Source organism: Nuphar pumila, chromosome 5, assembly GCF_984573655.1.
Source record: "Nuphar pumila chromosome 5, dmNupPumi1.hap1.1, whole genome shotgun sequence".
NCBI lineage: Eukaryota > Viridiplantae > Streptophyta > Magnoliopsida > Nymphaeales > Nymphaeaceae > Nuphar > Nuphar pumila.
This window is the reverse complement of record NC_143253.1, coordinates 521,830-593,918: the sequence shown is the minus strand read 5'-3', so window position 1 is coordinate 593,918 and position 72,089 is coordinate 521,830. Positions and strand designations below refer to the sequence as shown.

Sequence of the window (72,089 nt, the reverse complement as noted above, 5' to 3'; positions counted from 1 at the left end):
TGTTTTCACTGTATTCACAAGTTCTTTCATCTGTTTTTCAGAAAATACCAAAAAAATCTAGAGTTTCAGTCCGATCAGGACTCCGTCCCAGAGTCCTAATCCAGTCAGGAGTCTATTCTAGGGTCTATTTTTGCTTCCATTTTTACTCTTTTCCATTTGTTTTTCAAAAATTATGTTATTTTGTAGAGTCTCAATTGATTCAGAACTCTATTTCAGAGTTTTGGTTGAGTTAGGACTTTAACCTTGACTGCATTTTCTGCCTTATTTTACCATTTTTTTTTATAAAATCTTTCAAAAGCTCCTTTATTTGGCTTTTAAAATCTAAATTCTCAGAGTCCTAAAAATTCAGGACTCTGGTCCAAAGTTCCAGTTTGCTTAGAACTCTATTTTCAAAACTTTGAATTTCAACTATGATTTTAACCCCTTTTCAAAATCATTTTCAGTCTTTGATTCAAGTTTTTCAAAACTTCGATATGGGGCCCACTCAGTTGGCGCCATATCTAGAGGAGTTCTGACCCAGTCAGAACTCTGTGTCATTTCAAATCTTTCAATCTGAAAATCTACTTTTGAATATCTTTTGAAAAACCTCTCATTTTCAAGTTTTAAAATCATTTTTGAAAATTCAAGTGGGGCCCACTCGGGGTGGCTCCACATTTGAAGAAGTCAAGGTTAGACTGGGGTTAGTCAATGTCCTAGTTAGGTTACGGGTTTAGAGGAGTCAAAAGCAATTTTGAAAATCCATTTTATTTAAGTTTTAAACCATTGGTTTTTAAAGGTATTAAATTCAAGTTTTAAAAACAAAATGTGGGTCCATACTAGGTGGTGCCACATTTGGACTTTCTAGGGTTTAATTAAGTGTTAATTAGGATTTAGTTAGAGTTCATTTAGGTTAGAATACTCTAGAAAAATTGTTGCCCTTAGTGAATTTATTAGAAAGAGTCCTGAAAAAAAGAAAAATCTCTTAATTAACCCTAATTAAGTGACTTTTTGAAAACCTATAAAAGGGGGACTTCAAGAGGTCAAAAGGAGGCTGTTTTTCTCTCGAAATTTTGTAGTCTCCCTCCTCTCTCCAGCACCTCTTCTTCCTCTATTGAAACTGCAACCCTAAGGTGAGTTTTTTTAATATTATTTTATTAGTTTTATTAGTTTTTTATGATTTTATATTAGATTTCACCATTGGCAACTCCCCTTTCATGGATTAAACCATGGATTCAACCTCAAGAACCTCAAGTTCAATTCAAGAAGATGATATAACCCTATTCCATGTTGTTTTCCATGATTCTAATCCATTAGAATCGTTTATTGCATTGTTTTTTATATTCTTAACCAAGAAAACATGAGATTTATCCGATTAAATGGATTAAATCCATGGTTTCAAGAGTAAAAGCAATTCCAGTCATGGATTCCCTGTGTTTTATTTATTTTTTTAACATATTAATGTTTATTACATGTGTTTCATCATCAAAATCAATTTTGTTTTGCTGTTTAGATAATTTTTATAGTTTTTCATGGTTAAATCATATTTTTTTAGTGTTTCTTAGATTTCTGCATATTTTAATTTCAGATTAGTAGAAAGCATGTTAATTCGTATTGAAATATTCATTAAAAGTTTCTATTTTTTTTATATGTTGTTCACAAATATGTCAGTGAACTACTGTAAAAAAATCAAAAATTTTGGGATTCGAAAACTCTGTTAATAAAATACAAAGTCAAATCAGGATTTCTGTTGATTAAAATCGTTGTTTAAATTCAAGCATAATTTGCAGATGCGTTATTTATTTCATCCGATATCCGATTTAAGATCAGTAAAGTGCAGTATATTTGTGTTGATGTAGGATATTTACTGTAAAATTTTCATAATTTTTTGCTTCTGTTTGGTATTTTTCCTCTATCAGAAAGTCGAATCTATCTTTTAAAACTCGTTATGATTTATTAAAACCCTAATCCGACTTATGTTGATCATAGATCTCAAACCGTAGATTGGATTCATGATCTGTAAAAAAGAAAGTTTATTATTTTTTTGTCTAATGTTCACTGATGAAAGTTCAGAAATTTTTGATGAAGTATGTTATTTGTTTATGTATTTTCAATCAGAAACACCTATTTTTATCAATTTTATATTCATTAAATTTAAGTACAGATTGCCAGAATGATATCTCCCTAACCGAAGATGATTTTTCCGATCTGTAAAAAGGAAATTCTTTGTTTTTTTGTTTAGTTGGTCTTTAAATTTTTTTAGAAATTTTCATGGTGGATTGACTCCTGATTCAGGTCTAACACTGAAACTGGTACGTGACCATGGGTAAAAATAGCATATTTTAAGTTTTTAATGCAATTTTCAAATTGGAATAATGTCAAAAATATATTTTTATAATTCCAATCTGATTTTAGGGTGATAACAAGTGCATGCACCAATTTTTATCAATTTTGAAATCCATTTGATGCTTAGATGAACCAAATTGCAAAACAGGGTGCCCGCATGATCCTGAAACAATAATAAAATCATGATTTTCATGATATTTCTTGATTTTCCTGTATAAGTTCATGTTTTTAGGGTTTATTCATGTTTAGAATCACATTAGGATGCTTCAGAGTCGATTTTGTATTTATGTCAATCTTAAATCCAAAGTTTTTACCAAAATTTATTTTAGAAAACCCTGATTTCAAGGCCATAGTCTTGCTATCGGGGGCAATTTGGTCATTTGACCTCAATTTCAAAATTCTAAGCCCTATTTTTCTCATTTCTAATCATGTCATATCATATTTGGTTCAATTTATCCTTATTTAAATTTCAAAACTTGCATTTTACAAAATATCTTTCTGAAAACCCTTATTTTAAGGTCATAGTCTTGCTATCTGGGGTATTTTGGTCATTTTGACCCTAATTTTGAATTTTCAAATCCTATTTTTATTATTTATTCAATTTTATTTCATATTTCATCATGTTTATCTTAGGAAATCATAGAAAAAGGCTTATGTCTAGCAAAATTCAATAATTTCTAGATATTACTGGATAAATCTAGAAAAGCCAACATATCTTCACTAACAAGTTTTCTAGTTTTGCAGGAACCTTCAAGAAGAAGATTTTTCTTTATCTTTCTTTATTCAATTCAATGTAAAATCAAATGTAATTAAATTTGGAATAAGAATTTCAATTTCTGCATAGAATAGGATGCATTGCATATAGTTTAATTCTGCAAATTTTAATATTTGATGAATGCATTATTCATGCACATATTACAAATACACCATGGTCTACACGAATGACACGTGCACAAGCTCTTATGGAGTTGACAAACTCGGTGGAATTCGTATTTATGGCCATAGTCAGAATACGAATGAGACCCAGATTTGTGATCTTCGTATTAGCCACATTCAGCCTACACTCTTAAGCTAACTTTAAAATGCATTGCATTTCTCAAAAATACAAAAGGATTTTCTCAATTCCTCAAAATAATGACTTTCAAATCCCTATTCATTCATTTCATTCAATTTGCAAATTCCAATTCCCATTCAGAGAAATTGATTTTCTCAAAATTTTCCAAGTCTTATTCAAAAATTGATTTTCTCAAAGTTCTGAGTTTTTAAAGGATATTTCAAGTATTTTCTCAAGTTCAAACTCATGATTTTCCAAATCCTAACATCTTCAATTCCAAAGTTCAAAATTCAAACTTTTCTTAGAACTTTCTATGTTTTCCCAGAATCGATTTTCACAAAACTTCAAAATTTCTTCAGAAATCGATTTTCATTTTCCTCAGAAATATTCTTTCACCATGATTCACGATTTTCAAAGTGACATCTTTTCCAAGAATTCTTCAAGTATTTCAAATCTTAAAGCAAACATCATGTTTTCAAATCTGCATTTTCTGAAAATTCATAGGACATGCCTGATTCTTTGTGCATTTAGGAAATAGAACATGATTTAGACAAGTTGAGCAAAGCTAAGCACACAATTGATCCTTGGTTAAAATCCCCATGGTAAATGCACTAGAAATGATTGAACCTCGTATCGACAGGCGAGTCTCATTCTTCGGAATTATCCCGCATTTTAAAGTGGAGGCGAGTTATTTTCAAAAACTTTTTCAAAGGTCAGTTTGACTTGCAAAAGTAAAATTTTGCGATGATAACAAATGCCCCCTAGGTGTGCCCACGCCCTCTTGGCTGGGCCTTAGTTACTAAATATCAATTATCTTTGATTCTATAAAAAAATTAAGATAGAGAAAAAAAATAAACATGTCAAAACTTACCATATAGGAATCAAGGCTTAGATTGAGAAGCCTTGAGACCCATATGGATGCCATGTGGCAACTAAGGCAAGGAGGGACCCACATGGGACATCCCTACTTACTAAAAAATAAAGAAAGGAATTAAGAAGAAAGAAAGAAAGAAAGAGGAAGAAAAAAAACTAGCAAAAAAGGAAAGTTTGGAAATCCAATATGGCGTTGGATTTTAGAAAATAAGCAAAGCAAGGAAGAAAGTGGGTCGACCATCCTCTTTCCCATTTCCATGTGGGCAACTAAGGCAAGCCAAGGACTTGCCTTAGCCAAGCGCATACTTCCTTAAAAGAAGACAAACAAGGGGGGGTGTCCCCACCCTTTCTTTCTCTCCCTTTGAGTTTCCTCTATCTCTTTTCTCCTCTCTTCTTCTTTAAACTTTGGAGGAGATTTCAGTAGCCATTGGATCTGCAATTGAAAGTTTCATCAAGTGGAGAAGATATTCAATTTGTTGGAACTCACCTTCGAGGTAGGTACCTTTATCGTTTAGGCTCAGAAATGAGTTAGGGTATGAAGAGAATGCAATGCCATGAACAATAGTGATCCATGATGGATCAACCATAGATCTAGCATAAGAGGGGTTTAAAATGTTTGAAATTGACATACCTTATGCTTGGGTTTTTCAACAAAATACAATTTTGGTGAAAAGTAAGGTTTGTTTTGAGGTTTTACCAAAAACGGTTTTGGGGAAAATCATGTAGTTGAGAAGTTAGATGCAAATCGAATCTGGAATAAAATTGGTTTATTAAATTCCATAATAATCATATGTTTTTTCCAAAGATGTGTTTTAGATCTTGGTATGATTATGCTCTAATTGTTGTATTGATTTCTACTCATGATTGATAGATTATGTGTGCACCATGCTTAGAGATCCATGTTAGATGTATTTACACAAGTGTTTTCTTGCAAATGCTTTAATTCAGAAAATTGGATATATGTTGTTTATATTTTCCTAACTGAACAATGTTGGTGGAAAAATTTTAGCACTTAAACAAATTAAATTCTGACAAAATCCTTTCACGGGGGTTGTGTAGACATATACACGAAGTTCAAGTAAATGGGGTTTGGCCAGAAGGTCCATCGTTTGAGGGTTATTGTTTTTGTAACATGAACCAGAAAATTTGGCCTGTGTATAGAGCCAAATCTGGTAGATGTTACCATGAAAAATCCAGTAAATATGTTTTATAGATTTTTTAGTTGATTTTTTTATGTATTGTAAGACAATCTGTGGAATCCATGAAAAATAAATGAAAAAATTTAATATTTGCTAGTGAGTACCAGAATTTCATCCAAGTTGGTAGAATTCTGTCAGTTACAAAAACTTAGGACCTATAAAATTCTCTAATAGGGGTTTGGATTAAAATAAATTTTAAAATATTTGCAAAGGTTTTTGTAGCAAAAATATATTCAGTTGAAAGGTAACAGATAAGGCTATTATATAAAAATTGTGAAAATTATAGGACTTCATATAGGGTACCGAATCACTACTTTTTCAGGGAGCATAATTCTGCGCCGTGTCCATTGACAAAAAAACTAGTTTTAGTCCGGGAATTTGTATTGTAAAAATATAAGAGATTTTCTAGATCTATAAATTAGAGATGTTAAGGGACACATGTAGGTGTCACTCAGAATTTTTGCTTGTCAGTATGAGCTCTGTGTGAACCATGACAGAGCCTGTGATAGCGGAATAATTTTTGCTATTTATTGTTTCTGACTAATGAATTGTGAATTTATGTGATCCAATGTCTATCGTGATTTCATGTACATGCTCAGTTTGCAAATCGGTGTACACTCAAGGAGTTGTATAAAATTGATGTGTGACAACATAATAAGTGTTTATGCATGATAGTTATGATGAATGTCATGCTTATATGATGTGATATGCATAATGAGATGAACCATATGTAATAATGAATTGGATGAGAGATGCATTAATGGTTTATGTCATGGGCATGGGCATCATGCACTGTTGTTGAGTGATGTATAAATAGCATATTGGATGTGTTGTCGGTTACGAGAAACCCTACGTGCTCACAGGTCATGAGTGAGTTTGGGTTTTGAGGAACCACTGCAGTGTTTGTATGTACCATATACTGAATAATTGTAAAGCATGCTCATACACACTTAAACCTCATGTTTTTCTTGTGTTGCTGTGAAAGCATTCTGAGGGAATCTTGGGCTAGAGGCCCGTGGTACTGAGGCACTTAAGTTGACTTAATGAGCTTAATTAATCAACACTAAATACATGTTCAAACCAATGTCTACTTTAAAGAGGGTAGGCGATACACAAGATCAAGAAAAGAAATTGTTGTTTTTTAGAGCGAGGCATTAACCCGATTCTCCATCCTCAACGTAGAAAACTAGAACTACCTGATAAGGCCTAGGTAGGTAGATCCATGACTCTGCATAGTAGGAATCAATTTCCTAGACCACTGGAGTATCTCTCGGTTGTTGGTCATTTCATTGGGTGTTTGCATATCTTTCTGAGTCCACGAGGTTAATTAAATTACATGGCATAATGAATCCCCATCAGATTGGTTAGATTGAAGTTGAGTCCCTAAAGTATACCCTTATAGGGTGATAAAAGAAAAACAATGCATTAAAGATGAGGTTCACCTGGTTCACATGATTCACATGTTTTATATTGAGATATAAAAAACTAATGTATGCAATGATGTACGATCTTGCTTAATGATGAGTTTGAATGCAAGTACCGAATCAAAGAGTAAGTTATTGTTGTTTATTTACCTATATACTCAAATGTGAATGCATGTAATCTGAATCAGTGATATATGCTTGATTGGTATGTGCATTGCATGCTTTATGTATTTGAAATTTATTTTCCTATTTATATGGTAGAGTGTTAACTACTGGGGCACGGTTTGACCCCCCTTACTTTTATCATTTTTAGGCAATGAGTAAGTTAGTGATGCAGTATGCTTGTCGTGGTGCCAGGACGGACATCATCGTTCTCTTTCTGAATACTTGGCTCATGTTTTGGCTCTTGGGCATTTTATATATTTTAATAATATGTTAAGACTCTGATTTGATTATGATTGAACGTTTTAAATTAATGAATGGTTTGTTTAGAACTCTATTTCAATCATGTATGTGTGGTGGTTTGATTGTAACTCACCAAGCTTATTTGGGTTTGCATATGGCTTGTGTAGCCCATTTGTTGGTTTTAAAACAAAAAGAAAATCTTTGAAATTTTTTTATATAAATTTGGGGCGTTATAGTTTTGGTATTAGAGCCAAGTGAGTTTAAGGAAAGAGTATGACGATTCTAGCACACCCAGCAATCCAGCATCATTGTAGGTATGTTTCAGTTGTAGTTTTTTCTTTAAGCATGTTAATATTTGAAACTGTAGTATATGCGAGAACTTAGACACTTGCTAGAAACACATGAGAGTTTGGTCAAAAACTCATTTTTGCTTAAATTTCTATTTTTTTTAATAGATGGCTTGACATGGGCGCTGAAACAATATTATATACACCCTTAACCACCTCACTGGGGCGGTAGGGCAGCAGGTCGAAGCAATGCATGGCATGGGAGCCAACCTGCACCAGGTGGCTTAAGACAAGTAGGTCGCCCAGGATAGGCTTGCCGCAAGGGGTGAGGGGTATATCCTACAAGAAGTTCATGTAGATGGCATCACCAGCCTTCGCTGGAAAGGCAAATCTTCATGTTGCAAAAAATTAGGTTCGAGAGATCGAACACAATTTTTCAAGTTTTAAAAGTTCTCGAGGATCAGAAGGTTGATTTCAGAATGTAAAGATTGACAAGGCATGCAGAGAAGTGGTGGGGGACCACCCATACTATGAGGTTCTAGGATGGACCAGTGACTTGGGCCTAGTTTCTAAAAGTGGTTAACATAATGTACTTTTTGAAGCACGTCTGCGATAAGAAAATGCAGGAGTTCTTGGACCTGCAACACAAGGGGACCCTGGCGGAGTACATTACCCGCTATCATAGCTTGGAGCGGTATTGCCCCAACCTATATATGACAGACCAGGAATGAGCTATGAAATTTGCCCATCGGTTGAATCCGGCTCTGCGCATGAAGGTCTACATGCGTGGACCAGGGACTTTGGACGAGGCCATCAAGGTGGCTACCTTGCTAGAGGATGACTAGACCGAGAGTCAGAGGACTCTATGGAAGAAGTCAGGGCATCAACAGTCTGGCGGCCAAAAGAGTGGTGACATGACGATATCCATCATGAAGAAATTTGTGCCACCAGGCAAGAGGCACCAACAGTAGAAGGACACTCAGTGCTCGAAGTGTCATCTGGCCTATGAAGGAAAGTCGTGTCTGCGAGACACAGGAGCTTGCTTGCAGTGCGATGAGATGGGTCATGAATTGACATAATCATGAATTTACCCTGTCTGCTTCAATGTTAGCATCTTATTGTGAACCATTCTTTTCTCATTTAAGAGCAAAAGGTAGTTGCAAAGTTCTCTAGTGAGGTCCTCCCATTAACCTACCACAACCAATCCACGCCTAACATCACATGGATGACATCTCCACCAAAACATAGCATCACTCGTAAGGTACATCATTGTAGTGCGCAACCTGTCTTCGTCTTTTTTTACTCTGACATCATCAAGGTACTAGTCCATAAAGTAAATAAAATTCTTGAAATCTCTTGAGTTATGAGTGTTCTTATGCTTTACATATTCAGACAACTTGACATGCGGCCTATCCCCATGTACCTCTACTCTACCTTCAACTGTGACAGTCCTCAAATGTCGCTCCAGTTGATTATTCTTTTTGTGGATCTTGGCCATTTCCTTGGCCTTGATGTTGAATCTCTCTAGTAGATCTTCGAATTTAGTGGTAAGATTATCTAGAGTCTTTCACTTCCTCTACTACAGTCTTTATCTCGTGATCAAGCATCTTAAAAGTAGTATTAGCAACTCTTCTTCCACATCGGTCATGACTCTCGTCAATTCGGCGATACTGCACATGAGAGCTATTACGCAATCATTAACCATAAACTCTTCTCCAAACTTCATAAAGCAATCTTCTTATACTTTTTTGGAGGCATTATCAATCTCAATATCAACAAAACTCTAGTACCAAATTGTTATGGGCTAAAAGCTAAGGCACTCACAATCACATAAAGTGAGTGAAGAGGCAAAGAGAATAGAAGAAGGCAAGAACTTCTATTAGCAAAACTTAACGAGGACATGGGACCTCGAATTCACCTTGTACTCGGAGGTTCATAAGGCAAAGCCCTTTACAAGCACTTAAAGAAAGTAAAAAATATTTCCATCAACAAAAATTGAAAAACTTGCCTTATGGAATGGAACAAATGCATTTCATAGGCGCTTGACTTTTAGTTGCACATGTAACCTTTTTAATTCGATTCATGTTATACGCTAAAAGGATACATCCCTAACGTCAGAACCACAAAATGCAAACATTAAAAAACTCACACATCCACTAGATTGTACGGTATATCCCAAGGCTTCAATTACCTCTTGGTTTTAGAGAGTGAATTTGGTCAGAGGCCCCTTTCATGTTCATCTTAAAAACCAACGAGACCCATCTTATTTCAATGTCAGCCGTTCATTTTAGACCATTCAGAGGGGCCCATCCAAAAGATGGGTATCTGATTAGTATCGGTTTGCATGGGGTAGCATTCACAAGTTGCTCTTACAAAATGACCAGAGCCATTCAAATGCCTACTGACAGCAACGTGAAAAGATCAGGTGCAATATGATTGCACAAATATTTGTGCATTAAGCACCGGATCACCCTCCATCCCAAAGCCTGATGGAGGGCAAAAGGTTTGCCCCTACAATTTTCTGTAAAACAAACTGTGCAAAGGAATTGTTTTTTTATTTTTGAAAAGGTGTGCAAAGGAGTTGTTCGATCAACACATTAAAACACGTAGGCTGCGTTTGAGAGGAAACATTTGGTGGGATTCTATGGGAGTGAGGAGAAATATAAGTACTGGAAATCAATGAAAGTGTATGTAAAAGTAAATATGGATTTCCTTGATTCTTTAGAAGCACTAGTAATTCCCTTGGGGGGTGTTTGGATGACGGGCCAAAACCCCTGGCTTTTGGCAAGCCAGGGTTTTGCCTCAAATCAGGTTTTTGACAAATTTGGTTGAACACAAATTATTTTTGTTGAGTTGTTTGGATGACCAAAAACCTATTTTTCAGAGTTTTTATAAAAAAACAAAACAAAAAAAAGTTTAGATTTCCCGGCCAGCCACCTGCCAGAAAATGACCTGACCGGTGTTGTCCTTTCTTGGACGGCACCGGCCCAACCATTTTCCAGCCAGTGGCTAGCTGGAAAATGACCAGCTAGCTTAATAACTTAAAAAAACTTAAGAAAAAATATGGCCGACAATTTTTCGACCAGCCACCGGCTGAAAAATGGCTGGGCCTGTGTTGCCCATGCCTGGTGACACCGGCCCAGCCATGTCTCGGCCGATGGCTGGCCGATAAATGGTTGGCCACCCAAAAAGCTGCAAAAAAATATGAAAAAAAAGAATGCATTAGTCAGCCATTTCCCGATGCGTGGGTGGCCGAAAAATGACCGAACTGTCATGAAATAAAAAAAAAAATTCGGCCATTTCTGGCCAGCCACTGGTCAGGTGGGAAGGAACTACGGTGAGGGGTGGAAGACCACCTCCCTGACAAACCAGTTTGCAACTTGGTGGAGAGGGGTTTTTTCATTTAGCCAAATTTTGAAACTTGGTTTTGAGCCAGGTTTTGGGGTCACCCAAACAGTGCCAAAATCACCGCGCTAAAACCTGATTTTCGTCCAAAACCCAGTTTTCATCTGGGTTTTGGGCATCATCCAAACGGTAACTTAAGAATTCCCGTTTACAAGTCCACCTGATTCCTTTGTCTTGTTCGGTAAACAATTTACACGTAATATGGGTTACGATCGGATCGAATCTCTTGCACACAAAAAATTATGTATACTTCTAATGCTACTAAGTTTTACCCCATTAATTAATGCATCTACTTTTAATAAAAATAAATTAATAAAAAAACTGCAAACTAAAACCGTAAGTGCCATAAAAATGAATAGAAAATTGCTTATCATTTCAATCAATTATTTATTTGTTAGACGGGCCCAACCAAGTATCAACCTCAAGCTTCATGACTAAAATATTTACATATTTACATTTACAAGTTATAAATAAATTAGATTAGATCTGAATCCAACCATATATCTTATTCAAAATAGCTATTTTAACTTAAAACACACATGGACATGTAAATCTAAATCGATATCATAAGCGAGGTTTGGACCAAAGATTTGACCAAATCCAATCTATTTTCGGCCCTACTATTAAGAACCCAAACAATTTAGATCGGGGCCAAATATCCAATTGAATATGAGTCAATTTAGTTAGATTTGGTAAAAAAAATTTAATATCCGATTGATATTTAACCTAGATATGGATTTTATATAGAGAATCTAAGTTTGGACATGACTTCAAACTCAAATATTTTACACCTGATCCAATTTGATAATGTTATAGAGCCACTAAGGTTACCTAGATCCAAACTGAATATAAAACGATTAACATAAGAGAGAGAGAGAGAGAGAGAGAGAGAGAGAGAGAGAGAGGTCAATGTATTTTGGTAACCACCCACCCGAATCCTTTCAAAGTGAAAACAATTGGAACAGAGTAAAAATAAGGATTTAGAACCTAAACTCACGATTTCATGCATTTCTTCTCCCAAGCAGTCTTTATGCTGAAACAGGATTTCTTAAGCGGCCATAACCGTGTCTTGTCACCCTCTCAATTCGGCCAACAACAACCTCACAAACACAGCCTACGAAATATATTGAATCTGATTTGTATAAACCGCCAACATAAAATGTTATGACTAAATCTCAAACAAATTATAAAGTGATTCATGTGTTTTTTTTAAAAGAGCAGCCGAACGTATCCTAAGATTTTTTTTTTTAACGTGGATTAAAAGTAAAGTTCCGGTACCGGACATTCCCTTGGTTTTAAACGGAAAACATGCCCGCCCATAGAAAAGGAAGTTGCTAAGAAGGAGAACTCGTTTATAATGCTAAACGACTTTCTCCCATCAATCAATTTTTCGTTTCCCAGGAGAACAGTCGCCGGGTAGGACCCAAGATGTTGGGAGGGCATGATGTTTATCTGGAGGAGCCAACCGGCCCACACCCCCCTTCCCTTGTCCCTTTGTATTGAAATACACAGCACACATACACACGCATAAATGGCCAACGAGTCTGGTTCGTTTTTTGACAGCCAATCTCAATTCAAACAATGAAATGAGCTCACACAACAGTGAACAGAGAACAGAAGAGGATGACCATCGACGTGGTGAATGGTTATACGATTCACGTCGAGGAAAAGGTCAAACCGACGGCGGTGTGTTTTTTGTAATAAAACAGCCAAGGCCACACAGGTCTTTTCGCCCATTGAATTGGATCTCATTTTTCTTACATTTCCACATCAAAATAAACCATCTCGGTTTAACCAGGGAAGAGAGAGTCGTGTCCTTTTTTTTTACAGTGTGGGGAAAACGAAACTCCAACCCTCCGACGCGTCTCATAAATGAAAAGAATAAAAAAGGGGGAGGAAAATAGACGCTTTCTCTTCTTTCTTCCTTGCAATCGTTCCTCTCTCTCCCTTCCTCTCGCCGGATTCTGAAGCAAACGCAGAGCTACAACAAGAGGTTTATGTTTCTTGTCTCATTAAGAATCTATATACGTATATTTTCTGTGAAACTAACCAAATCCCATTACTTTATGGCCGTCACACACGGCTTACTTCATTGTTTCTCTCGAATTCCACGTCAATCGTTGACTTCTGGATTCATCTATCGTGATTTCCTTTTATGTTGTTTTTCCTTGTTCTCTAGCTTTCTTGGAATTGAATCTTCAAAATTTTTTGCTTTTTTCCATCGTTCCAATGGATGGATGAACACGGAAAAACTTGGGTGTTTTGGTTTCTGATCCTTTGGGTTGTGAGACCGTCATCGGCCTTTTGTGGGGTGGTCGTTTTGTGGTGTTGAAACTTTTTTTGGGTTGTTGATTGTTGTCCGATCTGCAGTGATGGGTGACGCCACGGTTGGAAGATATTGGTGCCATGCGTGTTCTCGGGTTGTGAATCCAGTGATGGGGGTGGAGATGAAGTGCCCTATCTGCGATAGTGGGTGTGTGGAGGAGATGGAAAGCTGGAGAGGGGATCATCAGGGTGCTGAATCAGAGTCGGATCGCTCCCTCTCCCTGTGGGCTCCCATCCTGTTGGGGATGATGGGACCTTCGAGGAGGCGGCGGAGGTTCGGGAGAAGGCACCAGGAAGACGAGGTGGAGGAGGAAGAAGAGCAGCAGCAAGCAGAGGAAGATGAACAAACAGATGGTGGTAGTGGTGGTGAATCGGAAGCCAGTCAAAGGAGGAGGAGGAGGAGAAGTGGGCTTGCCATCCTTCAGCTGCTTCAGAGCCTAAGAGAAGGAATGACATCAGAATCAGATAACGCAGATGCCAACGATCAGGATCGGTTGATACTGATCAATCCGTTCAATCAGGCAATAATCCTCCAAGGATCTTTCGATTCGATTCGGTCACAAAACCAGAGTCGTGGTACTTCATTGGGAGATTACTTCATTGGGCCTGGCTTGGATCTGCTCCTGCAGCATCTAGCAGAGAATGATCCGAGCAGGTACGGGACGCCACCGGCACAGAAGGAGGCAGTAGAGGCAATGCCCACGGTTAAAGTGAGTGAGAACATGCAATGCCCTATATGTCTGGAAGATTTTGAGACTGACTCAGAGGCGAAAGAGATGCCCTGCGAGCATATATTCCATTCGGAGTGTATTCTGCCATGGCTGGCGCTTCATAGCTCCTGCCCTGTTTGTCGCTTTCAGATGCCGGTCGATGAGCCTAAGGAGTCGCAGGGCTCTGGAAACAATGACAATGATGGTAGCAGGGTGGAGAACGATGAGTCAGGTAATAGGGTGGAGAACAATGACACAGGTAACAGGGTGGAGAACACTGAGTCAGGTAACAGGGTGGAGAGCAGTGAGGCAGGTAACAGGGTGGAGAACAATGAGACAGATAACAGGGTGGAGAACCGTGAGGCAGGTAACAGGGTGGAAAACCGTGAGGCAGGTGCAGAGAGAGGTAGGGAAGAAGGGGCTGAGAATGGCAGGAGATTTTGGGTACCTATCCCATGGCCTTTTAACGGGTTGTTCTCTCAGAGCGAGAATTCTTCTTCCACCCATGCTTCTTCACCTGGAAATTCTTCTCAGACAGATGAGAATTGATGTTTCATATAAAGCTATACATTACTCTTTTGATTTTCTGCGTCTGTACATAAAGTTTTCCTTGATGTGGATTGCCCAAGAACAAAGTGTGTCAGCTTTTACTTCATCTGGTCTGGAGTTTCTCTGCTTTATATGAATGATGAACAGATCACTATTATACGTTTTTGTCTGTCTGCATGTTTATAGGGCCACTTTTTGTGGAAACCATGGAAAAATCATTTTACCTGCTACCTTTTCTTCAGCTGATGACATGCACATGATATTTAAATTTTCTTTGAATTTTTATGATTGTGATTTTTAATTTGCTTAGCTTGCAGATACTTAATTTTGCTTCAGCTACACAGCTTTTACTTACATTACCTAGATGGCACAACATGAAGTTAACGTGTGGTGACTGAAAACAAGAAAAAAAACTCTTAACCACACAGAGTTACAGTACCAGTTGAAGGAGTCCCTCCATGCTATAATGCAATGATGGAATCTCCATGATCGTAAAGGCCCTCATCCTTGGAGTATTGAAGGGTGAATTTAAGTGATTGCTCTGCTGATTAAGAATGAGAAGCTTTGTCGAAGATGGAATCTCCATAATTGTAAAGGCCCTCATCCTTGGAGTACTGGAAGGTGAATTTAAGTGCTTGCTCTGCTCATTAAGAATGAGAACCCTTAGCCAATCCTGCACCCGACACTTGGATCATCCCTCTAACAGTCAGTGTCTGCCTAATTGGTGATTCATCATTGCAGTGTTACAGTACCAGTTGAAGGAGTTCGTTGTTATCTCATGTACCTCCACTGAGAATTGGCATAGCTGGTCTTTGCTTTGCCACCAGCTTTGCTGTGCTTAATGCTGCCTTCGCTGAACTGACAGTTTTCACTTTTTAACTGCTGAAGAAGCCTAAGTATAGTGCTGGATGCATTATGCTTTTTAAGACCGAATCATAGTCCAGTGATGATTCTGCTTGTATTCATATCTTGGCCATGATCTGCACAGCAAGCTCATGATAAGCCCCAGCTGCTGTTTCACCAGTCAGCATGACACAGTGCCATCAAGTACTGCATTTGCTACATTGGTTGCTTCTGCATCAGTTGGGCAAGGTGACTTGATCATTGACTCTAACTCCTTTAACAACTGGTTTTTCCCGGACATTGAATTTGTATGTCATGACCTGCTACACTAAGAAAAATTACTCAATTGGGATTTCCAGACCCAAATTTCCTTGAGCCACCATGGATGGATCCAAGTTAGCAAGGATGTCATCAGACTTGGTGACTTTCCTGATTCTCAACCTGTCCTGATCATAATAGTTCCAATTATAAAGACTTCATAGGTGATGTGGACTTGATCAGATAATGCAGTTAATATTTTGGCTAAACTTAGACATCAGAAGGATATTCTTGGCAATCCTTCCTCAGAAGGTTTCTGACCTCAACAAGATCTGAACCTTTCAGAATGAAGGAAGCAACAATCATATTGATTGATCCTGTTAGTAAGACCCCATTGTAGGATATCTTCTTTGTTTTATCTCTGTTAGTGTGGGCAGGTCAACAATGTGGCTTTTTTCTTTCTTCTAGAGTAGTCACATGACAAAACAGTCAAGAATGATGGTGCCATCAGCGCATAATATGTTGCTTTGAGGCTTCACATTCTCTGCTAATTTGTCATAACTCATAGATATCATACATTCCTCCCTACCTGTAATCTGTGGTAATTGCAATCCCTTGCCCCTTCTTGAGATGTATTGGCTCCCATACTTGAGAAAACCAGTTCAGATTTGTCCACTACAATTAGAAGCAAAGCTAGAACCTTGAATACATTCTTATATGAAATTCATCTTATATATACCAATTTTTCATAAGACACACATGGAAAACCAAAATTTTGTATACTGTTTTTATGTAGTAATTAAGAAACTAGCTGATATAGACTTCAATGGATGGAGAAAATCAAACTTAAAGAAAAGGCTATGCATTATAAGAAATTAACCTACTAATCGGCATCCTTAGTGATTGCAAAAAAAGTATTTAAAATAGAAAAGATGAATCTAGACATCGGCACATTGCTAGCAGAAGCAATGGCAACAAGGAAAAAACAAAGAATAACCACACAAAAATGACACCAACAATTTATATATTGTAAAAACCTCATGCTTGTCCATTTCTGTCCCAAAAGGAAATGAAAAGAAAAAACAAAAAAAAGAACACGCTTCAATTGAGAATGCATCTTGTTTAGTAGGTCCCTTATTGCTTTCTTTATCTGCTGTATTTGTTCTATAGATTTCATTCTGTCATATGTTCATTTTTACCTTGTACACTGTTACCATATGCTCAACTGCTTAGAGCAGAGGCTCTATTTCTTTACTGTTCTTTAGTCATACCTTGCAAGTGAGTTTCCTTGTTAATAATCATGGCCTCTTGTCATTTATCATACTATTTGTGCTGTTCAAGATGATGCTTAGCATTCTACTCTGGAGTTTTGCACCCTGAACTTTAGAAACAAATGAAAGAAAATATCATTAGTGTTTTCCTTCATTATGTTTTCGTTGTTCTACCTTCATTGAGCTAATCATCTAAGGAACTCTTACATGCTGTAGAACAAACGAACAACTGTCCACTATATTTCGTTTTTTGTTTTAGTGGAAGAAATTTTTATGCACTGGAAACATGAAAGATCTCTTTAAGCAACATTGATGTTGCTTTTTCAGATGAATGCTTAACAAAAATGAATTTCTTCTATTATATTAGTCCAATCTTCTCCTGTTAGCATTCATAGCTAAGGCCTCTCACATGTCATTCTGACCATATGATTGATCTATTTAATCAGATACACGGTGTTTTCACTTTGACCCCCTCCTAGAATTGAGATTTGCAAGTGTACATGGCAAATATAGTCTATTAACAGTTTAACCCGCTTGGCTACTGACACTCAGTCCATTGATAACTTGGACCCGATCTAGCTTGTGATGGGCTTGTACCCTACGAACATTCTGGATGCTAATGTTCAATATAATATATTTCAGGTGCTTATTAGGGCTGAACGGCTGCTTGTGGCCCGGCCCATTGATCTGGTTCTAAGTGAGGCTTTTGAGCTCCTGCCAGTCCCAGCCTGTGGTCTACCAGTATCAATATCCCAAGCCTAGCATGTTTGAAGATAAAATAGTAACAAGGTTTAATAAAAAAGTATTCTTTCCTAGAGGTCCATGCCAAAGAAGATAACAGCTAGAACCAAAAGGCAGAAGTTGCAGATAGATCCCTTACTGGTTTGCAGAAGCATTTTGCTCATAGCTAACGCAGTTTTAGTAAGTTGATCATGTCCTAGAGCTTTAATTTGCCCTGTATCCCTTCATGTTAACCCAAAGTATTCCTTTTTTTTTTCTGAAAGGCAAGCTGGGGTTAGGCAGACCCCCACCAGTTATTATTCAACGTACCATTGGGTTTTGAACCTGCAACGTCCCACCACAGGGAGACGTGCACATACAGCTCCTACCAACCATGCATCCGGAAGTCTGATTCATGACACGATAGATCCGGGAATCATCAAATCATCAGAAATGAACAGATCATTGTTGGGTAGCTTGAAGCATAGCATGGTTTGATGAATGATTCAGATCAAACTGTTACGAGGTTCGGTCCAGTTTGTGGATTTGTGACTTCGTCACAATTGTTGGCTTCATATGGCATGAATCAGCTTACCACCCGATTTTTCCTGATTTCTAGCTGAACCAGGCTGACTATTGTCCTGTTGATTCAGGGGGATCTCAGAACTTCGATTTGAAGAGGGGGGGTATCTCTACATCACTGAATGTTGCCTTGGGTGGAAGAGCTGTTATGGAGTTGGTGTGTTTCTGTGAGAATATTTCCATAATATGTTGCTTGAAAACTATGATGGTATAACCCAAAATATTTATCTCCAACCAATTTGGTGGAGCTTAATTAGACAGCAAGGAGGGATGCAGTAGAACGTAGACACCTTGGATGAGAAAGAAATATCCAGTTTGCCATGCTGACGATGGGTTTACAGGTCGATTAGGAATCCGCAAGGAAACATTTTTCCAGTTTTGAGACATCTTTTTGTGCTGAATATTAGAGCATGAGCATGCGTAACCTCGTGGTTCTCAGTATTCATGTTTTTTGCGTAGCTTCTCATAATTTACATTTACGAACTAACTACCAGCACATACTTTTTTATGGATGGCATAGGTACATTTTTTACTAAGCCTCAACGAGTAACCGTCATCAAGGGACAGGAAAATCTATTGAAACAAACGAAGGAAAAAGGCGAACACATGATTATTGCACCATACTCAATGTGCTTTTGTTGAAATATTTGGATTGGTTTGATAAATTGAATGTTGCAACGTTCATGCGTGCCTTGAGAAGCTTTTCCTGCATATCTACTGAAATTGATGCCAGATCCGAGGTGCAGTCCATCTCAGTCTTTGGTCTCGTCTCTTCGTTCTTCTCCATTTTCCGTCTTAGCTGTTAATCTTACGGCATTAGGAGAAAGGGAGAAGTACTGTGTTCTTCAGGTGTCATCTTCATTAGGACCCTGAAAAAAATCATAGTTGCAGGCAATTTTTGCTTAATCTGAACCTTGTTGCTTATTTACTAAAAAACCTGCTTTGCGTCAAATTAATTTAACGAAAAAACTTGAATCTTTTCTCATCAAGTTTTAGTGTGGTATGCTTACCACTGTTTTTTTTTTCGGTCTCTTTTAAAACACTTCTGAGCATGAAAAACATGATCTAATACATGTTTTCCACTGTTTAAACTCTATAAAGACATCTTGTAGGTTCAGATTAAGCAAAAGTTGCTTGCAACTATGATTTTTTGACGGATCCTAAGCGACAATAGGTTCTAATGATGGAAATCAGGTCACAACTTGGACTAGGAAACATAGAAAGCATGTGCTTACAAAAGAGATGCATCAACTCGAATCCTGCTTCAGTCGTAAGCTTTTAGTTTTTGTGGCTCACAAAGGTGAAGAATTTTAGAACTGTAGCTAGTTCCTGTAAAGAGTAAAGACCTCCACGGACCTGTCCAACTCGAGGTAGTCGTGTCTAGTCCCTTGGGCCAAGGTTGTTAAATGCGATGAGGCGAAGCGAGGCGTTGAGCCTGCGCTTCGCCTCTGAGGCGTACGCCTCTCACAACTGGTATGGAAGTGAAGCGGTGGGAGGGGAGGCAGGGAGCAGCAGTTGGCCGGCACGTGGCGGTGGATCCACCGGCACTTGGGGTTAGCACAGCCGACGAATCGGGCGGAGGAGGAAGACTTGGGGATGAAGGAGGGGGTTCTGGAGGCTGATGAGGGGCAATTTGAGCATCACAGCACGCCTCAGTACCTTGAGCGTGTGCCTCGCCTCTGAGGCGTACGCTTCAGGTACTGAGGCTTACGCCTCTCACAACACTGCCTTGGGCCTTGGTTGACTAGAGTTGCTCGGTTGTGTGCATTCAAATGAGAGGGTATGTGTCCATCGCCTGTTTTATCAACGGGAACCCAGTAGCAATGCATAAGCTTGGACTTTGTTCAGTTGGTGGGTGCCTTAGGACTCCAACCCGATTAACAGCCTCCTTCGAGACCCTATAGTTTGTGTTTAATTTATCAGGGTCCGGCAGAGTCACATGGCTTTGAAGTCATTTAGCTAGGAACCTATTTTCGACGACTTAGGTAATTTTGGTGAATGTTGACCGACACATTGAAGCTTTGAGGAGGCCTGGGACGAGGTTGTAGTGCAACTAAAGACTTGTCAAGGCCCTCCTTCAGTTTGGTGCAGAGCACCAGCGAACTACTAGTATCTAGAAAACCTTGACGGGGAGGGGTTACCCCAAGTAATGGAGGTGGAGATAGGCGAAGGAGTGAATGCGAGCATTCATGGCAAGCCTTCCACTTGTAGGGAAACCAAGAGCATGATGCCCCTCACAGCCCAGGCCCACCCAAGGGGAACGAGTTAGGAGGGACGCAGCCGTACAGCATGTCGTGGGGCGACATAGTTGGGGGAGAACAGGAGGGAACAAGGCGCTAAGGCACAGGATGTCCGAATAAACCTGGAGAAGGAGCGTCCTCAAGTTGTGATCATATCCAAAGGACGCTACAAGAAGAAGCCATTATTGCATTGGGCATTGCTTGCGGGATTTCTGGGAGGAGTGACAGCGAAGAATGTTCTCCGCTCTTGCAGCTCAGTGGCCTCCCATGCCTGGTCTCATCTTCTCCGCTCTGTTGGAAGGTCTCTTCCTGATCTCCCTCGCCTATGAAGAACACATGAGAGTGGTATGTAGGAAGGGAGCATGGAAGGTCGTCAGGAGAACGCTAGTTACATATCGATGGGGACTGGGTATGCCACTTAAACTAGAGATTTCAACCAAGGTTCCTATGTGGGTGGGCCTGCCAGCTTTATCTCCGAAACTATGGTCGACGGACATCTTCGAAGGAATGACAAAAGATCTCTTTTGACCTGCTGGGGAAAGTTCAAAAAGATTTTGCTAGATTTGAGAATGCAAGGTAACTTTGAGAACAGCAAAGGTCATTTGTGAAATTTGTATAGATTTCATAGAGTTCAACTAGGTAAAGCCACTCATGATAGTAATTTTTTGGCAAGATCCCTAGCAAAGCTTGCTGGGACGGGTTGAAAAGACTAACCCTGACTGGCACCCCTTTTGTGGAGGGGCTTCACATTTTGTAAACCTTTTTTATGCTTCTAATAAACTGTTAGGGATCCGCCTAACCCCTGCTTGCCTATCAAAAAAAAAAAAAAAGACTTGTCAAGGCTAACCAAACACAACTTTTGTGGTTCTAGTCTTCAAAAATCTTCCTACTGCAATTGTGCCCATTTTAGGCATTTTGAAGCATAGAAGTTCACCTTATTGAAGGGCATTGAGATGTTATTTTCTCGGGTTAGAAGGCAGTAAGGAAATAGAATGATGGATGATAAAATGGGTCTTAGAAGCCATACTAATCATAGTGTTTCCTTGGATAATTGTTTTCCTGGGAAACTCAATGGTAAATTGGTCGACCTTGCCCCAATGGGGGTTGGCGTAGTGGGGTAAAGCCTTGGCTGCTAGACGGGCAGTCAAAGTTCAATTCTCATGGGCATCACCCCTCTACGCAATTCAATGCATAGCATAGGCCCCGGGGGCAGGGGTTCTAGCCTCAGAGTTTTATGCTGCCGGCACAACAACCGTAGGTATGGCAGGCTGAGCCAGCGCAACCAGGTCTTTGTGCCGGGTGTGATTTTTTTTCAGATTATAAATCCAGAAAAAAAATTGGTCAACCTTGATTAGTAAACTTTTGGTAAATCACCATTAATTTATTAAACTAATGTTGAGTTTTCATAATGATTTTCAACATACAATGTCTTAAAACCAAGAGCTCGCCCAATCAGTTTGAGAATCATGAAAAACAAAAAATTATTTAAGGCAAGATTTTGATTATACTGAAAAAAGGAAGCCAAATATAGCAACACCGTAAGTGATGAGTTGATCCAAAATAATACCCTACAAGTCAAGTTGTCATGGATCACATCCAGCTTACAATATTATGAATAAATATGGGTGGTGAAGCAAATTTCAGTGAAGGTGTTGGTAACTTTTTATGAGATCATAGATATCTCCGAAAATTATGTTTGTTCATTAGTATAGAACAGTACATGTGGCTGTAGGTATCATTCTCTTTTGTATTTAGTACATCTCATTAAACAATAGCCCTCGGATGCCGGGATTCCCATTAATGAAACCCCTGCGATGCAGGATCCTTGTCCCCTCATTCCCCTGTTACAGTAAGAAGATTACACCAAGAAGATTACATTTTTATTTCTAATTAGAAAAAAAAGTAGACGGGAAAGGTGCATAGTGGATATGGATTAAAGGGGGCCAAGAGCAAAAGACATAGGTTATGGGGAATGAGGCCAATCTCCCACAAAGCTTTATAGCTCAAGTTCTATTTTCAGACACAATTATCAAATAAAGCGGCTGCTGCGTCCAATCTTTCCAGTACTTAAATGGCTATGTTGGGATAATTTTCATGTGTTTAGTCGTGGTTGTTCCAAAATATCAAGTTTATTCTAAATCATAATACAGAGAACCTGCATCTGAGAGAATTCAAAGAGAAACAGATCATGTAGACAAAGATAAACTGTCCCTTCACATAAGGAAAATAATTAAATTTCTCATACAAAAATTGGAAAGAAATAAGAAAAAGGCTACCTAAACATACATGAGAACAATCTTGTCATTGAGGGCCTATTGGATAACGAATTGACTGCAACTTGCAGTCAGTTCCAAAAGTAGGATGAGTTGTTCCTTACCTTGCAAATGTGCAACAGCATATAATGTCCTATATTCATTAAGAAACTTATAGTCCGAGAAAAAAGAAATTCCCCTTTACCTCTTCTACGTCAGCTGATTTGATGAGAAAATTATCCACTTGAGCAATCAAAGCTCATCACGGCTCTCAATTCGGCCCTCATTCATAGAGCCCAGCTTGTCATGCAGTTCCTATTAAATACCAGCAGCATATGTTAGTGGAGAACCCCAGTTGCTCATACGATGTAAAGACAAAGAAAAGAGAGTACCTTTAGTCTTTCATCAAGGCATACAGCAGGCGTTGACATCAGTGCTTCATATCTGTCACGGATGATTGACTGCTTGAGAGAGAGAGAGAGAGAGAGAGAGAGAGAGAGAGAGAGAGAGAGAGAGATTTACTCGCATCGACTTGGTTCATCAACATCAGCAAGCTCATTTTTCACACCACACCGGAGTTTGACCTGCAAAAGCATATTCAGTGAAAACTCTCTCTCTCTCTCTCTCACACACACACACACACACACACACCTCCTAGATACTAAGGTAGCAAAATCAATACCTTTAAACTTCTATCAGGACCATTCCAACACCTATCACCATTTAAAAACTGCATGACCCTGTACGATTCCTCAAATTTCTCCCAGTGGCTGGTGATTGGGAGGGGAAAATAAATCAAGCTTATGAACAATATGGAAAAAGAAGAATGATCAAGCACCAAAAAGAGCACAAATGGCAAGGGAGCAATGAGCTAAGATGCAAAAGTGATTCTAGAAGTATTGGCAAACGATCTTGCGAGTGAAAAGGCTACGATATACATGCACGTACGTGTACTATGGCATTAAAACACAATTGCTTATTGTGCTTCTACTTCTGTGATTGCTATATCTTACTAGATATGATGGTTAAAGATAAAGTTAAAAAAATTTAGTAGTTATAGAAAGATAGTTGGCATTTGCACTACTACATTTTGTCTTTCAATGTCAGTTTTGGCCCAGCAGAGTGCTTGAGTCGTTTCTGCTGCCTGTTCAGGATGGGGTCTTGAAATGTGATAATGGATTTGAAGTCACCTAAAGATGATTGATATCCAATCATTCCAAACAACCGCTTGCATTCTCTGCCATACCATGACTTCTGGTGCAAAGTTATCCAATGCTTATTTTTCAAATACCACTATTGCTTTTCTTTGGGAAAAGAAGTTCACAATCCATAGACCTCGTGCAGCTTATGGCTTTGCTTGCGGAGCTCAAATTACGAGCTTGAACAAGAGTTTCACAAGTCAAGTACAGCTAAGTCACGAGCTGAACATTTTGTCTCCCAGCACTGCATTCAACTGTATATACAATCTACTTGGAAAATCATAGGTGCAAGTTGTATCTGCTTCACAGATTCATTCAACTAATAATCACACCTAAGATCATGTTTTTCCAATGTAAATACACGATTTTGACTGATGAAATTTGGGTAGTTTGTGCGCCTTTGATTTTTGAAGTCCTTGAAAAACCTTCAAATTGAAAAAAGAGCCTCCAAAACCCATACATGTGAAAAAAAAGTGTTTCTACTAAATTGCATATATAATCAACTGTAAAGTACACACACACATGGTCACACACATATTCAACATAAGCTAGACCCCATCTAGGAAGAGAATGGAAAGTCAAAAGCATACATCATATCTAATGGAAGCCCAAAGTAGCCCAAGTTATTGAAAAAGGTTGAGGATCCGACCCGATCCATGTAAAGACCATATACCGATCCATGTAAAGACCATATAACTTTCTTTTTAGTTATCGGGTCTGGATACACCAGACCCAGACCCATAGTGTAATGTAAACTTAAATACACATTTAGGTCACGATTTCTTTTACTGAAGTCGTGACAGCCCCAATCGATATCTCTCTCTCTCTCTCTCTCTCCCTCTCTTCTCTTTCTCAATACAGGGACAAAGGAAAACTTACATGGTATCAGAGCCTCGATCTAGCTAAGGGTTGAAGAGGATTCCAAAGGTGCGACAGATCAAAGGTTTGAGGTTTCGTTCTTTTCTTTCTTTCTTTCAGATTTCTTCTTTCTCTACCTTCATTCCCAATCTCCATCTCGTTTCCCCCTTTCTGTTTTCCCAGCCTTTTCTCTTTTTCTTTTAGTGGATTCACGTCTCACGTGAATCCCTAAACTGTTCACGAAGAATTCACGTGAATCTTGGTTCACGAAAACGTTGTTCATCAAAAAAAGGGAAGGGAAAAGCTTGTTTCAGGTGAATCTCCTGTTCCACGTGAAACACTAAGATCAAATTATAAAGATCGTTCATTCCACGTGAATCTCTTGTTTCTTTATTCAAATCTGTTTTTTCTGAATCTCCTGTTTCTTTATTCAAACTGTTTCTTTATCTAAATCTGTTTTTTTCTGCGTAACCCTTCTTCATTTTGGGCAGACGTGCGAGACATAAAATCTGGGACTCTAAAATCTAACATAAAACCTTTTGCTGTCCAGCCTGCTGTGCGACATAAAATCTGGGAGTCATTTTGATTTGACTTTCATTCCTTTTGTTCTCATTTGTCCTTTCTCGTATCATATTTGTTCTGACTGTTACGAGTGGGATCCACATTGAAAACTCAATCCTTCTTCTGACAGCTTCTGGTCGTCAATCTTTGAGTTACTCAGCGCAAAAAAAAAGGAGGAAGACAATCAGCAAACCTCTCTGGCTGCAGACTGAGCACTCTGTGAATACTTCAAAAAACAAACAAACAAACAAAGGGGTTCATTTTCTTGTTAAAATTCCTTTTTCATGGATCTTCATTCTTCTTCATCCAATCTTTCTTCAAGTTTTCTCACTCAACTCGTTTCTGAAAAGTTAACTACCTCAAACTTCTTGATTTGGAAGAGACAAATCATTCCTTTTATAAGGAGTCAAGGTCTCTTAGGTCACCTTAATGGAACCACTCCCGCTCCACTCGAATTTGTTACGAGAGAAGAAAAAGACGACAAAGGAATAAGTTCAATTGTGTATGTCAAGAATGTAGAGTACCTCAACTGGGAAAGGAAAGACCAGTCAGTGGTTGCATACATCACTTCCACCTTGTCCCAAGAGGTCCTTGTTGCAATTACCGACAATTGTACTGCTCTGCAACTTTGGGAAAAATTGGTTCAAACATACTCACAAGTTTCGCAGGCGAGAATGGTTTTTCTCAAAAGGGAATTTCAGATGTTGAGAAAAAATTTCATGACCATCATGGAATATCTGAACAAAATGAAGACTATCACAGACCAACTTGCAGTTATAAGATGCGCGGTGAGTGACAACGATATGGTACAACAGACTCTGAGTGGATTGGGATCCGACTACAATATGATTGTCACTTCACTATTGTGTCTCCCTGCCCTTCCTACCTTTGATGAGTTGCGAGCAAAATTGATTCAATATGAGATGACTCTGAAAGGGTTCTCTGAGGAATCTGACATTCACACAAACTCTCAGGAAGTTTTTGCCACAGGGGTGACTTAATGGTAGAGAACGAGGACGAGGAGGACAAGGGCGAAGTGGACACGGAGGGCGTGGTCTGCTTCCCACTCCAAATATGTTAGCTCATGCACAGGGGTCAAGATCCACTCCTACCTGCTTCCTTTGTAACAAAAAGGGGCATATCAAGGCGAATTGTTGGCATAATCCAGAGAATAAAAGAAAGGGTCCACAGACAGAAAACAAAAGGAAGTTCTCAAGTAGTGGAGAGATTAAAGATCTGCTAATATCTGCCTTGTCAGAGTTGAAATTGAAGCAGAGTGATGAATTGTCGACTCAGGGGCAGTGACTCATGTGACAGGTGATGCAGGTAAGATTTCTAATCTCATTCCTTATTTTGGAAAAAGTAAGATTGTCACTGGAGATGGATCCCACCATCCTGTTTCTCATGTTGGAAAAATTGTCATTCCCATGTCATATTCCACTCTTACTCTTTATGACGTTCTTCATGCTCCTGACATTAAGAAAAATATTGTCTCTATTTCCAAACTTATTGATGATAATAATGCTTCAATTGAATTCACTCCCTTCTCTGTGCAGGTCAAGGACCTATGCACGAGGGAAACATTCGCTGAAGGAAAGAGACGATGCAATATGTATGTCTTTGAAGAAGCTCCTTGTCATGTTGTTCGCCCTGTCCACATGAATTCAAAGCCTTCATTAGAGTCGTGTTCATCCTCTTCTGCTAATGTTTTTAGTATTTCTGAATGTAATAAGTCATTCTTATGGCATAGTCGATTAGGACATTGTGGGAGTCATTTTATTGAGAAACTTGTATCTAATAATCTCATTTCAAAAGAAAGTCTAAATAGGGATGAGAACAGTCACAAATGTTCCAGTTGTCTTTCCTGCAAGAGTCATGTATTGCCTTTTCATTCAATTAATAAGAGAGCTTCAAAACCTTTTGAGATAATCTGTTCTGATGTATGGGGACCCGCCCCAGTTGCCTCTGGATTTGGGAGCAAATACTATCTAAGATTTGTTGATAGCTATACTCGATACACCTGAATATATTTCATAAAAAATAAGTCAGAAGTCTTCTCTTTGTTTCAAAATTTTCTTTCCCTTGTCAAAAATCAATTTTCTGAGTCCATTCAATTTTTTCAATGTGATGGAGGTGGGGAATTCTCATCCCGTGATTTTATTTCTTTTCTTCAAAATAACGGAATAGGAAGAAGGGTGTTCTGTCCTCACACCCCTCAACAAAATGAAATTGCTGAACGAAAACACAGGCATATCGTTGAAAGTGCCATGAGTATGCTTCATGACAACAATCTTCCCATCAACCTATGGACATAAGCTTTCCATTCTGCCGTGCATGTGATAAACAGACTACCTATGGTTATTCTGGAAAATAAGTCTCCTTATCACTGTCTTTTTGGAACTCATCCTAGTTATTATGATCTACGTGTTTTTGGATGTGTCTGCTATGTGCATATCGATCAGTCCCTGAGAAACAAGTTTCAAGATAAGGCCCAAAAGTGCAGATTTGTGGGATATGCAGATGACTACAAAGGATATAGGTGTTATGATCCCACCAACAAACGCATCAGAACCTCAAGAAATGTTATCTTTGATGAACAAAATTTTGACCACGGAGCTAACACAACGAATATGTCAACTGAAATTTACTATCCTTGGCTGAGCTCAGAACTTTTTGCTGGCTCCAATGAAACATGTTCCTCAGATTGCGTGCAACAAGAAGAAGAGGTATTTGAGAACACTGGGACGTCGGGGTCACAGAATACAGAGGAAGTACCGGGCAGATACAAAGGCATTGTCTATTCCAAACAGAGACCGACAACATCAAGCCATTCAGATCATGTCTCAGTCGCCAATCCTACTCCTTCGCATACCCTTGCAGTCAGAAAATCAAACCGCATACGACATCCTATTGACAGGTGGGTTAGTTATAACAACTTCTCATTGGATCTTCAACTGTTTTTAACTGCCATCAATAAGGACGAAGAGCCCATTATGTATTATCAGGCAGCAGCTTCTATGAAATGGGTAGAAGCTGTGAATGATGAAATGCAAGCCTTGCATGAATGTGGAACATGGGAAGTTGTTCCCAGACCACCTGACAAAAATGTTGTCGGATGCAAATGGGTCTACAAAATCAAGTACAAGCCAGATGGAACCATTGAACGATATAAGGCAAGACTTGTAGCAAAAGGATTCACTCAAGAAGCAAGGCAAGACTATGATGAGACTTTTAGTCCGGTTGTAAGAATGAGAACGATTCGAATTATCATTTCCCTGGCTATTGAACATGGATGGAAGTTGAGTCAGCTTGATGTAAAAAATGCATTCTTACATGGAGATTTGAAGGAGGAAGTATACATGGAACAACCCTCAGGATATCAAGAACAAAATTGTAAAACTCATGTATGCAGGCTAAAAAGAGCCACCTACGACCTGAAGCAAGCATCTCGCTCTTGGTTTGATAGCTTCTCATCAGAGATTCAGAAACATGGATTTTCACGTTCCATGTTGGACCACTCATTATTTATCTTTAAAAGTCAGTCTGTGACCACTCTATTATTAATTTATGTCGATGATATTATCATCACAGGAAACTCTGCGGACCACATCCAAGAAATAAAAGACTTATTAGGTCAAAGGTTCAAAATGAAAGATCTTGGAGTTCTACGCTATTTCCTTGGTGTAGAAGTTGATAACCAGGCTCATGGATTGACACTCACTCAACACAAATACACTGTAGATGTTCTCAGCAAGGCAGGCATGAAAGACTGCAAACCTCTAGGAACTCCGAGTATACTTCATCAAAAACTTAGCGGTCATGATGGAGATCTGTGTGATGACCCCACCAGGTATCGCAGCATAATAGGAATGTTACAATACCTCACATTCACTAGACCTGATATTGTTTATTCAGTCAATCAAGTGTCTCAATTTATGCATGCGCCACGTACTGGACATATGGAAGCGGTCAAGAGGATCCTTAGATATATGAAAGGGACTATTGGGGATGGATTGATATATTTACAACAGTCATATGGCCAAAACGAGCACGAAATTAGTGTATATTGTGATGCAGACTGGGCAGGAGATCCTGACGAAAGAAGATCTACATCAGGATATTATGCCTTCATTGAAAGAAATTTAGTCTCTTGGAGCAGTAGAAAACAAAAAGCTATCGCTAGATCAAGCACTGAGGCTGAATATAGATCCATGGTTGCTGCCATTGCCGAAGTCACATGGATCAGGCATCTTCTAACTGAAGTAGGAGAAAAGATCTCCCACACTACCTTGCTCTGTGACAATCAAAGTGCTATCAATATGTCATTCAATCCAGTACATCACAGTCGTGTCAAGCACATTGAGATCGACCAACACTTTGTGAGACAGAAGGTTGAAGAAAAAGAGATTGAGCCTGAGTTTGTCAGTATTGAAAGACAGGTTGCAGACATATTTACCAAAGGGTTAACCAAGGATCGCTTTTGGATGCTTAAAAGCAAGTTGTTCATGGTCCAAAACCATGATCAACTTGAGGGGGGGTGAAAAAGGTGCAGGATCTGACCCGATCCATGTAACCGATCCATGTAAAGACCATATAACGATCCATGTAAAGACCATATAACTTTTTTTTTAGTTATCGGGTCTGGATACACCAGACCCAGACCCATAGTGTAATGTAAACCTAAATACACATTTAGGTCACGATTTCTTTTACTGAAGTCGTGACAGCCGCAATCGATATCTCTCTCTCTCTCTCTCTCTCTCTCTTTCTCAATACAGGGACAAAGGAAAACTTACAGTTATCACTATACATACGAGAGAGACTGGGGCATAGCCGCCTAAACCCTACTTAAGCAAACACAAAGGATGTGCAAGGCGCCTCTGAGTGTCCCACTGAAAGGCCTTCAACGGCAGTTGCAATGCAGCTAAAGCCCCTTTCAGCAGCTGTTTTTTTTTCTTTTGCCATTGGATCTGCACAATCCAACAGCAGGGGTGTTCCCATTTTCATGTGCTCATTTTTATACACGTATGCCCATCTCTCTCTCTCTCTCTATATATATATATATATATAAGAGAGAGAGAGAGAGAGAGATCTATTTGTTTCTGTTACGAAAGAAGCTATACTTATTGAATCTCTTAGAAGCATAAGTCAAACCATGCCACTTGTTAAAAGATAACATGGCATTGGGATCTATGTTAGCAGCAGGATCTTTAGATCCCAGGCCACCAAAGAGGTTATATTTTAGCCTAACAAACAATAGGATTTGAGTCAAGTCAGGATGAAACTGTACGACAGTACAAGACTTACCCAAGTGGATATCACAACTGGGCTAAACAAATTTTGGTTATTGCATAGACATTGCTAGTGAGTAGATTCTCCATCAAACCAATTACAGCCAAGTTGTCCAAATGTTTTAGGCAATTTAGATTCAAACCAAGATGTTCATTTTCTGGAGTCTCAGCCCAAGCCAGGAGGACTAGGTCTGGGAAAATGGATCAGTGAGATCGAGTTGTCACATTTACCTTTCAACTAGTTGGGGAAAAAGAGAAAAACTTCCATTGAAAGTCTTGAGAGTTTAAATACTATAATGATGCCGGAAGGTAAATTCTTAACATAAGCCATCTCAGCTACCACAATTATTAAATTCTGACATGCCATCTTTCTTAATCATAGGATTGTTACAAATCCTATGGATAGGGAAATATAGGTGACTGTTTTAGGGCCAGTTGGGAGGACACATATTTTATGCATACATATATACACAAACATGTGAAGGAATGCAAATACATTGCTCAGGAACCCTTTTTGAGAGCTCATACTTGAATCTGAATTTCATTAGCAACAAAGTACAGATCGGTGATGAAACATGACCTTACAGTAACTTCTAATCACAAAGAGAAATCAGTAATAACAACCACATATCATTCTAAACATACTCCAGGTGACTAAACTATTAAATAGGTTAAAAAACATAATCATAAAAATTTGTCATAAATTAGGACTTAAAATTAGTGACAGTAAACACCAGTACAATATCATCGAATATCACCAAGCTTTTCAGAAACAATTTCAAGCATGAATTAACTCAAGTAACAGAAAGGGAAACAGTACATCCAAATGAGAGAGATTTAGAAAATGGAGAAAGGTGAAAAGTTATGGAGTCAGCTCATGTTTGAAAGAACTCAGTATTGACCTTGGAAATGCTAATGGAAGTTGAGATGTATCTCTTATTCTCCAGCTTTTGTTTCCCCAAAAACAATCCTTAGCCATATGTCTTATCTGCAGCATTCTTTCTGGAAGACGTATGTCTTAAAATGAGCACCATGTTGAGTTTGGAAATCTCTAGTCAAGTTGAAGACGCATGTCTTCCATTATTCTCTGCAACTTAAGTATATCTTTCTCGATAAACAGTTTAATCACTTCCTACAATGTCCTTTAGGGCACTTCCCATCTGCATGAACTCATCCTAAGGCAAAGTTGAAGATATATGTCTTCCCTATTTTTCCCCTCAAATAAACCTTCCTCAACGATGCTTCAGTCATACTTTTGTGACATTCCTTAAGGCACTTTCCACCATCGTTAGTGGACATTTTTCCTCTCTCTGTATGTGTGCATGCAGGTGGGAAGGTGCATTTAATAAACAATATATACACAATATCTAAGATACCCGGGAGAATAGCCCTGGTGGGACTCAAAGCAAGAACTCTTAGTCTTGATAGTAGTTTATATATATATATATATATATATATATATATATATATATATATATATATATATATATATAGTGAGAGAGAGAAAGAAACTTCATTGATAGGAATGATAATGAAGAAAATATAAGAATATCTTCAACCATTTTCACATTGGCTAAAAAACCTGCAAAGGCAACTGAGTGGAAACATATTCAACATGCCAATCACAGGAGTCCTTAAGATTTTAACAAAGCAAGGAAACTTATCCAACTGATTTTTTTATTAAGATGAAAAAATATCAAAAAAGTGAAATGGAAAATGGAAAACTTACCCTAGCCGCGTGGTGCTATGACCTTCGACCTGGGAAGCTTGCTTAAAAGGGCATACCTTGTAAACATACCTTGACAGAAGGAAAGAGGAGAAGGAATATATGACACATGAAAGATATGAGAAAAAGCAACACTCAGTCACGAAAAAAGCAAAAAACAGAGTTCCCATACTTATTTTGTTTGTTCTCGAAGCAGCGGTCATAGAAAGAGTAAAATTCCTTCTCTGGACCTACATTCATGCAAAAAACAGTAAGGACCTAATCAGCATTGCAGAAAAGTTAATGGAGAAATGATACCCAAAATATTGGTGAATGCACATGGGAGTTAGCATAATACTTGCATTACATGTTACAAGGAAAAAGGTGTACTCGCAAACAACTAACATTATGCTGCTCATATACACTTACCAAAATCTGCTTTCAACTTTTCAGACAAGCTTGATATCCTTGATTGTATTTTTATCAACTTGCCACTGTATTCATCATATTCCTTACGCACACGACTAGCATCTGCATTATATAAGAGACAATAGTAATAAAAAATTTCATCAAATTCTTGCAATCACAGTTCATATTTAACATTAAATTACTTAAAAAAATCAATATGCAATTATATTTACCTGATGTATTTACTGGGGTCTTGAACAGTTTAAGTGACTCTAAAACTGCTTGGAATGTCTGTCGTATCTTATCCAACCAAGATGATCCACCGGTAATTGATAAATCTAAATGTGAGAAACAAAGGTTGTCTTAGAGGCACAGGTCTAAAAACTAGACAAGGCTAAATACTTTCTTAGGTAAAGTAGTCTAGGATGCAGAAGTTAAAAAACTTGGACAAACACCATGTGTTGGAACCACATCAGAGAGCCCGTGACACCAATTAAGCAACCGGCCTAGGAGACCACATCTAAGACTTTCAAAATCACTTTTGGGATAGACTTCAAGTCCAGCCACCTAAACAAAGATGCCTCAGATCAAGCATACTCAAGTTAGGTCAACTCAGTCTTGATCCAAGTTAATAAATTGTAGACCTCTGATTATAGTCTCTTGATGACATAAGTCACATAACTGTTTCCATTTATTTTTTGTAAAATAACTCGCTCTTATTCAAAGTGAAAACAAGGTCAAAAAATGAAAACCTGAAAAATCAGTCACATCATCAAGGTCAGATGTCTCTGAAACTCCATGGTCAACATGCTCTTCATCATCTTCTTTTTCTTCCTCTTCTTCTACACTGTTAGTTTCTATTTCATCACCATATGTTTTATCATGCTCCCCATCATCTGAATGATAACCATCATATTCTTCGTCATGTTCATTTTCTGGAATGTCAGAGTCGTCTTCATCTTCTATATTTCCAATATGATCCAATTCCTCAGCATGCCCATCAGAATGCTGTCCTGTCCAGCGGCTAGCTACCAAGCGACCCAATTCTTCTCTAGATAGGCCCTCTGTGTTGTCTGTGATGTCAGATATTCCCTGCTCCTTCAAGACATCATTACATAAAGAAACATATTTGAGTCAAGTGCAACATATATATGAAACAAAAAGTTCTTTTTATCTTCCTGCTTGTTAACTAAAATACTCATAATTAGTGTTTTACACATAACTGAAGGATGAAAAGTTAAATAGTACATACTACCAAAGAACGAAAGAAACATAGCACAAAAGACCCTCTGGCCGACAGGGTGATAAAACTGACACACAGACTTGGATTTAGGTCCATATGCTCCAACTGGGAAGTGGGCATGGTTATAGTATTCTCTGAATTTCATGCCAGCTATCATGATGTTATGTACAGAGCCACAGAGAACAGGAACCAATGGATGAAACAAAAAGCCACTAACTCACAAAGCAGATATTATCCTGAGAAGGCATATTATCTAAACCTGATGCTGTGATTGAATGAATTTCATCACATGGTGCACTGGCATTATGATTGCATGTCAAAGGATGACAATGTATGAAGAGAGAGTCTTCTGAGTAATCAAAGTTGAGAGTCTTCACTAAGGGCCATGTAAACACTAGATGGAACCTAGGTGCAATAACCCATAGTTCCTAGGCATTACTCAGAAATCCACATAAATACATAATTACATGAATAAAAAATAAAATAAAAAACAATTGTAAATATAGAAAAAGAAAGAAAAGATTTTACCATCCAACCAACATATATGATGATTCTTTTTGAAGAACAGTCATTACTCGTTAAAAAAGGCTGAGGATGGTAACAAAAGTACCCTTATAGTGAGCAATCTTGGCTTTGGAATCATAATGTGCATAGATATGGTCAAACGAACTATTAGAAGAATGCTATGCATCAGAGAACAGTAATCTAGAAGATCCTAAGGGCTCATTTACAAACTATGAAAACACCATAGGGAAGCGTCCAGAAGAAGCTATTAGAAGAATGCTACAATTTGGATCCATCAAAAGACCCATTTAATTATATAGAAATTGGATGTGAATAAGAGCACATAAGTGTGTCTTGGTGTGTGTGAGCATAATAATAGACAGATGACCATACCTGTTCTTTGTTGAGATCAGAAGCTTTGTTGCCAGCATCACTGCCATCATGTTCAAATTTGTCTCCATGGTCATCATCTTCTACTGCATGCTATAAACAAGGCACTGTATAAAAACTAGAAGACCAGGAGGTGGATTACATATAACCTAATGTCATTTACCATCATCATGATAAGACAGCAAAAGTTTAAATATAAAAAGTGAATATTTGATATTTTACAAAATAATTTCTTGTGAAAACAATGTGGTTTTTTACATAAGCTGCAAAATGACCAAATTTCAAATTCTCATGATAAATTAGATTTATGTTATCTTTGTCTTGAAATGAAATGAGAACAATCTCACAAATGTTAAAATGTAAAACTGTACATATATATATATAATAATATTATATTATTATTATATATATATATAAATACATTTTTCATTTCTTTCTTTTCTGTAATTTTTTTCCTTTATTTTTATTTTTTGTCTTTATGTCATCTAGTTCAGTTTGAACTAGAATGACTGTTGCTAGTCAAGTCCTGTCCAGACTTGACTAGCAATAGAGCTGTTGGACTGGTTGGGTCCTCTTTCAGCTGTGTATATAAACTATAAAGGGGTGCAGCCCATCTTGTATTTCATTCCAATGCTTCTTAAGCAATTGGTTTTTCATATCAATAAAGAATACATTTTTATTTTTATTTTTATTTTGTTTCCAATTATACCCTTTTTAAGGGTTATGCTTTAGTGTCATTCTTGACACTTGCCCTTGTGAATCTAAGCTCGTGTTTCGAAGATCCCCATTTCATTTCATGGTATCAGAGCTGCGGAAGTACTAAATCTTGAGGAAAAGCTGCCTCGGTTTCCGTGCCCGTTTGCAAAAGTGTTCACCACTTGAAGAAAAGTGTTTTATCACTTCATTGGGGAAGATTTCACATCTTGTTGTATTGTTTTTTTCTTCTTTCTTTTTCATTTTCCTTCTTGTTTCTCTTCTATCCCTATTCTTTTTCTCCTTGTAATCGATAGATGACAATGATAAAGTCACCATCATGCCTATGAAACTAAGCGATATGAACTATGTAACATGGGCTTCAATCATGAAGCACCATATATGAGGAAAAGGCCTATGGGGGATTGTGGATGGTTCCGATTCAGAACCTAAGCTATCTCTTACTAAAAAGGAGGGAGATAAAGAGGTCCCTCAATCGAAAGAAGAGAAAATCAAGGCTATTGCCTCATACGAGAAGAAATGGAAAGAATGAAGAATATCTCATGCGAAGATAATGTCATGGCTTATCAATAGCGTTGACATTAAAAAATGCTCAAGTCTTGCCAAATTTGATCATGCCGATAAGGTATGGGAGTACCTTAAGAATATGTATTCCCTTAAAGATATTGCACACGTGTGCAACCTCTAAGAAAAAGTTCGAATGATGACACAAGGAGATAAAACTATTCGTGAATATTACAATGCGTTGTCCGGACTTTGGGAAGAACTTTCCCTTTTAGAACCAAAGTGGCATTGTGCCGAAGACATCGAGCTTCGTCAGAAACAACTCGATGCTGAACATTTTTACCAGTTTATCACTGGATTAAGGCCGGAATTTGAAACCACTAAATCGGCCCTACTTCACTGGAGAAAATTTTCTTCTATTGTTAAAACTATTGAAGAGTTAACAATGAAAGAAAATCGTCTCCAGAAAGGTTCTTTAAAAATTGAAGATGATTTCGTTTTAGCCGTGTCTAGACCAGGGAATCATGTTCGATCATATAGGCTTCCTTACTTTAACTGACAAAATGGTGACTATGATAAGAAAAAAGTTATTTGTCATCACTGTCATGAACCGGGACACTACATGCCACAATGTCCCAAACTTAAGGAGCTGAGAGAAAAAAGAGCTGCAATTGCTGGATCGGAGCCTAAGATCAGGATGCACCAGTTTCCCTGGCCCAACTAATGGAGATTCTTCAGCCTCTCATCAAAGGTGTCTCTTCCTCATCTGAAGCTTCAACCGGCGCAGCAACCTCATCTTTTTCTGATCTAGGTAAATTTTTTTGGCTCCTTGACTCTGGTGCATCTTTTCATATGACCCCAAATAATCAAAGTCTATCCAAATGTGTTAAAAATAAAACAAATGTGTCAAAGGTCTTTACTGCTGATAGGACTTCTCTTGAAATAGAAGGAATAGGAAATTTTGAAAAAATTTATAAAACAAAGAAATTTTCTATTCCAGAAATTAGACATGTTCCCAAATTAAATTTAAATCTTTTATCTGTATCTCAAATTTTTTATTATGGGTGTAATATTTTTTTTTCTTCTCATGGTTGTTGGGTACAGGATCGCCAGTCAGGCAAGCTGATTGGGGAAGGCCATAGAGAATGAGGACTCTATTACATGGATTTTTTGGAAATGCCGAAGAAAGCTTTTTGTTATAATATTCAAAAAATAGAGTTGGAACTGTGGCATAAGAGACTTGGTCACCCACATATAGCCAAAATCCAACATTTTCCAAATCTAGGAAAATTTTGTAACTCTGAATCATTTGATTATAAAGATTGTATTCTCGGCAAAATGAAAAGATTACCATTTCAGAACAGAACCTTTTTCTCTTCAAGACCACCACTTGAATTAAGCACTAGTAATTTCTAAAAAAGGATTTGTTTACTATGTTATTTTTGTCGATGATTTCTCCCGACATACGTGGATGTACTTTCTCAAACATAAGTCAGAAGTATTTTCATACTTTCAAACTTTTCATAATATGGTTAAAAACAAGTTTCAAAATGATATTACTTTTTTTTCGCACAGATTCAGGGGGAGAGTTTTTATCCACAGATTTTCAAAATTATCTTAAATTGCATGGCATCACACATCAAAGATCTTGTCCTTATACACCTCAACAAAATAGACTGGCAGAACGAAAACATCGTCATATTATAGAAACCACTAGGACTTTATTAATAGCAAATCAAGTCCCGAAAGACTTTTGGGCAGAAGCTGCCTTAACTGCCACCTATCTCATTAATAGGATGTCATCTTCTTCGTTACAAAATATCACTCCCATTGAAAAACCTATGAACATTTCTCCAGACTACTCTAGACTAAGAATATTTGGGTGCAAATGTTTCATATTTACTGACAAAAATGATAAACTTTTCCCTCGTGCGATTCCCTGTGCCTTTTTAGGATATGCTGAAAACCAGAAAGGTTATAGATGTTTTGACTTCAAAAATAATAAACTATATGTGTCTAGAAATGTTTCCTTTCTTGAAAAGAAGAGCTTCTTTGATTTTAGAAAATTAAAAGACGTCACTGAGTACTCCTTTTTGCTAGATCTAACATCAACATCCGATGAATATGACCTTGACTGTAACTTTGATGATGATCAAAGAATTATTGATCTTAATGTTGAAAATGAAGTTCATAGAGATACTAGTATTCAATATTCCAGGCGACAAGAGTCTAATCCTCCATGTGCACTTGAAAAATATTCTAACATTCAAACTAGACAATCATCCTGAGTCTCGAGGCCTCCAGGAAAGTTTGTATCATACGAGTCTTTCTCACCCACATATAGGGCATTTATTGCATTAATTCACTCATATGAAGAACCATCCACATATTTTCAAGCAAAAAATGATATCAAATGGATAAAAGCCATGAAAGCTGAATTAGATGCACTTGAAAAGGTTCTACATGGAATATTCAAGATCTTCCTCCAGGGAAGAAAACTATAGGATGTCGATGGGTTTATAAAATTAAAACCAAGAGTGATGGTACTCTTGAAAGATATAAAGCCTGTTTAGTAGCCTGAGGTTATGCCCAAGAATATGGGATTGATTATGAAGAAACATTTGCTTCGGTGGCTCGTATGACTATTGTCTGAACCTTAATTGCCTTAGCTTCTATCAAAAAATGGTCTATTTTTCAAATGGATGTCAAAAATGTTTTTTTAAATGAAAAGCTAGTTGAAGTATACATGAAAGCCCCTTCTGGTCTAAGTATTCCTAAGGGTAAAGTCCTTCGCTTAGAAAAAGCTCTTTATGGACTTGAACAAGCACCAAAAACTTGGTATGATAAGTTTAGTCGTGTTATGATTGATATTGGTTTTCAATTCTGTTTAACTGACACTGCTTTGTTTATTAAGAATTCTGATGCATGGATCATTGTACTTCTTCTCTATGTGGATGATATGATCATCACTAAAAGCGATAAACATGGAGTTAAGACAATCAAAACACTTCTTAAATCTCATTTTGAAATGACTGATTTGGGCTTGTTGAGATATTTTTTAGGCATTGAAGTTGCTTATTCTCCTAGAGGATATTTATTATCTCAGATTAAATTTGCTTTTGATATTGTTTTCAGGTCTGGTATTACTGATGATAAGAAAGTTGACACTCTAGAAGTTGTTAATGTTAAAATGAAGATCGATGATGGAGAACTTCTTGCAGACCCTACTCATTACAGACAGCTTGTCGGTGCACTTTCCTATTTATCCATTACCAGACCAGATATAGCACATGTTGTTCACACAACAAGTCAATTTCAACATGCTCCTACTTCTGTTCATATGGGAGCAGTCATGCGTATTATCAGATACATCAAGTCCTCTCTTTCACGAGGACTTTTCTTATCTTCATCCTCTTCTCTTGATTTAATTGCATATACTGATGCTGATTGGGGAGGTGATCCCAATAACAGACACTCAACCACTGGCTTTTGTGCCTTTTTAGGGGAATCATTGATCTCGTGGAGGTGTAAAAAGCAGCAGAAGGTATCTCTCTTATCCACCGAAGCTGAATACAAAGCCATGGCAACCACGACCATGGAAGTAGTTTGGCTCCGACGACTGCTTGCTGACATGGGAGCTGAAGCAACAAAGGCTTCACAAATGTATTGTGACAACAAAAGTGTGATCTACATTGTCAGTAACAGAACATTTCACGAACGCACCAAACACATCGAAATGGATTGTCACTACGTCAGAGAGGAATATCTACACGAGATAATTGATCTGCCATATGTCACTTCAGAATATCAGTTAGCAGACTTCTTTACAAAGCCTCTCGCTGCTCCCCGATTTCACTTTCTCTTAGACAAACTTTCTCTCATTGCACCGTAAGTTTGAGGGGGAGTGTTAAAATGTAAAACTGTACATATATATATATATATATTATATACATATAATATTATTTTTTGTCTTTATGTCATCTAGTTCAGTTTGAACTAGAATGATTGTTGCTAGTCAAGTCCTGCCCAGACTTGACTAGCAATAGAGTTGTTGGACTGACACAGTCCAACAGCTCTTGGACTGACACATTCCAACAACTCTAAATAGAGTTGTTGGACCAACAGCTCTATTGAGTGCTCTTTCAGCTGTGTATATAAAGGGGTGCAACCCCTCTTGTATTTCATTCCAATGCTTCTTAAGCAATTGGTTTTTCATATCAATAAAGAATACATTTTTATTTTTATTGTGTTTCCAATTATACCCTTTTTAAGGGTTATGCTTTAGTGTCACTCTTGACACTTGCCCTTGTGAATCTAAGCTCGTGTTTCGAAGATCCCCATTTCATTTCAACAAACACAACCCAATAGGGTTTATGCATGAGGCAAGAAGATAACCCAATATGGGTTCAAACACCAAATGCCACTAAGCGCCAAACTAACACTTTAAAAATAATAATATTATTGCATGTGTTATGCACACAAAATGCATGAACTACAAGGGACCCAAAATCCCATATTTATACACATCAAGGGAGTGAGGAGTTCCCATTCTAGTCGTTGGGGAGCTCCCAACGCCTAGAATTCTAGTTGTTGACAAGTTATATTGTCAAGGACGATAATGCCCTTGATAGTATAACAAAGGAAAAAATATAAAAAATAAAGAAAACAAAAATATAAAAAACCAGTTCTGCCCCCAATGAGCATATCCTATTACAAGGGTGAAAAGATCAAAATACCCCTAGAGGGTATTACCTATTACAATCACAATATATATATATATATATACAATATTATTATATTTTAACACCCTCCCCTCAAACTCACGGTGCAATAACTGAGAGTTTGCCAAGAAGGAAGTGAAATCTAGAAGACGAAAGCGCTTTGGTAAAGAAGTCCGCCAGTTGATACTCAGATGGTACATATGACAAAGTAATAAAATTCAAGAATTTTTCTCTGACATAATGGCAACTTATTTTGATGTGTTTGGTTCGCTCATAAAATGCATGATTTTTCGCGATGTAAAATGCACTTTTGTTGTCACAACATAATCTTAGGGTTTTACTATATAAACTCCCAAATCTTCTAACAATTGTCTCAATCACACCAGCTTAGAAGTAGTAGTTGTTATAGCTCGGTACTCTTCTATAAAAGATAGGGACACTACATTTCTACGAGATCAAGGAATCACCTATAAAAACACAAAAACCTGTAGTTGAGCATCGATCATTCACATCTCTTCCCCAATCAGAGTTTGAATATGCAATAACTTTTAACGAAAAAAAAAGATGACAAAAATAAACCATAACAAATAGTATTTCTAATGTATCTAATAATCTTCATTACAACACTTATATGCATTGCAGTAAGAGCATGCTGGAATTGACTAACAGAGTGAATGATATAAGCAATATCAAGACGAGTAATAAAAAGTTAAGTTAGAGCTTCAATCATATGTTTGGATGTTTGTATGGAGTTAGGTCTGGAAGAGGTTCTCAATCATCCTTTTTCATCTTGGCATTGATGACCTCTAGATTAGCAACTCGTTTTTCATCAGAAACCCCCGATCGTTTTATTATCTCGACTGCGTACTTAGTCTGTGATAAAAAATAGCCACGAGGTGTATGTAATTTCAATACCAAGAAAACAATGTAGAATGCCAAGATCTGTCATATCAAAGTTAGATTTGAGAACATCTTGATACGACTAACTCTGTTTATCACCTCCTGTGATAATCATGCCATCCACGTAGAGACGTAAGATTATTAAATTTGTATTAGAAGACTTAACAAATAATGCAATGTCAATATAAAAAGATTTAAAACCCAGTTGAATCATCACAATACTAAATCGATCATACTAAGCCTTAAGGGCTTGCTTTAGCCCATACAAGGCCTTCCGCAAGCGAAGGACTTTTCCATGTGTCAACCCTAATCCTAAAGGAGATTTCATATAAACTTCCTCATTAAGATTATCATTTAAGAAAGCATTTTTAACGTCCATCTGAAAGATAGACCATTTTATAATCGATGTTATACTAACGAGAGTTCTAACAATAGTCATTCGAGCAACTGGAGCAAATGTTTATTCATCTATTATGTACTCTTGATTATGCCCTTTAGCTACAAGTCTAGCTTTATATATCTCTAATGTCCCACCACTTTTGGTTTTAATTTTGTAAACCCATCTACACCCTACGATTTCTTTTCTTTAGGTAATGTTTGAACTTTCCAAGTTTTTGCCTTTTCTAGAACTTCTAATTCATTGTTCATGACTAATCCATTCTTGATGGTTCTTAGCATCATTATAATAGGACAGTTCTACATACGAGTCGATGACCATAAGAAAAATTTTATACTTCGGTTCAAAGGATTCATAGGATACAAATCTACTAGGGGCTTTGGAAATCCTCATGGATCTTCTATCACTAGATGGATCTATGTCTTGATTTTGGGAATATCTTTTTAAGGCACATGGAAGATGATCTTCAATACTATGAGTGTAAATTTGCACTTCATTATGTGATTCAACTATGTCATTAAGACTTTAACTTTCATTCTCATGTGCACCATGAGTGTCCTCATTGTCACTCTCATGCAACATGAATATCATCATCATTGTTCTCCTTAATACAATCATTGTTAACAACTTTTTCATACTCTTTAGCAAGATAAAAAAGAAAGAAATACTCATAATGTTTCTTAGATTCATCCTTATCAAATCCATTTTTGTTTTCAAGGAAAGTAGCATTTCTTGAAACATAGTTTGTCCTTTTTAATTTTCGGCATATCCCAAAAATACACAAGGAATAACTTTAGTAGAAATTTTGTCTTTTTTTTAGTAAAGACAAAGCATTTACAACAAAAAACCCTTAATCTTTTATAGTCGGGAGAAGTTTTAAATAATTTTTTAACAGGAGAAATATTTTCAAGAGTGTTTAAAGGTATTCTATTAACTATGTCATAGGGATTCGGCTAGGAGGGTGCCGCACCCGCATCGATGTGACTCGATGCGGGTGCGGCACTGGGTGCGGTCAACCCGACCCTGGGTGCGTTGACCGCACCCAGGGTCATTTGTGTCCAATTTTTTTATTAAAAAAATTGTTCTTGGGGGTGTTGCCCCCCAGAGACCCCCGCCCGCTGACTGCGCAGCGGGACCCGCGCCGAGGGGGAGTCCCCGGACCCCCCTTTCTGCAAGGGCAAAAACTCTGAATCAGGCTCCACAACTCATCAGCTTGACACCTCCCCTGCACAAATATATATATATAATTTTTTTTTGCCGCACCCCCGCACCCAAGTTTTTTGAAAGTGCCGCACCCGCACCCGCATCCATGTGACATAGTCTATTAATCAAATAAACCGTTGTAAGAACGGGTTCAGCCTAAAAACTTTTAAGAATATTTTTGGATATAAGAAGAGTCATAGTGGTCTCAACAATATGCTTATGTTTCCTTTTGGCAGAGTCATTTTGTTGAGAAGTATAGGGACAAGACTTTTGATGAATAATTTCATGAAGGTCAAGATAATTTTTTAAATCATTTTACAAAAATTCTCCTTCAGAACCGGATCTAAAAATCTTAATGTTTGCTTTAAATTGATTTTTAACATAATGGTGATTTTTTTTAAAACAATCAAATACTTTGAATTTGTATTTAAGAAAATATATTCATGTATGTCTACTATAATCATCCACAAAAATAACATAGTATGATACTCTTCCTTTGGACACAACTGGAGCTGGTCCCATACATCTGAATATACTAACTCAAATGGTTCTTTAGATATAAAATGACTAGATCTAAAAGGTAAGGATTTCATTTTTCCAAGAATAAAATCTTTACAGACCAAATGGAAACAAATGTATTTTAACACACTAGGATGTTATAATATCTTGTGCCATTTTCTGTCTTTTTTTCCATAAAATTACAAAAATCATGTTTTGATAATTCAAGATTGTCCATGAAATAGAGATCTCCACTTCTATGGACCAAGCAACCGGACCGGATTTCCTACACCAAGCAACCACTAGATGAAAAAGAGACGTTGCACCCATGGTCCGCAATTTAAGAAACAAATAAGAGATTTAAATTTAATTTTGGCACTATTCTAAAAGTTTGTCTGATACGACATGATACGTATCGTTACTTTTTTATCTAACGGTATGAGTGTGTATCATACCCATATTGGGTGTATTATACCCATATCAAGTGTATCGTACAATACACCCTTGTATCGACTCGTATCGTAAGATACAGGGCACTTAAAAAGACTCAAAAACATGTCTTTTTCGTTTTGGGTTTAAAAGCTCTCTTAAGGGCCGACTTCTACACATGTGTAGAGGCCCTTGGAAGGGAACCCATACACCCTAGATTCTGTGAGATCGATTTGGGGGCCGATTCATGCGCAAGGGAGAGGGCTTTTATTATTTTCTCAAGTAAGAGTACATTTTCACCCATTTTTTCACTCAAGTGAGTTAACATAAAAAATCCATATTATTTGCTTGTTATTGAGTGTTTTGGGGGAAAGATGACATCGAAAGATCCGGCATGGCAATGGTGCACCCAAATAACGAGTGGAAACTGATTGACAATCAAATGCAACTATTGCAAAAATAGTTTTCGGGTGGTATCTCTCAGTAAAGCATTTAGTTGGGATAGATTATAATGTGCAAGCATGCATGTCAAAGAAATTGTCGGATGCTATAAAATGACAATGCTGACAATTACTTTATGATCTAAGAGGAAAAAGACAAGAAAGAGAGAAGATGTGTATTACGAAGATGAGCTCCCTACTTTTGATCCTACAACCCATAACATAAGATGGAAAGTAGGAAGTTCTGTACTGTAGGGAAAATGTGTGGTTGGTGCCAGTAATAGTGCCGCGAGCACAAAAAGAAGAGGAGGAGAAAGAAAATGAGCAGGAGGGAGTTCTTCGAGTGGAGGACCAAGAGGTAGAGCTAAAGGCTCTATTAGGAGTTTTTTTCCTCCTAGGACTGCTCCTGAGGCACAGCCCGACATTCATATTGATATGACTCCTCAACATTTAGTCGAGCAAGCGGATGCCACAGTTGAGAGATGGTTCTATGATACCTACATTCCTTTTAATGTGGCAAATTCTTTTCATTTTCAAGCCATGGAAGATGCCATAACCAATATCGGACCTGGATACAAGATGCCTTTGTATCATTCTTTAAGAGGAAAGATTTTAGAAGATAATGTGAATGAAGTGAAGGCCTATTGTGATGAGATGAGGCAGTCATATAGAGAGATTGGGTGTAGCATCATGGCAAATGGGTGGACAAATAGAAAGTTGAGGACCTTACTAAATTTTCTTGTCTATTGCCCCAAAGGAACCATGTTTTTGAAATCAATTGATTTGTCTGATAATGCCCAAGATAGTAGATGTATTGTTGAGGGTTTTTGACCAGGTTGTGGAAGAGGTTTAGCTTCAAAACATTGTACAATTCATTACAAATAATGCAACAAACTATAGGGTAGCAGGTAAAGAATTAGCAAAAAAATTTGGTCATTCTTTTGGACCCAGTGTGCTACGCATTGCATAGACCTCATGCTTGAGGACATTGATAGCATGGATGAGGTACATCAGACAGTTGAATGCTGCCAAGAAATTACTAAATTTATTTACAATCATTCGTGGATTTTGAGCCTAATGAGAAAGTACACTAGTGGTATTAAGTTGATTCATAGTACAGTTACTAGATTTGCTACAAATTTTTTCACAATGCAAAGTTTAGTAAAGAATAAAGCGACACTAAAAAAAATGTTTTCATCAGATGAGTAAAATGCATATCCCCATGCATAAAAAAAAAAAAGCCCAGAGAAACTGTAGATATTGTATTCAGAAGTGAATTCTAGGATTCATGTATAAAGTTATTGAGAATAATTATACCTTTGATGAAAGTGCTTCGATTGGTTGACAGTGAAGACAGACCAACCATGAGTTATCACTATGAGGTCATGGATAAGGTAAAAGAGGTCATTAAAGATAAATTAAAGGGGAAGAAAAAATTCTAGATACCTATATGGAACATCATTGATCATAGGTGAACTGGGAAACTTCATCAACCTCTTCATGCTGTAGCATACTATTTAAATCATGCATTTAGATACTGCCCTACTTTTAAAATAGATAGAGAAGTCAACAAGGGACTTTTGGATTGCAGCGAAAGGTTGAACCCTGATTATAGCATTCAAGATCAAATTCATAAGGAAATAAAAACTTATGATAATGCATTGTATGATATGGGGAGACCTGCAGCAGTGCAAAACCGTGCTACAATGCACCCAGGTAATTTATTTTGTCTATTTCAATTTTAATTTCAAATTGTTATTTAGTTATGATGTTTTATATGATTGTATATCTGCGATTGTTTTATAATTGATTTTTCATTTTCTTGTTTATTTTTCAAACTTGTGGTGGACAAGGTTTAAAAGTGATGTTTCAAATCTGAGAGCTTTAGTCATTCGCATTCTAAGTCAAATATATAGTGCAAGTGGATGTGAGACAAACTAGAGTATCTTCGAGCAAATTCATACCAAAAGAAGAAATAGATTGGAGCACAAAAAGCTTAATGACCTCGTCTACGTTCGCTACAACTTACGACTGAGGTAGAGGTATATAAAATTGTAAAGTTTATTTGTCATTTTCATTCAAAACTCAACTATTTTTAATTTTTTTATGTCATATTTTTAGGCAAATCGAAAAGTTATCAGCAAGGAGACACAAAGAGCAATTTGATCCCTATCAGTTTGAAACATTTTGATGAATTAGATGCATGGGTTGAAGAAGAAGAAGCAAAATCCCTTTAGAATGAAGAGGACATTTAATGGATTAACATGAAAGGAGCCCAAGAGGTAGATGATGAAGACCCCACGTATCTTGGGGACAATGTTGATGTTGCAGAAGGAGAAGAAGATAATGAAGATGATTATGGTTATTAATGTATCATGTATTCATGTTTTATTAAAAAACTTGTTCTTGTGAGATGTTTTTGTTTATGCAATATGAAAGTATGACTCTTGTGGTATGTAATAGAAACATAAATGTTTCACAATGTGTTTTTATGTAATGTAGTTTATGCAATTCATTATTATTTCATGTGATACGATTCATGCGCAAGGGAAAGGGCTTTTGTGATTTTCTCAAGAGTGTATTTTCACCCATTTTTTCACCCAAGAAAGTAGGTTAAGGTAAAAAATTCACATTCTATGTTTGTTATTCAGTATTTTGGGGGAAAGATGGTATTGGAAGATCTGGCATGGCAATGGTGCACCTAAATAACGAGTGGAAACCGATTGAGAATCAAATGCAACTATTGCTAAAATAGTTTTTTCGGTGGTCTCTCTCGGTTAAAGCATCATTTAGCCGAGACACATCATAATGTGCAAACATGCATATCAAGCAAATTGTTGGATGTCGTAAAATGGCAATGCCAACAATTACTTGATGATTTGAGAGGAAAAAGACAAGAAAGAGAGATAAACGAGGCAGAAATGGGGTACGAGGAGCCCTGCGAGGATCTGTATTAGGAAGATGAGCTTCCTACTTCTAATCCTACAGCCCATAGCATAGGATTAGAAGTAGGAAGTTCTACCGCAAAAGGGAAAGGTATGGCTGGTGCTAGTAATGTCGTGGTTGCCGCCACAGGCACAAAAAGAAGAGAAAGAGGAGCAAAAAGGAGTTCTTCGAGAGGAGGACCATAAGGTAGAGTTAGAGGCTCTATTAGGAGTTTTTTCCTTCCTAGGACTGCCCCTCAGGCGTAGCCCGACATTCGTACTGCTATGACTCCTCAACATTTAGTCGAGCAAGCGGATGTCATAGTTGGAGATGGTTCTATGATGCCTGCATTCCTTTCAATGAGGCAAATTCTTTTCATTTTCAAGTCATGGTAGATGCCATAACCAGTATCAGGCATGAATACAAGATGTATTCATATCATTCTTTAAGAGAAAAGATTTTATATGCTAATGTTAAAGAAATGAAGGCATATTATGATGGGATTAGGCAGTCATGGAGAGAGCATAGCAGATGGGTGGACAGATAAAAAGTTGAGGACTTTGATAAATTTTCATGTCTATTGCCCCAAAGAAACCATGTTTTTGAAATCAATTGATCTGTCTAATACGCCCAAGACATCAGAAGAGTTTTTATCAGATTGTTGTAGAGGTTGACCCTCAAAATATTATGTAATTCATTACTGATAATGAAGCAAATTATAAGGCAACATATAAAGAATTGGAAAAAAATTTGGGTCATTCTTTTGGACCCCGTGTGATGCCTATTGTATAGACCTCATGCTTGAGGACATTGACAACATAGATAAGGTACATCAGACAGTTGAATGCTGCCAAGAAATTACTAAATTTATTTATAATCATGCATGGGTTTTAAGCCTAATAAGAAAGTAAACTAATGGTGTTGAGTTAATTCGTAGTACAGTTACTAAATTTGCTACGAATTTTTTGACAGTGCAAATTTTAGTAAAGAATAAAGTGACACTAAAAAAAAGGTTTTCATCAAATGAGTGGAATGCATATCCTCATGCACAAAAAAGGAAGCTCAGAGAAATTGCAGATATTGTATTCAGAAGTGAATTCTGAGATTCATGCATGAAGTTATTGAGTATAACTATACCTTTGGTGAAGGTGTTTTGATTGATTGACAGTAAAGACGGACCGACTATGGGTCATCTCTATGAGGCCATGGATAAGGCAAAAGAGGCCATTAAAGATAATTTAAAGGGAAAAAAATTTTACATACCTATATGAAACATCATTGATCATAGGTGGAATGACAACTTCATCAACCTCTTTATGAAGCAACATACTATTTAAATCATGCATTTAGATACTGCCCTACTTTTAAAATAGATAGAGAAGTCAACAAGGGACTTTTGGATTGCAGCGAAAGGTTGAACCCTGATTATAGCATTCAAGATCAAATTCATAAGGAAATAAAAACTTATGATAATGCATTGTATGATATGGGGAGACCTGCAGCAGTGCAAAACCGTGCTACAATGCACCCAGGTAATTTATTTTGTCTATTTCAATTTTAATTTCAAATTGTTATTTAGTTATGATGTTTTATATGATTGTATATCTGCGATTGTTTTATAATTGATTTTTCATTTTCTTGTTTATTTTTCAAACTTGTGGTGGACAAGGTTTAAAAGTGATGTTTCAAATCTGAGAGCTTTAGTCATTCGCATTCTAAGTCAAATATATAGTGCAAGTGGATGTGAGACAAACTAGAGTATCTTCGAGCAAATTCATACCAAAAGAAGAAATAGATTGGAGCACAAAAAGCTTAATGACCTCGTCTACGTTCGCTACAACTTACGACTGAGGTAGAGGTATATAAAATTGTAAAGTTTATTTGTCATTTTCATTCAAAACTCAACTATTTTTAATTTTTTTATGTCATATTTTTAGGCAAATCGAAAAGTTATCAGCAAGGAGACACAAAGAGCAATTTGATCCCTATCAGTTTGAAACATTTTGATGAATTAGATGCATGGGTTGAAGAAGAAGAAGCAAAATCCCTTTAGAATGAAGAGGACATTTAATGGATTAACATGAAAGGAGCCCAAGAGGTAGATGATGAAGACCCCACGTATCTTGGGGACAATGTTGATGTTGCAGAAGGAGAAGAAGATAATGAAGATGATTATGGTTATTAATGTATCATGTATTCATGTTTTATTAAAAAACTTGTTCTTGTGAGATTTTTTTTTTATGTAATATGAAAGTATGACTCTTGTGGTATATAATAGAGACACAAATGCTTCATAATGTGATTTTATAAATGTAGTTTGTGCATTTCGTCATTATTTCATGTTATATGATTTTTTTTAGAATTTTTATTGATTTTTTTTATTTTTCTTGATTTTTGTGGATTTTTTTGAATTTTGTTATTAAAAATTTATTATATGTTTACGATATGATACGATATGATACAATGTTACTATTGGGTCGACCGATACGAGTAACGATACAGTACTTACAACCTTGATTCTACGATGGAACAATGCCATTTAGGTTCTAAAAGAGCTAACTCATTCCAAAGGAGAGATAAGGCATTAATATTCTCTTATACTCATGTCTCCTTGAGTCATAGTCCTAACCTTATATTGAAGATTACATACATGAGTGATGTCCTTTAAAGAATACATATCTTGGAGATATTTCCAAGCATCACTTCAAAATCAAATTTGATTAGGCTAGAACACTTTTTTATAACACTATTGATGAGTCATGCGGCATGCCATAATCTTAGAATGGCCCATCCTTTATTCTTTTCATTTATTTTCATATTCGAAAAAGGCTTTGCTCATGTCGTCTCCTTAGAGAGGCACTTCTTTACCATTGTCAATCTTTGTAAGCTTGAGCTTGGGTTTTTTCTTAGTCGCATCTACCAACTCATAGACCTTTGCTCTAAATTTGATGTTTGACAATTGATGCCCACATTACATAGTTGGAGTCATTTAGTCTCACGGAAATTGTAACAATTGCTAATATATATATATAGATATATATATATATTGTTTTATCCAAAATACCTGATAGGGTATTTTGGTCTTTTCACAATGTAATATAAGTTGTGTACAATATATATATATATATATAATGTTTTATCCAAAACACATGATAGGGGTATTTTGGTTTTTTCACAATGTAAGTTGTGTACAACTTATTTAGGTTTTTTATTTTCTTATTTTTTTTATTTCTTGTTTTCTATTTTCCCTTTTATTGTGACCATTGGGGGCCCCACTTGTATAGACGTTGGGGTTCCCTAACGTCCATCTATTGGGAGCCCCAATGGCCCCCTCTTACTCTCTCTTTCATTATGTATATAAAGGGGTTTTCCCCTTTCATTCATGTTGTTTTAATACTCTCTTAATAAGATTGTTCCTTTTTGCCCTTTGGCATTACCCCTTTGTAGGTTTATGTATTTGCACTTAATGTGCTTGTGATTTCTCCTTAGTGAGTTTGTGTATTTGCAATTTATGTGCTAGTGATTTCTTGTCCATTATTGGATCTTCAAGTGTTATCACTTGTTATTGGTATTTCTGCTTATTTTCTTACATGGTATTAGAGCCCGCTTGTGATCAAGCTATTCTTTTGGTGCATCGGGAAGAGTGTCATTCAAAATTTGAGAAGGTGGTGAAGTATTCGTTACCTCTCCTTTCTTCTCTTCTCCTTGGATTTACTCCGTATGAATTTTACATTTCTTAAGTATTCTTTGTTTTATTTAGCTCATGCATTATGCATGAGAAAAACATCTATTTTCTTTATTGTTATATATATATATATAAATATAGATATATATATATTCTATGTTATTTCGTTTAAATTAAAATAAAAACAAAATGTATGCTATAAAATTTTTAGAATGATATTTTTATCATCGTTGTACTTGTTTTTCTTATCTTTTTTGCTTATCTTAAGAAAACTAGATATAGGTATCATGTTTGAATCTTGAAATTTTTCAAAATTTGCTTTAATATATATATATATATATATATATATATATATATATATATATATATATATATATATATATATACAACAACAACAACAACTACGCCTTCATCCCAAAACAATTGGGGTCGGCGATATGAACCAAAAAAGAAAATCATTCTAGGTCTTCCACATGAATCCTTCTCCTCTAATCATTTCTATCAAATGCCATGTCCTCGGTGAGGTTCAAAGCATTCATATCCTTTCCTATCACCTCCATCAATGTCTTCCTAGGCCTACCCCGACCTCTTTTAACTAATATATTTTCCCATTTCTCCATCCTTCTAACTGGAGCATCATTAGGCCTTCGCCGAATATGTCCAAACCACCGTAAACGATTCTCTCTCATCTTATTTTCAATGGGTGCAACGCCTACCTTCTTACATATCTCCCCGTTCTGAATCTTATCTTTTATTGTATTTCCACACATCCATCTCAGCATGCGCATCTCAGCTACACTCATTTTTTGAATATGATGTCTCTTGGCAGCCCAACATTCTGTACCATATAGTAAAGTGGGCCTAATAGTCGTCCTATAAAACTTTCCCTTCAACCGCAATGACATTCTACGATCGCACAATACTTCAGTTGCACTTTTCCATTTTATCCACCCAACCTTTATCCTATGATTTACATCTCCATCAATTTCTCCATACTTTTGAATGATAGATCCCAAATATTTGAAACAATCATCCACTGGTATTTCTTGCTCACCAAGCTTCACTACACTCCCATCACTACTTCGTTGCTTACTAAACCGACATTCCATGTATTCTGTCTTACTCTTACTCAACTTAAAACCTCTTGCTTCCAATGTCTGTCTCCATAATTCTAACTTAGCATTAACCCCAGCTCTAGACTCATCAATCAAAACAATATCATCAGCAAACAACATACACCACGACACATTTTCTTGAATTGATCTCGTAAGCTTATCCATCACTATAGCAAATAGGAAAGGGCTTAAAGCAGATCCTTGATGTAACCCAACCGTTATAGGAAAATTGGTTGTCACCCCTCCACAAGTGCGGACATTGGTTACTACTCCTTCATACATATCCTTAATTATACTAATGTACTTGAGAGAAACACCTTTCTTCATCATTGTCCACCAGAGAACGTCCCTAGGTACTCTATCGTATGCCTTCTCCAAATCAATAAAAACCATATGCAAATCTTTGTTCCTCTCTCTATTTCTCTCAATAAGTTGTCTAAGAAGATGTATAGCTTTCATAGTTGATCTTCCAGGCATAAAACCAAATTGATTTTCCGATATCATGACAACCTTCCTCAACCTAGACTCAATCACCCTCTCCCAAAGTTTCATAGTATGACTCATGAGTTTTATACCACGATAGTTTGTGCAATCTTGTATATCACCCTTATTCTTATATAGAGGCACTAAAGTACTCTTCCTCCACTCATTAGGCATCTTATTTGTTTGCCAAATCTTGTTAAAAAGATTTGTCAACCATTCTAAAGCTTTCTCTCCCAAGCATAATATATATATATATATATATATATATATATATAATCATGTATGTTTGAACATGTGTTGTTAGCCTTAAATGGTTCATTTGAACCAATCATGATTATAAAAGTCAATCATGTTCATATCTTAAAATAATTTGATAATGATGTATTTCACAAAGTATAATTTTACTTGAACTTGTATGTATAATAATAGTGATGACATTAGGTGTTTGGAATTGATGATTATGTTGTTGATCTTATGAAATTATCTTATGTCCCTTGAATATGATTTAAATATTGTGTTGCATACTTGGCGGACATGTGTGTTCATATTTAAAACTCTTGACTCATTATACACTTAAAATATAAATTTTTATATAATGTCTTTAGTGCTTTAATCTATCACTTGTATATATGCTTAAATTTGTTCGTATGCATGTCTTTTGTATGAGCTATGTGGCTTTGAGTTACTTAGATTATTGCATATACATGAATCCCTTTGATCTCTTTATGAGAATGTATGCACTTGGATTTTCGTATAGTTCTTTGAGAATCTTTACATGTGCTTTGGTTCTCTTTAATAAGCATTGATTGTCTCATAGTAAACTTGTGAGTTAAATCTAAATAGCTTCTTTCGATATCATATATATTGTTTTTATCTTTTCTTCAAGAGTCATTGGATCCTTTACATATGATATGCCTTAGTGCACTTATTTCTTGATTGATGTATTCATGAACTTTTTTTAAAGAATTGCTTATAATGATCATAATTCTTATTTGCTTATTAAGATTGTAAAAATTGTCATAAGAGATATTGTTGGAAATATGATTGCACTACATTCATTCTAAGATTTCATCTTATTTATTGAAATTTTAAATTTAGAACTTTATATGTTCAAATTAGTTCTTTTTATAAACTAGTTCAAGTTAGCTCTGTATATAACTTGCTTGTCTTAACAATGCTTATAATTATATGAGCATATGAGTCCAAGTTTTCCATCTACCATTATTGAATTTGATTTGAAAATTTGTTTTTCAAATCGGTATTTTGTTTAGAAAATTATTTTCGTGAATATTCATTGACTTCTTACGGCATTTGTGTTGTCCATCACAGACTTTTATACGATGCATCAATCTTCTTGGCCTTGTTATTATTGAATCAGAGATGCTTGTTGGGGTGAATTATGTGCACCTCGTGTTATGTCATTTTAGATTGTCAACTTGTAGTTTGACTCTAACTGACAATTATGTGATCTCTGATTGTGAGTATGTTGTATCACTCATTTGTTTTTTGGCCATTGACTTTATTATGGATGATTTTAATTATGTGTATCAGTGATGGCTATGTATTTTTTGAAACCATGGTGTTTCGAAATGTGGTTAAAATTGATATTGATTGCATTAGTGTGTTTTTATTATAAGCCTTCTTACCTCAGTTGTCTTTTCATTTTTATACTTCTTATCTAAGTGTCATTATATGTAGACAAGAGATGTTTATTCACACTTTTGTGTGTGATTGTTACCCCATTGTTGGCTTTATACTCTGGTTTTAGTCACTGATACACTTGATTTTGAGTGTCATTATATGTAGACAAGAGATATTTATTCACACCTTCGTGTGCGATTTTTGCCCTTTATTGGCATTATGCTATTGTTCTAGTCACTGATACACTCATTTCAAGTGTCATTATATGTAGACAAAAGGTGGTGCTACACACCTTCGTGTATGTCTTTGGCCCTTTAGTGGCATATTGTTTATTTTCTTGTTCTAGTCGCTGATACACTTGATATTTGAGGTTCGGAGGACTAGGAAGTGATTGTATATGATCGTTAAACTAATGTTCTAATTTGAAAAATTCATTCAGATGTTTGAGAATTTTTCATAAATTGACTAAACTCATCTTCTCTTCTATGAAAAATGATTGTTAAAAAATAATTTCATGTATCTTGCATTGTATTATTGGAGTTTGCAAAATATCGCTTCTTGATATTTGTGAGAATGTAATTTTTCGCAAATTGGTGTTGATTTGTAAATATTATTTTATAAGATTTTTAAAATATCTCTTTCAAATTTCTAAACTTTTACTGCTTATTTCAATGAAAGATGTTTATAGATAAAGCTTTTTCGTATACTCATATTATGAGTCTTCTTATGTACCCCCCTTGAGGTTTTTGTGAGTATGTCCCTTAAATAAATACTTGAGTATTGTTATAACTAAAGGTACTTGATTTTTATATTAGATGCATGCTTGTTATATGCAATTTATTGATAAAAATAGTTATCTTTTTATTATTGTTTCATGTGTATTAAAAATGTGATGCATATATGTGTTCACATAATTGTACGCATAAAGTTAATTAGCTCTTTATATATCTTTTGTAATGCTTACTCTTTTTCAATAAAGAACTTTTTATGCCTTTGTGCATGTTCGCTCTTTTGTAAGCAATTTCTTGTGCCTTTGTACACATCTTTTTTTTAAGAATATAGTAAATTTATCAAGTTGTCTTTGAGCTTGATCCTCTTAACAATATTTTCACATGGTGCTTGAATGAAATGCGTAGAATATTTTTTATGCATCATTGTTTTATCTCTTTTTTGAATCATATGTTTTATGCATGATCAATGTTAAGGTTTCTTGAAAAATGAGTTGACTCAATATATCTTGTTTGAAATATTTTATTCTTGTTTTTAAATTATATTCGGCAAAGATATTTTTCTTATATACTTGGAGCTCTTTGTTTTGTTTCACAGGTTCTTAAAGATGAGATGGAAGAATACCTTTGATACATCATGGGGAGAATCAATGAAGGTGCTTGGGGATAATTACCATTAAAGACAGTTGAAGGCTGACATTTGCAAAATTCTCTGATATACTATAGAGATGGCGATTTTCATTGAAGACTCTTGAAAACTTGGAATCCTTCATTTTGTATTTTCAAACTTTTCATCCTCCCCACGTAAAGTTTGAGGGGGCGCGTTATATATATATATATATATATATATATATATATATATATATATATATATGTGTGTGTGTGTGTGTGTGTGTGTGTATTTTTATGTTTTATCCAAAATACCCAATAGGGATATTTTGGTCTTTTCATAATGTAATATAAGTTGTGTAAAACTTATTTAGGTTTTTTATTTTCTTAATTTTTTTATTTCTTTTTTATTTTCCCCTTTATTGGGACCATTGGGGGCCTCACTTGTATAGATGTTGGGGTCCCCAACGGTCATTAATATGATTGTTGGGTCTCCCCAACGACTATCTATTAAGAGCCCCAATGGACCCCTCTTACTCTCTCTTTCATTATGTATGTAAAGGGGTTTTCCCCTTTCATTCATGTTGTTCTAACACTCTCTTAATAAGATTATTCCTTTTTGCCTTTTGGCATTATCCCTTTGTGGGTTTATGTATTTACACTTAATATGCTTGTGATTTCCCCTTAGTGGGTTTGTGTATTTGCACTTTATGTGCTTGTGATTTCTTGTCCATTATTGGATTTTCAAGTGTTATCACTTGTTATTTGTATTTTCACCTATTTCCTTACAACAACGTTCTCTTGGTCTTCTTCCATGGTGATGTCACAAGATAGGAGAGATAGAGGAAAGCAAAAGAGAGGAGAAGGAAGATGAGAGGCACAATGATATAAAGAACCCCACGAGCCTCACGAGCTCACGTTCACACGAGCAACTTGTCTTCAAGAGTCAATTAACAAAAGCTTTGATACCATGTAATGAAAGAGAACGATCTCACGTACCACAACCCAATAGGATTTATACACAAGAGGCAAGAAGATAACCCAGTATGTGCTCAAACACCAAATGCCACTAAGGGCCAAACTACACCTTAAAAATAATAATATTAATTTATGTGTTATGCACACAAAATGCATGAACTACAAGGGACCCATAGTCCCATATTTATAAATATCAAGGGAGTGAGGAGCTCCCATTCTAGTCATTGGGGAGCTCCCAATGGCTAGAATTCTAGTTGTTGGGGAGCCCTCAACGGTTATATTGTCAAGGACAATAATGCCCTTAACAATATAACAAATGACAAAACATAAAAAAATAACAACAACAACAACTACGCCTTCATCCCAAAAATATTGGGGTCGGCGATATGAACCAACAAAGAAAAACATTATGGGTCTTCCACATGAATCCTTCTCCTCCATTCATTTCTATCCAATGCCATGTCCTCGGTGAGGTTCAAAGCATTCATATTTTTTCTTATCACCTCCATCCATGTCTTCCTAGGCCTACCCCGACTTCTTTTAACTAATATATTTTCCCATTTCTCCATCCTTCTAACTGGAGCATCATTAGGCCTTCGTCGAATATGTCCAAACCACCGTAAACGATTCTCTATCATCTTATTTTCAATGGGTGCAACGTCTACCTTCTTACGTATCTCCTCGTTCCGAATCTTATCTTTTATTGTATTTCCACACATCCATCTCAGCATACGCATCTCAGCTACACTCATTTTTTGAATATGATGTCTCTTGACAGCCCAACATTCCGTACTATATAGTAAAGCGGGCCTAATAGTCTCCCTATAAAACTTTCCCTTCAACCGCAATGGCATTCTACGATCGCACAACACTCCAGTTGCACTCTTCCATTTCATCCACCCAACCTTTATCCTATGATTTACATCTCCATCAATTTCTCCATACTTTTGAATGATAGATCCCAAATATTTGAAAGAATCATCCACCGGTATTTCGTGCTCACCAAGCTTCACTACACTCCCATCACTACTTCGTTGCTTACTAAATCGACATTCCATGTATTCTGTCTTACTCTTACTCAACTTAAAACCTCTTGCTTCCAATGTCTGTCTCCATAATTCTAACTTAGCATTAACCTTAGCTCTAGACTCATCAATCAAAACAATATCATCAGCAAACAACATACACCACGGTACATTTTCTTGAATTGATCTCGTAAGTTCATCCATCACTATAGCAAATAGGAAAGGGCTTAAAGCAGATCCTTGATGTAACCCAACCGTTATAGGAAAATTGGTTGTCACCCCTCCACAAGTGCGGACATTGGTTACTACTCCTTCATACATATCTTTAATTATACTAATGTACTTGAGAGAAACACCTTTCTTCATCATTGTCCACCAGAGAACGTCCCTAGGTACTTTATCGTAAGCCTTCTCCAAATCAATAAAAACCATATGCAAATCTTTGTTCCTCTCTCTATTTCTCTCAATAAGTTGTCTAAGAAGATGTATAGCTTCCATAGTTGATCTTCCAGGCATAAAACCAAATTGATTCTCCGATATCATGACAATCTTCCTCAACCTAGACTCAACCACCCTCTCCCAAAGTTTCATAGTATGACTCATGAGTTTTATACCACGATAGTTTGTGCAATCTTGTATATCACCCTTATTCTTATATAGAGGCACCAAAGTACTCTTCCTCCACTCATTAGGCATCTTATTTGTCCGCCAAATCTTGTTAAAAAGATTTGTCAACCATTCTAAACCTTTCTCTCCCAAGCATTTCCAAGCCTCGATAGGTATACCATCTGGGCCAACTGCCCTTCTTGATTTCATTTTCTTCAAAGCCTCTGCAATTTCTTTCTTTTGAATCTTGTGCATGAAGTCACGATTCATCTCATAAAAAGGAATTGAAAATTCTCCAAGATCCTGAGCATGACTTTCATTAAATAGCTTATCAAAATAATCTTTTCATCTCTCCTTAATCTCCTCATCTTTGACTAAAACCCTTTGCGTTTCATCTTTGATACATCTAACCATACCCAGATCCCTCGATTTCCTATCTCTCATCTTTGCAAGCCTATAAATATCCTTCTCACCCTCTTTGGTATCCAACTTGTCATAAACATCCTTATATACCTTATCCCTCGCGTTCCGAACTACTTTTTTAGCTTCCTTCTTTGCTATCATATACTTCTCCAAATTCTCATTATCACGATTTTTACTTAGATTTCTATAACACTCTCTTTTAACCTTAATAGCTAATTTGACATCCTCGTTCCACCACGATGTATCCTTACCTAGCGGTGCACCGCCTTTAGACTCACCCAATACCTCCTTAGCCACCTTTCTCATGCCACCCGCTATCTTATTCCACATAGATTCTGAATCCTCCTCGAGACACCAATCAACTTCCTTAACTACTCGTTCTACAAACATTCCTTGTTTAGCTTCTTTCAGTGCCCACCACTTAATTCTAGGATCTATCATATGTCTATCCCTTTTGCGGTATTGTCTAATTCTAAGATCTAAAATTAAGACTCTATGTTGTGTAGCTACACTTTCTCACAGTATAACCTTACAATCGATGCAACAACCCCTATCTCTTTTTCTAAGTAGGAAAAAATCTATCTGACTCGTATTAACCCCATTTTTAAATGTTACTAGGTGAGACTCTCTCTTCCTAAACCAAGTGTTTGCTAAGATCATATCATAGGACAAACCAAAATCTAAAATTCTTTCTCCACTTTCGTTTCTTTCTCCTATACCATAGCTTCCATGGATACTCTCAAACCCATCCCTACTAATGCCTACATGCCCATTAAGGTCACCGCTGATGAAAAGCCTTTCTCCATAAGATATCCCTTGTACTACTCCATCTAAATCTTCCCAAAATTGACGCTTAATGGAATCATCTAAACCTACTTGAGGTGCATAAACACTAATAATATTAATAATATTCGTAGCTAATACTAATTTAATAAGTAAAATCCTATCACCCTTCCTACAGACCTCAACTACATTATCTATAAACTCACGACTCATAACAATCCCTACTCCATTCCTATTCCTATTTATTCCTGTATACCAAATCTTATATCTCCAAGGTTCTATCACTTTTGCTTTCTCACCTACCCATTTGGTCTCTTGTAGACATAAAATATCAATATTTCTCCTACACATAACATCTACTAACTCTACCAACTTACCAGTTAAAGATCCTATGTTCCAAGTGGCTAACCTAATTTTATGGTCTTGGACTAACTTCTTTACCCCCACCCGTCCAACAAAGTGAGGGAACCCTTGCCTATTTGACACCACACCCGGGCGCCGGTGTGACGCGTCGCTTCCGGGCGACGACCTAGCAACCCTTGCCCATTTATCACTGCCTCCGGGCCTATAGAGTACAGCGCGTCGCTCAGTAGGGAACGCCCCAACGAAATTCTCATATTGGTTCATATTCATAGGGTATGACTAAGTTTTTTATGCTGGCTGTCATAGGCCTACCGCAACCCTCCTCCTTTATTCGGGCTGGGGACCGGCAGTGTATAACTAAACAGTTATACACAAAACATAAAAAAATAAAGAAAATAAAAATACAAAAACCAATTCTGCCCCTAATGAGCAGATCCTATTACAAGGGTGAAAAGACCAAAATACACCTAGAGGGTATTACCTGTTACAATCACAGATTATATATATATATATATATATATATATATATATATATATATATATATATTAACATGTCTAACATATCAGGAAAAAGGCCAGCAATTGAAAACTACTACAACAGTGATAGTGGTGGTTGTAGGATGTGATACTAGTAGTATAACAGTAACATAATAATTATAATACTGATAATAACAGGAATAGTAAGTGTTATTGCTATTATATTGTTAATATCATTTAACAATCACCCCAAGCACTTTACCTTCTATCAGGCACTTAGTGCCTTACAACACATTGAGAAAAAAGGAAAAAATGATTCTAATAGAATAGAGGAGCAGCCAACTTTTAGGAGACATTTGGCTACCTCAAATTTGTCCTAGCATGCATTTTGGGTTGGATGACCTAAACCTACGGTTTTGTGAACACAGGATTTAAACTTTCATATTTGAGATCCTCACCTCAAAAGGCGCAAAATTCGTGCTTCTAAGTCAACCCCCCATTCATCCAACTATAAATCCATGATTTAGAAAATGATTTATATCTAACGTCGGGTTTTATGAGAAAAAGGTTTACTAGTTATTCTCATGAACTGGAGGTTTGAGGTAATTAAATGGCACATAATACACACTAGAACCAGATAATTTCCCTAAACTGAATGAACACTTGAATTCATAAAACATTGTGAACAAAGCTGAATGAGTCAAAATTCCCACTTGTACATTAAGCATTGCCATCTAAGAGGAGGTAATTCAGATTCCAACCTTAGGTAGGAACAGTGGGATATGTGCTAGTTTTCACTTTTTCTCATGGAATGAGAAAGGTAAGCTTGCCAGAATTCTACTAACCATGGCACACAGTGAAGTCATAAGCAACACTGCAGAAGTTCTCCATAGCTTCATTGTTATATCCTCAACAGAAATCTTGTATCTTCTAAACTAGATCTAAGTACCATCCAAAATCAAGCTACCTCATACCTATATCTCAATCCTGCTCTTGCAACTGTGGCAAAGGGCATCAAGCATCAATCAAAATGAGTAGTGCGTGCATGGGCAGGCATCCGGTTGGGCTGGGCTTGGGTCCAAGCCTGATCATCCTGAGTAGGCCCAGCCTGATGGATAATCAGGCCAGGCTTAGACCAGTGATCAAGGATTATTCTGATTGGAAGGGCTGATGACCAAGTCCAGGCCTGATAGCTTAGGTGGGCCATCAGAGTCAGACCTGATTTTTCATCACGCACTAAAGGGTGCATCCCTCCAAAGAACAGCCTGGGCCAGCCTAATGAACACCCTAACTATGGGCCAAATATTCAAAGCTATAAAACTTAATTCATCAACATCATTTGGGATTGCAGATAATGTGACCTGAGAACTCCAACCTGATCAGGTGACTCAGATGATTCTTCCACAATCTCATCATGGGTTGCAGATGGGGTCTCCTCTGGTTGATTTACTTGCTCGTTTGCTTTCTTTTCAGCTTCTTTTAACTTCTGTGCTTCCTTTTCATTCTTTAAGCGCTCCTCCTCCTCAGCTTTTTCAATCTGGTGTTTGTGCTCTACAACAGAAACCATAAGAACCAGAAACAGCAGCATGAGATCGTATATTGCAAAATCACAGCTTCAGTCAATCATGCTCATATAATTTTGCTATTTTGACACCATCCTAACATCAAAGTAATACAATATTACTTTTGGATGGTGAGATCTTGTCAATTTCACACTAGTTATTTATCTGTTATTAAAAAATGTAGACAACCACTGTTTTCTAATAGCGGAAAGTAAAACAATTCAAAAAATGTGGTAGTTAGAGGTGGATATTTCAAATGAAAATATTCAGGCAACGCAAAGAGTTTTAGTCAAAGATGAGGAGATTAAGGAGAGATGGAAAGATTATTTTGATAAGCTATTTAATGGAAGTCACGCTCAAGATCTTGGAGACTTCTCCATTCCTTTTCATGAGATGAATTATGACTTCATGCGCAAGATTCAAAAGAAAGAAATTGCAGAGGCTTTGAAGAAAATGAAATCAAGAAGGACAGTTGGCCCAGATGGTATACCTATCGAGGCTTGGAAATGCTTGGAAGAGAAAGGTTTTGAATGGTTGACAAATCTTTTTAACAAGATTTGGCGGACAAATAAGATGCCTAATGAGTGGAGGAAGAGTACTTTAGTGCCTCTATATAAGAATAAGGGTGATATACAAGATTGCACAAACTATCGTGGTATAAAACTCATGAGTCATACTATGAAACTTTGGGAGAGGGTGATTGAGTCTAGGTTGAGGAAGGTTGTCATTATATCGGAAAATCAATTTGGTTTTATGCCTGGAAGATCAACTATGGAAGCTATACATCTTCTTAGACAACTTATTGAGAGAAATAGAGAGAGGAACAAAGATTTGCATATGGTTTTTATTGATTTGGAGAAGGCATACGATAGAGTACCTAGGGACGTTCTCTGGTGGACAATGATGAAGAAAGGTGCTTCTCTCAAGTACATTAGTATAATTAAGGATATGTATGAAGGAGTAGTAACCAATGTCCGCACTTGTGGAGGGATGACAACCAATTTTCCTATAACGGTTGGGTTACATCAAGGATCTGCTTTAAGCCCTTTCCTATTTGCTATAATGATGGATGAGCTTACGAGATCAATTCAAGAAAATGTGTCGTGGTGTATGTTGTTTGCTGATGATATTGTTTTGATTGATGAGTCTAGAGCTGGGGTTAATGCTAAGTTAGAATTATGGAGACAGACATTGGAAGCAAGAGGTTTTAAGTTGAGTAAGAGTAAGACAGAATACATGGAATGTCGATTTAGTAAGCAACGAAGTAGTGATGGGAGTGTAGTGAAGCTTGGTGAGCAAGAAATACTGGTGGATGATTGTTTCAAATATTTGGGATCTATCATTCAAAAGTATGGAGAAATTGATGAGGATGTAAATTATAGGATAAAGGTTGGGTGGATGAAATGGAAAAGTGCAACTGGAGTGTTGTGCGATCGTAGAATGCCATTGCGGTTGAAGGAAAAGTTTTATAGGACGATTATTATGCTCACTTTACTATATGGTACAGAATGTTGGGCTGCCAAGAGACATCATATTCAAAAAATGAGTGTAGCTGAGATGCGTATGCTTAGATGGATGTGTGAAAATACAATAAAAGATAAGATTCAGAACGAAGAGATACGTAAGAAGGTAGGCGTTGCACCCATTGAAAATAAGATGAGAGAGAATTGTTTACGGTGGTTTGGACATATTCGGCAAAGGCCTAATGATGCTCCAGTTAGAAGGATAGAGAAATGGGAAAATATATTAGTTAAAAGAGGTCGGGGTAGGCCTAGGAAGACATGGATGGAGATGATAGGAAAGGATATGAATGCTTTGAACCTCACCGAGGACATGGCATTGGATAGAAATGATGGGAGGTGAAGGATTCATGTGGAAGACCCAGAATGATTTTCTTTTTTGGTTCATATCGCCGACCCCAATTGTTTTGGGATGAAGGCGTAGTTGTAGTTGTTGTTGTTGTTTGTATGCACCGTATAGACAGTGAGGATTTGGCATATTATGCTAGAAAACCAAGACATATTACCCTTGATAGATTAGAAGTATTTCAAGTACTTCCTACATATAGGGCAAAATCAATCTTCAAATGAAAGAAAAAATTCATGAGCTTACTACAGACATATTTCCTGAATGGTTGCATGAGCATCCAACATCCAATGCAGTATACAAAATCAAGGTGTTTTACGACATTTTTTATTGCTTTTTTAGTCGCTTAAATGTTTGCATGCACTAAACAAGTATTAGTTTGTACAAGTACACTTAAAAACTTGTATGAATGCTAGAATACAATATTTCAATATAAAGCTGAAACCAATGGCCAATGGCCTACTAAGTGCAGTGCTACTTGTACTCACTCTCTATCTATACTTGAACGCAGAAGAGTTTTCTACCATTAAATATATAAGACATATAAGCTGATTCATGAGAACCATAAGAGGACACCTACATCCAGCTGAGACCACAGCCTACGCAAGAATCTGATCCCAAATAATAGGATCAAGGTTCAGGGGCTTAAAGATCACCTTAAATGGAACAATCGAGCTACTAAGGCATGGGCTCAGTCAATTCAATGCAACAGACAGAGTTAACTCTAAAAACAAGGAAGGGTTGCCACTTTTTGGTGGAAGAAATTCTAAGATGGTAAAAAGACCAAGACCTTGCATGTCAACATACCTTTGAGCTTGTCAACTAAATCCTTGAGTAGCTTCTCCTCATTTTTCAGCCTTGACAGTTCTGCCTCTTCTTTAGCAATTGCCTTTTTGGCCTGCTCAATCTCCTGCTTACGAATAGCAGTTCCTTCCCGATATGTAGCAATCTTCTTCTTTAATTTTTCTCTAGCCACTTTGCCAGCCTCCCAACATGTATTTGGACACTTGATCTTGCCATCATATTCATCGCTTCCATCACAACAATCTGCTCAATGAGTGAAAAGAAGGGATTTAAATACCAAACAAGCATCTTGTGTTACCTCAAATATTAAAAATCAGTTAGTGAGGATGTCACACATCAGTTATTACAGATGTTTGATTATTTAATATTTACTAGAAATATGATAGGAAAAAAGAGCATCCTGCAGCCACAGACAACATGGTTGACATTGAAGGCTGGAAAAACGTCAACTAAATGTTGACAAAGTTTAGAGCTGGTCCCGGTGACCTGGAAGCTGAGCAATTTTGGGTTACACATCATTTGAAAGTGCAACAGTTGAAATGAGGAGCATGCACGCACATACACACAAATAAGATGGTTAATTTGGAAATTAATTTGAATTAGTTGGTTCTAGATATTGAGGCATTACGAATGTAGTTTCATTTCTCAGTAACTCATGGAATAATGAATAGAAGACGAGAGAAGAAAAAGATGACTATGCCAGATACAAGAAAAGACTTCCTCGTGGCTGAGGTAGGTCTTCACCACACACACACGCCATCGTCTTTCGTAGAAAGTGTTTAATTGGTCATGTTCTAGACAATAATGGACTGAATTACTCAACAACATGAAATCAGATAGTTAGGTCCGAGACTCCGAGGCCCACAACTAGCTAGTTTCTAAATACAAAACCGACTTCACTAGGACTCAAGATGTATTAAGCATAGAACTAAAATCAGTCAAGATGTTTGTTTTAATCAATTGAAATACTGGATGGTTTCAAAAAGCCAGAAAAGAAAACAAGTATGGAAAGACAAAGAATGCCAAGTTGTTCAGCCAAAGTAACAAAACTTGAGCAAATAAAAGACGCTAAGGAACACTAGGTAAATATCAGGTTTTCTTTGGAGTACCCAATGTTCCACATCCAATAAAACATCGATGGATATAGAATTTGGTCGGACACAATACATGAGCATCCGATTGTATAATACGAAAGCCTACAACTCAATGGTGAACAAAGCAAGATCGTTTTTGTTCAATGGAAAGCAAACCTTACCACAAATGCCATCATTTACGCGAGAAGAGAACAATGTAAGTGGACTGTGACCAGAGTTTCTGCAGAAGAATCTTCCCTGAGGACACGCAGGCGTTCCTACACAACAAAACAGATAATTCATGAATCTACTTTTCTCATCATTATGGATCAACAGGGCTTGCCCCATCAATAACGGGATCGATTTATTCCCGAGACTCAAAACAAGAAAAAGAAATCTTAAGAAGCTTATAACCAAATCAAGAGAGGTATCCGTCCTCGATCCCAACCATTCCAAAAAAAAAAAACTGCAGATCCATAGACAGAAAAATCAAAACGGAAAATTTTAGAAAAAAAAGAAAAGAAAAGAAAAGTGCTGACCTGGTTCGTCGGTCCCATCCACACAATCGCAGAAACCGTCGTTCAATCGATCCCTAACGAAACTCTTTGATCCGTCTTTGCACTTAATCACTTGGGATGTGAAGTATTTCTCGTCTGATAATCACAAAATAAGAAGATTCAGAAAGGGGAGAAAAAAAGAAACGAAAAAAGACCAATCAGGAAACGAAGAAGGCTATTGCGGAATGGGCTTTACCGAGAGGGGAGATTCCCAAGAAATGAATGGAGGAATCCGCTCCAACGGAAGCGTAGATTAGGGCGAGCCACGTGAATCTAAGAAGCAAGAGCCAGGAACTCATTTCTTCAAATAACCGGCGAAAAGTATGTTGGTGTTTGCTGCTTGCACTTTGCTTTTCACCTCCCCTCTCTTCTCAATTCTTCAAAGGCAAAAAACGGGGGAGGAAGGCTCGTGCTGTTGCAGTGTGCGTAGTTTGTTGTTGCTCCACAGCAACCGGTCTCCCGATACGGGGAAAGGAAAAGGGCTTAACCACTCACAAATTACGGGAAGATCGACCGATTCGGACCCAGACCGATTCGGATCTGTGTTGCAACTCATCAGGCCTTACGAGGCAGATCGGACGGGCCGAGGGCACTTTATGAGTTATGGCAATGCGATGGGCTACCATCAGGTCCAGAGCAAGGTTCAAACCCAAGCGACCATTCAAGTTTGGAGCCTGCCTAACTTAAGCACAATCCTTGCTATTTGGCCCATTTCATTTCATTCGTTGGGCACAACCCCTTTTTCCTTTTTAAGCATGTACTCCACAGTATGTTTTTCAGGGAAGCACTTAACCAGAGTTTGAATATGTTAACTAAATGCCTCACATTATTGGTGGATAATAATCAAATTTACCAATATCACGAGAGAGATGGGAGTTTTAAGTTCGAAAAAAAAATGACCTTTGCCCAGTTCTTTAGCAGTGGTTAAAGACCGTGGACACGCATTCAACCGTGCGTCCGAAGATTTGGGTCTCCATTATTAATTGTTATGCAAGATTTAGGCCATGTTTGGATGACACCCAAAACCTGGTTAAAAACCAAATTTTTGGTGTGAAACCTGGTTTTCACATGAAAACCAGGTTTTGTGCATGTTTAGATGACATCAAACCTGGTTTCATAGAAACCAGGTTTTTAATGGCTGGCCTCTGCCTAGTGCTTCAAAAGAAAAAACATATAATGCTTATATTTCACATGCGGAGGGCCTCCAATGAAACATGGCACATGCTGAGGACCTCTAATAAAAAAGGAAAAAAAATCAAGAAATATGGGCTTCCAATGACATATGCCTAGGGCCTCAACTTCTCTTGAGCCGCCCCGGCTCCTCTCCATTCCACCTATGTAACTTTACACCAGTCATTTCCGGCCAGTGGCTAATTGAAAAAATGGTCAGCCTGGGACAGACTCGACATGGGCAGTACTTTGCCAGTCATTTTCCATCCGGGGATTGGCTGGAAAACACTACAAAAAAATAGTTGATTAGCGACGGAGTTACATCGTCGCTACTTAGCGACGGATTAACGAGAGAAATGAATCCGTCGCTATATTTGGAGAATTTTACGAAACTAGCGACAAATTATATTCCCTCGCAAAATCCGTCGCTAAGTAGCGACGGATTGTGCGAGAGAATATTTTGTCGCAATAAATACGGCAGTTAGCGACGGAATTGCGACGGCTAAAATTCCGTCGCAACATAGCGACGGCCTAGGCGACGGAATATTTTCTGTCGCCTTTTCGTTTTTTGAATTACGATGGCTTAGCGACGGAATTAATCCGTCGCTAAATGTCGCATTACCCCTAATCTCAGCCCTCTTTTTCCTTTCTCCTTTCGCTGCTCCCGCCCGCCGCCCTCTCCCTCCTGCCGCCCTCTTCCTTTGGCCGCCCTATACATCCCGTCGACCTCTCTGCCGGCCCCCACCATTCGCCGGAAGTCGATCTCCGTCAACCTTCCGCTGCCGCTGCCGCTGCCGCTGCCGCTGCCGCTGCCCGGAGCAACCGCAGGTATTTCACCGTTAAATGGATTGGGGGTCGACCCCCTGCGTTTTCCGGCAGGGGGTCGACTCCGTCAGGCGGTCGACCCCGATAGGGGGTCGACCCCCTGCCGTGTCCGACCGGGGGTCGACCCCCTGCCGTGTCCGGCCGGGGGTCAACCCTGGTAGGGGGTCGACCCCCTGCCGTGTCCGGCCGGGGGGGGGGGAGTCGACCCCCCGCCATGTCCGGCCGGGGGTCGACCCCCCGCCGTGTCCGGCAGGGGGTCAACCCCTTTTGATGTCCGGCAGGGGGTCGACCCCGGTAGGGGGTCGACCGCCTGCCGTGTCCGGCCGGGGGTCAACCCCTGCCTTGTCCGGCAGGGGGTCAACCCCTTTTGATGTCCGGCCGGGGGTCGACCCCCTGCCGTGTCCGACCGGGGGTCAACCCCCTGCCTTGTCCGGGGGTCAATAAAGTGTTTCAAAATGGTGCATTCTCTCTGAAATGTTTTAACAATTTGCCAAAATCCTCTTATTCTCGACTTTTTAAAGATATTTTTGTTTTGTAATTAAATATAGTATGATTATCGTAAATTATTTTTGTGAACATTACACAAAATATGTAAACCTTATTTAATTAAGCACTCTTGACATATGCTCGAAAATATGGTATGACCTTCCCAAATAGTTTTTTGCATCACCCAAAATGTGTTAACATATACTCCAAAACGTATGTCCACCAATATGGCATGATCGTCGCAAATCATTTTTGTGAATGTCGTTCAAAATGTGAACCTTTTTTAAATAAACACTCTTGAGGTACGACTGTAAATATGGTACGATTGTCGCAAATCATGTTTGTGAATGTCATCAAAAATCTGCAAACCTCTTTTAACTATATTTCTCATCGTATGTATGCAAATATGATATGATTGTCGCAAATCATTTTTGCAAATTTCACCTAAAATATGTGAATCTCTTTTAACTAGTTTTTTCAGCGTACGTTCGCAAATATAATACGACATTCGCAAATCATGTTTATGAATGTTTTCAAAATCTATGAACCTCCTATAACTAAATAGTTACCTTTATAAATCATTTGTTTAGAGTGAGATACCATTTTTTTCATGGTATTTGATTCACCTCCTGTAACTAAATAGTTACCTTTATAAATCATTTGTTTAAAGTGAGTTTTTTTTCATGGTGACTTCATTTTAAAACATCATTTTTTTGTGCAGATTTCTCAATGGAACTCGCTTGTGCTCTGCCACCCGTGGTAAGTAAGTGACAAAAACAATGCAAATCGGGTAAATACCCGTGGTGAGTAAGTGATGCAAGCGCATCACATGTTATTTAATTTATTGAATGTAACACTTTATTGTTCACACACTCACTTAGTTGTTGATATCTAGGACTGCTTTGTTGGAGTTCGGAGATCATGTTGAGCATGATTTTAATGTATGAATATGGAAGTGTTCTTATTTTTGGAGTACGGAGTCCATGCTAGGCATGGTAGTAGTTAGTGGGATATTGAAGTGTGTTTGCTGCAGGTACATGTTTGAGATTTGTTTGATATGAATTATTTCGATGTATTGCAATGTTTGATGTGATTGTATCCATGCTTACATGTAGTTACTTTCAATTTAATTATGTCTACCATGTAAAATTGTATACTGAAAGCATGCTTCAAATGAATGTAGCGTGTCATGAATAGTTTGCACATGAAAATATTAAGTTATCAATGCATGCATCATAATTCTTGTGATTGTATGACATCATATATTGCATGATAAATTTGATATTTTCTTTATCATAGCATTCTGATGGTTCTCTTTTAACTGGTTAGGATACTATTCGCAACATCATACGACAAAATGACTGCAAACCGTGAATGGATGTACCGTAGGATAGTGGACAATGAGTTATCGCATGAATATATGGATGGTGTTGACAGTTTTATTGAATTTGCAACAGCAAGTGTCAGTACAGTAGATCCCACAGGTCGGATTAGGTGTCCCTGCAAGATTTGTAAGAATAATCGATTTGTAGAACCTCATGGCGTTAGACATCACCTATACAGGAAGGGTTTTGTGAGTGATTATCAAAACTGGACGTTTCATGGAGAAGAATTTAGAAATGATTTTGATGCACGGGTGAATGTGGTGCACAATAATCCATATACGAATTTGATATTTGATGCCGCAGGAACAGAACTGGGTTCTGCTATGAGTTCTAGTGATGTAAGAACTGCCATAGATGAAGAATCACCAAACGATGCAGCTAGTAGATTTTATGATTTACTTAGAGATGTTGATGAGCCACTTTGGAACGGTTGTGAGAGTCACACTATCTTGTCTGCAGTTCTTCAACTAATGAATTTGAAGTCCGAGTATAATTTGAGTCAATCATGTTTTGACCGTTTGTGCATGATTGTGAAGAGTATGTTGCCCAAAGATGAGAAATTGCCACAAAATTTCTATCGTGCGAAAGTTATGGTCAATGCTCTAGGTATGGGTTACAAAAAGATTGATGTTTTTCCAAATCACTGCATGTTGTATTTCAAGGAGCAGGAAAACAACATATCATGCTCGTCATGTGGGCATCCTCGGTTCAAGCCAAAGACAAGAAGCAATGGTAGCACGAGATCAAAGGAAGTTTCATACAAGTCGCTCAGCTACTTTCCTATCACTCCTAGATTGCAGCGATTGTATATGTCTTCAAGGGCAGCTAAACACATGAGATGGCATGCAAATAAAGTTCGACACTATGAAAACAAGATCACGCATCCTGTTGATGCTGAAGCTTGGAAGCACTTTGATCGTACTTATCAGAACTTCGCAATGGAAGTGTGAAATATTAGACTCGGTCTATGTACAGATGGATTTAATCCATTTGGGGGTAGATCAACTCCATACTCATGTTGGCCAGTATTTGTAACTCCATACAACCTTCCACCAAGCTTGTGTATGAAACGTCCAAATCTTTTCTTGTCTCTGTTGATCCCTGGTCCGACCTCACCTGGCCAAAATCTTGATGTATATCTAAGGCCATTGATTGATGAATTAAAAGTACTGTGGGATGACAGTGTTACCACGTATGATGCCCACAAAAAACAAAACTTTAACATGAAGGCCGTTATTCTATGGACAATCAGTGACTTCCCTGCATATGGCATGTTATCGGGTTGGAGCACACATGGGAGGTTGGCTTGTCCGTACTGCATGGAGGATTCCAAAGCTTTTAGATTGAGGCATGGAAGGAAGCCTTGTTGGTTTGAGTGCCATCGTCGATTTCTACCCAGCGATCATCCGTTCCAACGTCAAAAGAATGCATTTAAAGCAGGCACAACTGAAACGGAAGGTCCATCCTCAAGATTGTCCGGCATAGAGATTCTAAGAAGATTGCGATACTTTCCAGATGTATTAACAGATGCCCGCAGTCCTACACCCTTCCGTGGATTTAGGAAGGATCACAATTGGACGAAAAAATCTATTTTTTGGGAACTACCGTATTGGCCGACCCTATTGATACGACATAATTTGGATGTGATGCATGTAGAGAAAAATGTGTTTGATAATGTGTTCAATACAGTAATGAATATTAAAGGAAAAATGAAGGATAATCCGAAGACCCGTATGGATTTAAAATTAATATGTAAAAGACCAGAATTGGAACTCAAAGAGTATAATGGCAAAGTACTGAAACCAAAGGCGAAGTACGTGCTCGGACCTGATCAAA

General features: G+C 37.4%; 2 protein-coding genes and 1 pseudogene across 3 annotated transcripts; 1 reads left to right on the top strand and 2 right to left on the bottom strand.

The window, feature by feature from the left end:
- Window positions 1-12,871: 12,871 nt before the first annotated feature.
- Window positions 12,872-14,783, top strand: LOC149836384 (E3 ubiquitin-protein ligase SIRP1-like). Its single transcript, XM_090005300.1, has 2 exons — window positions 12,872-12,962; window positions 13,340-14,783. The coding sequence occupies exon 2, from the start codon at window positions 13,342-13,344 to the stop codon at window positions 14,551-14,553; it is 1,212 nt and encodes a 403-aa protein (XP_089861426.1). The 5' UTR covers window positions 12,872-12,962; window positions 13,340-13,341; the 3' UTR covers window positions 14,554-14,783.
- A 287-nt stretch (window positions 14,784-15,070) lies between these two features.
- LOC149836383 (pyruvate kinase, cytosolic isozyme pseudogene) lies at window positions 15,071-19,014 on the bottom strand (annotated as a pseudogene).
- A 3,173-nt stretch (window positions 19,015-22,187) lies between these two features.
- PSL4 (calmodulin-binding protein) lies at window positions 22,188-66,953 on the bottom strand. 2 transcript variants are annotated; one of them, XM_090005299.1, is made up of 16 exons: window positions 66,584-66,953; window positions 66,370-66,483; window positions 66,013-66,108; window positions 64,761-65,000; window positions 61,901-62,076; window positions 34,882-34,971; window positions 33,494-33,839; window positions 32,975-33,079; window positions 32,763-32,864; window positions 32,527-32,584; window positions 32,358-32,426; window positions 23,402-23,489; window positions 23,242-23,303; window positions 23,112-23,163; window positions 22,925-23,034; window positions 22,188-22,308 (listed from the first exon to the last, which is right to left on the bottom strand). In XM_090005299.1, the coding sequence occupies exons 1-15, from the start codon at window positions 66,684-66,686 to the stop codon at window positions 22,972-22,974; spliced, it is 1,764 nt and encodes a 587-aa protein (XP_089861425.1). In that variant the 5' UTR covers window positions 66,687-66,953; the 3' UTR covers window positions 22,188-22,308; window positions 22,925-22,971. The 2 variants fall into 2 exon arrangements, with proteins under 2 accessions (XP_089861425.1, XP_089861424.1); XM_090005298.1 differs by lacking the exon at window positions 22,188-22,308 and having other exon boundaries at window positions 22,657-23,034.
- Between the last annotated feature and the right edge of the window lie 5,136 nt (window positions 66,954-72,089).

Bases quoted from the DNA above. Each gene is read 5' to 3' on its own strand.
- LOC149836384 (XM_090005300.1), top strand. From the start codon at position 13,342: ATGGGTGACGCCACGGTTGGAAGATATTGGTGCCATGCGTGTTCTCGG.
- PSL4 (XM_090005299.1), bottom strand. From the start codon at position 66,686: ATGAGTTCCTGGCTCTTGCTTCTTAGATTCACGTGGCTCGCCCTAATC. The intron at 66,484-66,583 runs GTAAAGCCCATT...TGTGATTATCAG, and splicing joins CTTGGGAATCTCCCCTCTCG to ACGAGAAATACTTCACATCC. The intron at 33,080-33,493 runs GTTTTCATTTTT...TCTCACATTTAG, and splicing joins TGATGTGACTGATTTTTCAG to ATTTATCAATTACCGGTGGA.